General features: G+C 42.7%; 2 protein-coding genes across 4 annotated transcripts; both read left to right on the top strand.

The window, feature by feature from the left end:
* Positions 1-12,862: 12,862 nt before the first annotated feature.
* On the top strand, positions 12,863-35,805 carry wnt6b (wingless-type MMTV integration site family, member 6b). 3 transcript variants are annotated; one of them, XM_085249629.1, is made up of 4 exons: positions 12,863-13,077; positions 22,883-23,103; positions 31,736-32,031; positions 33,161-35,805. In XM_085249629.1, the coding sequence occupies exons 2-4, from the start codon at positions 22,905-22,907 to the stop codon at positions 33,620-33,622; spliced, it is 957 nt and encodes a 318-aa protein (XP_085105755.1). In that variant the 5' UTR covers positions 12,863-13,077; positions 22,883-22,904; the 3' UTR covers positions 33,623-35,805. The 3 variants fall into 3 exon arrangements, with proteins under 3 accessions (XP_085105755.1, XP_085105754.1, XP_085105756.1); XM_085249628.1 differs by having other exon boundaries at positions 12,863-13,620; XM_085249630.1 differs by having other exon boundaries at positions 12,866-12,973.
* Positions 35,806-46,067: 10,262 nt separating this feature from the next.
* Positions 46,068-69,293, top strand: wnt10a (wingless-type MMTV integration site family, member 10a). Its single transcript, XM_085249178.1, has 4 exons — positions 46,068-46,485; positions 48,036-48,301; positions 52,979-53,352; positions 66,865-69,293. Exons 1-4 carry the CDS (start codon positions 46,424-46,426, stop codon positions 67,366-67,368), a joined length of 1,206 nt encoding a protein of 401 aa, XP_085105304.1. The 5' UTR covers positions 46,068-46,423; the 3' UTR covers positions 67,369-69,293.
* The last annotated feature ends 2,796 nt before the right edge of the window (positions 69,294-72,089 follow it).

The raw sequence follows: 72,089 nt of genomic DNA, 5'->3' as shown, positions 1-72,089 counted from the left end.
CCTACACACACTCACAAACACACAAATAGCTACATAAATGTTTATAAGTGCATTCAGGTGTTGAATAAAATAGATTACATCTTAAGATTTTGTCAGTACCCTTATTTCATTGTGTTACATCTCACCCCGGGGTATGTTACAACTAACCCAGACTATGGGGTTAATTGTAACATTTCACTCTTTGTGTTTGAGAGCATACCATGCAATGGGTAATTGTGCTGCAGAGAAAATAGCTGCACTATTTAATAGCAGAGACATGTAAATACTTTGCATTACATTTTGAATCCACTACCTTAAAAGATCTCCAAGCTACAGACAGAAATGTCAAAAATGTTACAACTATCCCCGGTCTCCCCTACTGCAGTACTGTGGTCACATGTCTGTGTAGGTGTGAGGACTCTGGCTGCTGCAGGTGATTTGGATCATCCAGCAAACAGAGTCAGCTGTTTGCTTTAGGTCAGGATGCGTGGGTCGGTCTAAGATGACGTCATAAGTTCAGTTTCTCCCGGAGCACGATTCATACAGTTGTGTTTCTATTCGCTGACGCACAGGTATAACACGCACTGTGTAGCGTGCTAATGCAGAGCTAAACAGTGGAAGCTGTCTGATGATCATCTTGGGGAAATATTACTGTTATTTTACCCAGAGAGATTTAACAAATAAAGTGTTATTAGGCTCAGATACCCGGGTGTTTTTTTTACAACAGTGGCCTTTACTAGGGTGACCATAGTTTGATTTCCAAAAAAGAGGACACTTGGCTCAGTCATGATGAAGAACTTTAACAATACTGTTTGCTTAAAGAAACCTTAACACATTTAAACAAGTCAACAAGGGCACAAAAACCCAACTCAAAACCCTCTGGAATTAAATAATGGTACAGAAATAAGGCTTCATCATCTTTATAAGAAAAATTACCGGGACCGTACGAGGGAAATTTATTTTTGCAGTTTATCTGAAAAGCTCCACTTGCGCTTTGACGACTTTTAAACATCATCAGGGGCGCGCTGTCTGTCCGGTCTGTGAGTCTGTGAGGGGTCAGAACGATGACAATGAGACCAAACAGACCGAATTAACCCTGCTGCTGACTCTTGTCTCCACAAGATGGCACCATGCACAAAGAAACGGACCCCAAAGTCTGAGTTTGTGTGGAGAATTTCGTTCAGTCACACAGCAGCATATGCTGTGCCTGAAATTAGAGCATGAATTAAACTGAAAGTCTCTGCATTTCTGAACTTGTAATAATATTTGCAACAAATTGTTGTTAATTTTCTTGTTAGTGTATTTTTTTTTCTGACATCTGATCTGTTTGAGAAGTTCAACATGAGGATGTGCGTCTTAAGAAAAAGTTTGTGAGTGGTTTAATAAGGCAGAACAAAAAATCATTTGTGTCTCTATCTTCAAGGCAATCTGTGTGTGTGTGTGTGTGTGTGTATGTGTGCGCGCGTGCGTGCGTGCATGCGTGTGTATGTGTGTGTATGTGTGCGTGTGTATGTGTGCGTGTGTGCGTGCGTGTGTGTGTGAGAGGGAGTAAAACCCATCTGGCTGGTCCTTCTATCTCTTTGCAAACAGGCAGCAATACCACAGGCCCTGTGGACACGAGCTGGACGAAGAAGAAAGAGCCAGAAGACCTGCTCCGGGTCTTCTGGCTCTTTCTTCTTCGTCCAGCTCGTGTCCACAGGGCAGAACAAAAAATCATCCCCTCTGCTCTGCCCTCCTCACCATTTGAAAGCTCCTTTCAAATGGTGAGGAGGGCAGAGCAGATAAGATCTGCTATAATAAAGTTACTGTTCTGCCAGTAATGCTGATGAATCACAGTGAACAGTCACTGAGACTCTCTGTGTTTGTCGTGTTTTGTAAAAAAGTGAAAGACTGAATTCACATTCGAAAAGTTTTTATTTCTTATGAAAATCTTGATGAAAAAACTAAACTGTAGGTCGTCTTTGCAACAGCAGCAGCAAAATATCTGGAGGAGGAGACGCCGGTGATCCAACTCATTTCATCATATAAACCACAATCTTACAACCAATGACTGCGTTAAAGATTCAGAGACAGAAACGTCCTTGTGCTTCAGAGTGAAACTGCCAAAAGTGTTGGAAACTTCTAAAACCGTGTTCACGCAGTGGGACCACATGCCACCACACACATTCATCTGCTCCATCCGTGTACCCACAAATGCACATTGTATGGGAATAGAATCCCTCAATGTGTTGACCAAATCTAATCTAATAATCAAAGTTCAGCAATGATGTTATCATTACTCACAAATGGATGTGACGCATTTGGAGAGCATATACTCTCTCCCAGTCTTACCGGAGTTCTGCTGTTATTGGATTAAAAAGAACACAGTCCAAATGGTTATCCTCCAGCAAATTAGGAAAGTTTAGTAGTTCTTCATATCTATAATCAGCTGCATGGAATTTATTATAATACATTCAGAGGCCCATTTCTGGGGATTAAAGTACTTTGAGATGTAAAAATAGATTAAAAAGATCACTTTAGCTGTTGGACAAATTTATCAGACCATAAAAACAAGAAAACAAAAGTATTTTGGGAAAAATAAAAAGTCTATTTTTATTAATTATACCTGGATTTTGTTGAGAAGTCTGAAAACAATCAAGCTACTAAATGTCAATTAAACAAGTGTAATCTTAGTCTAAAAATAAACATGTTTTACTTTTTCTTCAGCTTTTTGTGAGATGCTTGTTTAAAAATTAATAACAATAACTGATTAAAAAGGTTGAGCAAACCGGTGGATTAAAACCTACAGAAACTGAAAATGAAATGTTAGTTCAGGGCAGCTGTGACATAATCCTGACAATGTGCGGTGGTCTGAATGTGTACAGCGCTGTATGGGTGGTAAGGTGCAGGATAACGCCGTCATCCTGCACGACTGAGGAACATAGTGAACCGCAGATGACGAAAGCTCACATCTGGCTTCCTAAAGGTGGATTAATTCAGCCACAAGCCTACCAAAATAAAATCTAGTCTCCTTAGACTTTCAAAGTAAAGTCATCATCATGAGGCAGTCCTCCTCCCTCAGGACTCTGTGGAGGCATCTGGAGGACAAGTGTTCATCTACTGGTCAGAAGGTCAGTGGTTCGATTCCTGCAGCCCACGTGCAAAATACCGAATCCCGATGCTTCCTGTGGAGTGAGTTTGTGATAGAACCAAGTTTTATTCTGAGCAGAGAATAAAACTGTGTCATCATCAAACCAAAGCAGGTGCAGCAATTTCTATTTAAACAAAAGTCATTTAAATTACTTGCATCATTCTCCATCCATCCATCCATCCATTTTCATCCGCTTTATCCGAGGCCGGGTCGCGGGGGCAGCAGCCTAAGCAAAGAGGCCCAGACCTCCCTCTCCCCAGCCACCTCCTCCAGCTTATCCGGGGGAATACCAAGGCGTTCCCAGGCCAGCCGAGAGATATAATCTCTCCAGCGTGTCCTGGGTCTGCCCCGGGGCCTCCTCCCGGTGGGACATGCCTGGAACACCTCACCCAGGAGGCGCCCAGGGGGCATCCTTGTCAGATGCCCGAACCACCTCAGCTGGCTCCTTTCGATGTGGAGCAGCAGCTGCTCTACTCTGAGCCCCTCCCGGATGGCCGAACTTCTCACCCTATCTCTAAGGGAGAGGCCAGCCACCCTTCGGAGGAAGCTCATTTCTGCCGCTTGTATCCGCGATCTCGTTCTTTCGGTCACTACCCACAGCTCGTGGCCATAGGTGAGGGTAGGGACGTAGATCGACCGGTAAATTGAGAGCTTCGCTTTTACACTCAGCTCCCTCTTCACCACGACGGACCGGTGCAGCGTCCGCATTACTGCAGCTGCAGCCCCAATCCGTCTGTCGATCTCCGGCTCCCTTCTCCCATCACTCGCGAACAAGACCCCGAGATACTTGAACTCCTCCACTTGGGGCAGGAACTCATCCCCGACCCGGAGTGGGCACTCCACCCTTTTCCGGCTGAGAACCATGGCCTCAGATTTGGAGGTGCTGATCCTCATTCCCGCTGCTTCACACTCGGCTGCGAACCGTTCCAGTGCGAGCTGGAGGCCTTCACCCGATGAAGCCAACAGAACCACATCATCCGCAAAAATCAGAGATGAGATTCTGAGGCCACCAAAGCGAAAGCCCTCCGCCACTTGGCATCATTCTCCAGTATTTGTATAACTTCACCAGATAAAAGGACATCAACCCTGTTTTCACTTGTAAATGCTATAACTGCTTTGATTCCATCTACACTGCAGACTTCTCCCACAATTCCACCCAGTGCTTCCTGCAGAAGTTCTCTGATGACTCTGCAATAGTCGGCCTCATCACTGATGGGGACGACAAGGAGTACAGAGGACTGACTCAAGACTTTGTGGACTGGTGCCAGCTGAACTACCTCCAGATCAACGCCAGTAAAACCAAGGAGCTGGTGGTAGACTTCCGCAGGCACAAGCATTCTCCACTGCAACCACTGAACATCCAGGGTATGGACATTGAGGCTGTGGACAGCTACAGGTACCTTGGTGTTCATCTGAACAACAGACTGGACTGGACTCATAACTCCAAGTTCCAAGTTCCAAGTTCAACTTTATTGTCACTTCAACCATATACAGTTTAAAAATACACAGTGAGGCGAAACAACGTTCCTCCAGGAACCAAGGTGCTACAAGACAAGTTAGTGCAAAAAAAATAATAATATATAATATATCTAGTAATAATATTGTGCAAAAGAGCATTTACAGGTTGGTGTGTGCGATGGTTTGGTGGTGTAGGTCAGTGTGTTTGCGCTTTGTGTTGGTTAGTCAGTCCAGTCTCAATGTTTTGAGGTATTTGAGTTAAGCTGAGTGATAATGTTAGTGTATGTGTGTGTGTGCGTGTTTATCAGTCAGTCCCTTTTTGCTGAGGAGACGGATGGCTTGTGGAAAAAAGCTGTTGCACAGTCTGGATGTGCGTGCCCGAATGCTTCGGTACCTTTTTCCAGATGGCAGGAGTGTAAAGAGTGTGTGAGAGGGGTGTGTCCGATCAGCCACAATGCTGGTGGCTTTGCGAATGCAGCGTGTGGTGTAGATGTCCTCAATAGAGGGTAGAGAGACCCCGATGATCTTCTCTGCTGTTCCCACTATCCGCTGTAGGGTCTTGCGGTCTGATATGGCACAGCTCCCAAACCAGACAGTGATGCAGCCGCTCAGGATGCTCTCAATAGTTCCTCTATAGAAGGTGGTCAGGATCGGTGGTGGAAGCCGGGCCTTTCTCAGTCTTCTCAGAAAGAAGAGACGCTGTTGGGCTTTCTTGTGCAGGGAGCTGGTGTTGAGGGACCAGCCGAGGTCCTTCTCCAGGTGTACACCCAGGAATTTGGTGCTGTCAACGATCTCCACAGAGGAGCCGTTGATGCTCAGCGGTGAGTGGTCGCCTCGTGTCCTCCTAAAGTCAACAACCATCTCTTTTGTCTTGTCAACATTCAGAGACAGGTTGTTGTCTTTACACCAGTCCGTTAGTCTCTGCACTTCCTCTCTGTACGCTGACTCGTCGTTCTTGCTAATGAGACCCACCACGGTCGTGTCATCAGCGAATTTAATGATGTGATTTGAACTGTGTGTTGCTACACAGTCATGAGTCAGCAGTGTGAACAGCAGAGGACTGAGCACACAGCCTTGTGGGGCCCCAGTGCTCAGTGTGGTGGTGCTGGAGGTGCAGTTCCCGATCCGTACTGACTGAGGCCTTCCGGTCAGAAAGTCCAGGATCCAGTTGCAGAGGGAGGTGTTCAGGCCCAACAGGCTCAGCTTTCCGATCAGTTGATTGGGGATGATCGTGTTAAATGCTGAGCTGAAATCTATGTACAGCATTCGGACGTGTGAGTCCTTCTTGTCCAAGTGTGTCAGGGCAAGATGGAGTGCAGTGGAGATGGCGTCGTCCGTTGAGCGGTTATGGCGGTATGCAAATTGCATTGGGTCCAGTGAGGGGGGCAGCAGGGTCTTGATGTGTCTCATGACGAGCCGTTCGAAGCACTTCATGATGGTGGGTGTAAGTGCGATAGGGCGGTAGTCATTGAGACAGGACACAGAAGACTTCTTGGGCACGGGGACGATGGTGGTGGCCTTGAAGCACGTGGGGACAACGGCACTGCTCAGAGAGATGTTGAAGATGTCGGTGAGAACATTTGCCAGCTGATCAGCACATTCTCTGAGCACTCTGCCTGGGATGTTGTCTGGTCCAGCAGCTTTACGTGGATTGACTCTGCGTAGAGTTTTCCTCACCTCAGCTGTAGTGAGACACAGGACCTGGTCGTTCGGAGGAGGGGTGGTCTTCCTCGCCGCCACGTCGTTCTGCCTGTCGAACCGAGCATAGAAGTTGTTAAGCACATCTGGGAGGGAGCCGTCACTGTCACAGGCAGGTGGTGTCGTCCTGTAGTTAGCGATGGCTTGTAAGCCCTGCCACATGCGTCGTGTGTCGCCGCTGTCCTTAAAGTGGTTGTGGATTCTCTGGGCGTGTGCGCGCTTCGCCTCTCTGATGGCCCGAGAAAGTTCAGCCCTCGCTCTTCTAAGCGCCACCTTATCTCCCTCTTTGAAGGCAGAGTCTCGGGTCCTTAGAAGTGCACGCACTTCCGCAGTAATCCACGGTTTCTGGTTGGGTCGTGAGATGATGATCTTGGAGACAGTGACGTCATCGGTGCACTTGTTGATATAGCTGGACACTGATGATGTGTACTCCTCCAAGTCAGTGAAGTCGCCGTAACTCAGACGCCCTCTACAGGAAAGGGCAGAGCAGGTTGTACCTGCTGCGGAGACTCAGGTCGTTTGGGGTGGAGGGCCCACTCCTGAAGACCTTCTATGACTCTGTTGTGGCTTCTGCTATCTTTTATGGCGTGGTCTGCTGGGGCGGCAGCATCTCTGCTGGGGACAGGAAGAGACTGAACAGGGTGATCCGAAGGGCCAGCTCTGTTCTAGGATGCCCTCTGGACCCAGTGGAGGTGGTGAGTGACAGGAGAACGGCGGCTAAGCTGTCATCCCTGATGGACAACATCTCCCACCCCATGCAGCAGACTGTGACAGCACTGAGCAGCTCCTTCAGTGGGAGACTGCGGCACCCACGGTGTGGGACGGAGAGATTTCGCAGGTCTTTCCTCCCCACTGCTGTCAGACTCCACAACAAAGACTTTAACTGAACAAACACACACATCCACACATGTGCAATAACACTAAGTGCAATAATCTTTTCTGGCATCGTTGTATTTTTACTCAGTTGTATATAGCATTCGTATTCTATTTTTATCTTATTGTATATTTTTATTCTATTTTATTCTACTGTATATAGTATATTATTTTATTCTATTCTGTACAGCTGTGTACTGTATTTATTCTTATTGTATTCTAATTTTTGCGTCATAACTTTTGCACTGTCCACTTCCTGCTGTGACAAAACAAATTTCCCACGTGTGGGACTAATAAAGGTTATCTTATCTTATCTTATCTTATCTTATCTTATTGCTCATACCGAGGCTGCCGGCTCTGGATGGCTTTAGCCTCGTTAGCGTCTTTGAAATGTCTGTGAGTAGCAGGCTGAAGGTGATTTAGTGTCTGATTAGAAAAGGTCATTACCTGCTTACTCGAACCACAAGTCAAACCCATCACCATCAGTTCTGCAGATTTATAGATGATTCTTCCAGATAGCTGGGAGATCCAAGTGTCTGCAAACTGTTATGATCCAAATAATGTGTCAAATTATGACAGAGTTACGGAGCTGACACTTGGCAAACACTAAATTATACAGCTTTTGTTGACTGATCGTAGACAGGGTTTACTTTCATTACTTGCTCTAACAAGAACATTTTGCATAACTTCAGTTCTTTCCTCTCTGAAAACAGACTTTCTGCTCCTGGACATGTAAAATCATGTGGCAGCAGGAGGTATTAATATTTTATACTACAATCTCTCTCACACTTTCAGTGTGTGTGTGTGTGTGTGTGTGTGTGTGTGTGTGTGTGTGTGTGTGTGCCAGTTATGAAGGAATTTCATGAACATGCCTTTCTCCTGGGGATTCCAGGGATGACTGTGGTTTGTTTTAAAAAGGTTAGGACCATCATGTGTTTCTTATTTAGACCTAATTCTCGTTGTCAAATAAAATATTAGTCCCTGTGGGATTTCAAATCATTTTTCGGTCATAATCACCCGGGAATGTGTTTCTGGGGACGAGCTTTGTGAGCAAGGTATTTTTCTCTGGAAAAACAAAAGGGTACACGTGTGGCACGCAGAAAGGAAAAAAGGGAAGGAAAAAAAGAATCACATCCAGAGATAGGTGGTGCATTCTGGCAGACAGTAGGAATCTATTTCACGCCCAAATGAAAGCAGTGTCAGAGGGGGAATGTGTGTGTAGCATGTGCATGAGAGGTGTGGCAGGGCAGGGGTTAGGCCTGTTAGCTTGTCCTAGGTGGAGAAGGGTGGGAGGGAACACTTCATAATCGAGACCAATGTTCTTTTACTTCAATTGATGACAGACCACAGGGGAAAACACAGCTCGATGCACACACTTTTCCATTTAGCATTGTTTCTGTTCTGATGATCCTTGTAGGACACAATAATACGACACAGCAACCCAGTCACAAACATCTACGAGTCCGTGCACGAGGCATCCAGCACAGAGACGAGTCAAACACCCACGCAGGCAAAGCTGCTGTGATGTTTAGCAAGTACGATGTTTGCAAAGTTTAAGCCAGTTAGCATGTAAGCATGATAATACTTGCTCAGTACAGTCTCATAGTGCTGTGGGGGCATCCGAGCCGTACACTGGAGGAAACTTTCATTCTGGACAACAGTTGTAGCTTGAACTTCCTCAAAGTTTACTATGGCAACAACGGTTGTAACTGCTGTTTGTTTCTCATGTAATCTCCAGGGAGTCGTTGAAATGAAACGTAAATTTAACGAATATTTAGATGAATCAGAGCCGGCTGTTGAACAAAACTAATCTAATAGGTCTGATCTTTGAACAGCTATTCAAAGATCAGACCTATTAGATTAGTTTTGTTCCAGCTGTTCATATGTATCAGTGTGATGTGCGGTGAAATAACAACGCACAGTGTTGGAGTTTGGGGTCAACAGAGGAAGCATCGGGACACCTAAAGACGTTTGGCCTACGACGCTGAGTCAGACGCCCATCGTGTCACCAGTAAATGCCTGCCTCCACTCTGCCACTCGGTTGTTCCCCAACTGCAAAATATCTTGTACAACAAAACTCATGTTATAAGTTTAATGTAATGACTAAAAAATGCACTGCTGGCAGCTTTTAGTGAAGCTCCTGTATCTATCAGGGCGTTCTCCATTGTAACACTGATCTAAGTCCCTACAGATGTATAATACATGCTGGAAGGACATGTCGCATATCTCCATACTGAGCTATGTGATTAAGATGAAACAGGGAGTGAACTACTGAGATGATGCCAGCCCGAGGAAAGATGGAGAGCAGAGTCGACTCAAACTAGAGAGCAGCGTCGACTCTGTTGGTGAGCATCTGTGTAAGTGTCTTTGTGCCGAACCCTTGCTGTAAAACTAACAAGCAGAGATAAGAGAAACATCGGTAGCCTAGTCACCAGAAATCCCTGTTATCCAGTGTCTGCCAAAGCTTACATGTTGTTGGACGGATTAAATATTGAGCAGGCAGTCACATGACTTCACTCTATTTTAGGTTAAAACATCGGTTTCGCTGAACTGTAGTTCTGCTGAAATGACCCGTTTTCCATGTCAACTCTATATGCACATCTGTAAGGGGTGAAACACAGAACTTCAAAATACCACAAATTATTCAAACAAGGTCACTAGAGGTCACTTCAAGGAGGTCAGAGGGCTTTGGCCGAGCCCGTAGCGGTTAAAAGAGACAGACGTGTCAATGCTACACATCATGTACAATATGAATCTACTGTATGTGGGCTGAAGGCCATCTGGTTGGGGGCTGTGCAGTGTCTCCTCCCAGCAGGCAGCTAAAGCTGAGCCAAGACCCCAGGCCCAACACCCTGCTGGACTTTGAAATCAGATCTTTATTGTCCATAAAGCCTCAGCCAAGTATGAAGAATCAGCCCTCCCTAACAAAACACACTTATCCAGCAGAGCGAGGGGCAAGATGAGAGAGAAAGTGGGGCAGAGAGAGTGTGTAAGGTGGGTGAGATAACACCCAGTATAAAGCACAGTTCAATTGGCATGCTTATGCTCGCAACTATGCTGCAGTTATTTATAGATCATTGAGAGATAACTCAATTTTCATAACTTTCTAATTTTGTTGTGGTTGGTTCCAGCCGGCATATCAATGCAGCACTCTCCACGCAGCACAGCTCTGTCTGCTAAAACATCACACCATGTTCTGTTCCTGCCACTGGAGGCCAATTATCTGCTTCAGCGTGACTATGTGTTATGTGAGCTCCACAACCGAGAGGAACGAGGCAATGGAGACACGAAGCCTTACAGCTCAGCTAATGATAAACAAAACTTTCTGCAATCCGTATACGTTTGTCACTCCACCGGCAGACACCTTTCAGTTACAATAAAGCAATGAAAAAATACTGTTGCTTTGGTTAGATGCATTCAACTCTTTTCTTTGTGTAAGTAACAAGTTTAAACAGTTAGAGGTGCCAACATATCACTTCTGAGGAGTTGTGGATGCCAGAAAACACGGATAACATCAGGCCGAGCGAGGCCAGGATGTGAGACAGAAGCTGAACGGATCAGTCAACAAAGTCCGTTTTGAACATTGTCTCAACAGTTAGAAAAACATCATTAGCTGTGCAAGAAGGCTGAATCAAATTAACACTAAGTTCCTGCTAATCTAATATTGCCCTAAGGTATTCTTCACACTGGTTTGCTGCGCTGCTGTTTGTACCAACTTGCTTTTTCCACTGCAAATCACTATCACGTCATATGAACTGTCAACCCAGCGGAATAAGTTTGAAGTGTCTGCCTGTTACCTCAGAATGGCTTCACAGACACGATGGTTTGATCCACCGTGGAGAAACAGACTGTTGTAGACCAGTAGCCTGCAAACATACTGGTGCAGCTTTACTGTGAGTTATCAGAATATCAGAGCTGTTATCACAGATCTGAATTTTTGATGCAATGCATCATGTCTGACAATAACAGCGCTGTCTGGAAAGGAGAATCACAAAGGTTCATCGCTGAAGCAAACTGAACCCAGGTTGCACTGATCTGATCGTGCACGTAATCAATAACCCACTCTGACTATAAAGCGGCAGAGGGAATGACCAGCTTGAGGTCATCACTTGGAAGCCATAAGCATGAAAATCTTCACCATCACTAAATTGCACCTGACAGATTTTGGCACAATCTCAGCCAAAGTTATTGGGAGGACAGTCTACTGCTGAAGGAACCCGAGAGACATTTCTGACCCACTTTGGGCATCTACAGTTTTGAGGAATCCATCTTCATCTGCTCTCTCTCTCTCCATCAGTGATGGGATTACAGTATGAACCGGCAACGGCGTCTGAACCCAATCAATATGAGTCAAAAATCAACTGGAGCTGTATTTACTAGACAACTTTCTCGTTTAATTTTCTTCATCGGACAGAAGCCAGTGCAAATTTCTTAATGTGTTATTAAATGTCTATTTCCATTGCCGACTATTATTAAATAACTACAAAGAGAAAGGGAGCATGACTAAAACTGCTGCAGAACAAATGTGTGCAATGTTCATTCTGCATTTCCAGATGTTTGCTGTGTGAACATTAAGAATATTAAAACAGTCACAGTGAAACTTATCTATTGTGAGTTAATCCATCTGATCTTTTAATTAATAACGTGTTGATGGGCTCTGATTTTGTGCAGCTTTTCATATTTATAGATGAATACTAAATTCTAGCAAAGCGTAAATGCAGTTTCTGGGCTTTTGCATTTGGACCTGTAATCATTAAAACATTTAATATCAAAGCAAAACTGCATCTGTACATCACTTGCACATCAGCACAGTTTTAGCAGTTTAAACGGCTTCAAATGTGGGTGATGAGTCCCTCTAAGATTACATTTTCAGCAGTGTTCGCACACTGAGACTGTGTGGAAAATCATATGAAATTACTTTGATGAATTTGAACGTTCATTCTTTTTTTATTCCTTTTTTAGAAGAAAAAATCACGTCAGATTGAAATTTTGAGGAAAATGAGGAATAAATTCCACAAAGGACGGTGTGCAATATAAACGCAAATGAAATGCACTGATGTGTTCTGATGTGTGTTGTAGTCGAAGCTTTACAGCACTTGTAAAGTTTCCACTATTTTTGCCCCTTTGAGCCAGACTCGTTTGCAGACTGCGGTCGTAACATTATGAGTAAAATATGAATTTGGGTTATTGTTACAATCCAACGCGCAGCTGCTTGAGTAGCGTCCGTGGTGGCATTGAGAGTGTGGGTTATGGTCTGTGGAAGGACAGAGGTACGTGTCAGGTTGATTTAGTCCGTGTTTAACTTGTGACTGATTGCATCACTGCAGTGGAACATAGTCAGGTGTGAGGGCAGCACAGGGGTGTTGAATTTCAATGGATATGCCCTTGGCCAGATAGGTGATCACACATGCAAGTACCTACAAATATACACAATATTAAAAATAACTTCCAACGTGCGACATGTGTTTCGTTTTTAAAGTCTTTGCTTTAAACGATTCTTAAATATGAAAGTGTGAATTTAACGCGTATAACCTTTTGGCACAAGCATCAAAGCAGTGCCATCGCACCTGTGCTGACGTCACCCCGTGATCCCCTCAGCTCTGATTTCGGGTGACCGTAAACACTACGGGCTCGTGTCAGCCCCCCCTCTGTGCGCGTGCGCGTTTCCTCCTAAAACTAATTGCAGTTTCGTTCTCTCTCCTTTCTGAGTGACAGAGGATTTCGCTTCGCCCCGAGCGACGTCACGCTAAGGTGGGAGAGCATTTTTGCTGCCTTCATCATCCAAAGAGCCCACACTGACAGCCGTCGCGGCAGAGACGCCTCTACCTGCAGCCGGTGAGCACCGAGAATTACCGAAACTTCATCCGGGCGTCATTTGAGGGCGAGCAGAGTGGGGCCAGCGGGGCTCCGCGCCTGAAGACGTGAACTGTTAGACATGTGTAAGCGCTCCTCTTCCTCTCTGACTCTGATATGACAGTTTTTTTTTGGGTTTTTTTTAAGTAAAATGAGTCAGAGCCGAAGATCCTCACGAGTGGAGCTTTTTCACGCGCTGTTTCGCAGTCAGATAAGACTTGAGTGTTTTCGGGATTCGTCCTCGGTCCGCCCTGGAAGCATGTAACGTGCTGCGACAGATGGGGCAAAACGACAATGCAGAGGTTAACCACACCTTTGAAAGCGGACATCTCTCCAGTAGCCTCTTGACCAACTTTGTTGCGCATTAAGATGCGCACGGCCGACGAGCAGTTGAATTTTTGCGCTCTTCTTGACAGTCTGTAAGCGCGCCTGCACCGACTCCAGCCGCAGACAGCAAGCAGGGACTTCCTATGTATTTAAGAAATAACTCGGTGCTGGCTGAGATCGTCACTCGAAACTTTGGTGGGGAGTCTCTTTGAGGATTTCAACATGACGGCTCGTCTCTCGCGGATCCAGCTGGCTCTGTTCTTTATCTCGCTTTGTCCGGTCAATATCATCGGACTGTGGTGGTGAGTTTGCATTTACTACCACGTGTTTTTCGCTGTCTGTCTCCCGTCAACCCAAAGCTTCGTGTGATTTCTGCGTAATCGCGGTTTTTCTATTTATTTTAAATCTAAATGAACACACATATATATAAATATATATGCGCAGTAGCATAACATTAATAAGTGATTAATGATTAGCACATTTCCCAGCAAACTACCCGAATCCAAGAATGCTCAAGAACAATCTAAGGTGCTCCCAGAGTGAGAGACTAAACCTGAAGAGAAGACAGGGAGGTGAGGGAGGTGTGTGCATTTCATTGTCTGCAGCGATAGAGAGGACAGGGAGATCGGTGGATGTGGTGTTGATGGTGTGTGTGGTATGTGTGTGTGTGTGTCTGTGAGTGAGAGTTCAGAGGGAGGAATGTCAGGTGGCCCTCTGGGCTCAGTGGATATGTCATCATAAAAAAATCCCTATAGGCTCAGCTCCACAAGGTGTGTGACAGCTGGACAGACAGACAGAGAGACAGACAGCAGATCAGCTGATAAAATATTTTCTCTTGGTGAGGGTCTGTCTTACTGTTTCAATAGGAATCAAACTCTCTCTCCGTCTCTCTCTCTCACACACACACACTTTTGTAGTGTTTGAATGTGCAGCTTTGTGATTTTTTTCCACTTGAATCCTCCCACTGTTCATTCACAGCCCAGTCAAGGTCAGTGTGGGATGTAGTGTCATGGAAGCTGTGTGAGTTTATGTCCTTGCATGACTGGTAGATAGAGCTCCTCCACTTTGCCATTTTTCCATCTTACTGTAGAAAAATAGGTTTGTGGAGGTAATCTGTGACGATAGTTTGAATTAACTCGAGTTCTCTTTGTTAATAAAACATAAGAGTCTCTGCTTGTCTATCCACAGGCTGCACTGTATCTGTTACAGATTGTGAAAGTGAGCAAAAATAAGGGGGAGAAGAGAGAATGGGTTCAAGTGTTACTGGTATTTTACATCCAGTACAAGGTGTTTTTCTTTTTACTATAATAACTAATGTGTTAAACAGTAATTTGACATCAGCTCACGCCATTAATGCAGGTTAATAACAATAATGCGTATACATCTTCATTACCACCACATCACAGTTTTCCTTTACCAGACTTTAATATAAGAGACAGAGGTCCTTTTTTAGGCCAAGTGTTGCTGTTGGGCCAAAACACAGTGTTTATTATTTAGCCAGCAAAGTGAATGCCAGCCAGAAAAGTGCTGATCTTTTGCTGAGCTGTGCTGGTACCCAGCTGTGGAAGGAAAGAGAGAGAAACAATGTCCGTACAGGGTCAGCAGTCTGTTTCGTCGCCGTGAATTCATCGCTTTATTTGGGCTAAATCTGCTCATCTCAATGCAAATCAGTAAGCGAAAGATTCCTGACACAGAGCTGTGCTGTTATCTGTGATGTTGATGTCACTGTTCGGCTGGCAGTGTGGGACATTTGTTTTAAATAAGACTGCAGAAGAAGAGAATCAGTGCGAAGAAATCAGCTACTTCCTTTTTATCCCCACTGACATACGCTGTCATCTTCTCTCACTCGCTCTCTAGCTCACTTACACACTTGCTCACACACATAAATGAGTGGGCATATATGCACCAGCACATACACAGAAACGCACACAGTGTGGCCAACTGTGGAGCAGTGAAACCACACCTGTGGATTGCTCTCCTGTCTGCCAGGACAATGATTCTCTCTGTTGAAAGATGCTGTTCATACCATCGTACGTCTCTCTTTCTCGGTCTCCTTCTGAATGTCTCTGTCTCCTTATGTCTTTTGCCGTACTTGTCTTTTGAAGGAAAATGCCTATCACGCAGATAGGTTGTTGATGAAGGAAAAGCGAGAGCTGCAGTGAGAGACGAAGAGTGAGCGAGATGAAATGCTGGGAGATAGCTGTCCTTTCAGTGCCTCTGCTGATTAAAGCGCTCTAATCATTTGGCCTGAGAGCAGAGAGCAAAGCTCAGAGACTCAGACACCAGTCAGGAATGTCTTTGCTCTCTTATGCTAGTTTTGACTGCAGTGCTGAGCAGGGCCAGCTTTGTTGTGCGCCACAGTCCTGAATCGGCGGACGGCCTGCGCAGAGCGTGCCACAGGTGCACACACACACGCATACTGCATGTGTGTGTGTCAGCGCTGCATGCACTCCAAGATATACAGACACACTTATTCAGTCACACATTATGGTGACTATATATATATATGTATACGCGCTCATATGCACGCAAACAAACACACACTCGCACAAAATGTATAGTGAGCACTGCCATCATCAGCACGAGAGAGTTTCATTATAACAGATCTTATCTTGTCCTGGGCTGAAAGCTAAACATGTAATCAGCACCAGGCAGATGGGGTAAGATAAACATTAAATGACGATGTGGGTTTGGCTTTATGTGCAACAGAGAACTGACATCAAATTGTTTATGTGTGTGTTAGTGTGTTTCAGCATATATTTTGGTAGACATTCAGGCCAGCGGTATATTATAATGTCAGAAGAATGCAGAGCAGAGGAGAACGACTGTCTAAGAAATGTCTAAATATCCAAGAATCGAGGAAGAGGAGCGAATTAAGCCTCGGTGGCACATGTTAGGACCTCCTTAAAAAACAGGTAGAATACCTTTGAAGATGAAGAACTCATTACGCGCCATCGCTTCCTTGGTTAATGCTCAAATCAGGCAAACAACACCTCCAAAGACAAAAATGAAGAAAGACTACCTTCACAGACAGATTCGTCCGACATAATTAACCAAGCTGAGCACTTTTAGTGCCTAAACAAACATCTAAATAAAAACTCAAAAAGAAAAGAGTAAGACTAGTAGTCCAAGATGGGACACAGACGCAGGTTTCCTGGGTAACAGTCCGGGAAATGACAATACCCCATCTGAATGTGGACTATTTTATCTGCGAACATTCTTGTGTGTGATCTGCGCAACTATGATGATTTAATCAGGTGATACCTGCACACAAAGCCACATGTGCAGGAGTGATACCAACTAATACCGTGCTGATGTTAGCAGGCGCTGTTATTTACTTTGATGCCTTTCACATTTAGGTGTCGGATAAGAACGCGGGTTCGATTCCCGTCAGCCTGTTCTTAAAAACCGCTTGTGCAAACCCTTCGAAACCTTTTACAGACGTTTAATCTGCTGCCTGCATTTCAATCAAATGGTAGAAGTATGTGCCGAGGCTGTTTCTCTCATCTTAAACTTTGAGACGTGAATAACTGATCTGATCTAAAAATCTGAATCTGAAATGGCAGAAACATCTTCACACATTGGCTTAGTTTATAGACAGATGTCACTATGGCAACCACAGCTTGGTGGTGCACGTTATTCTTAAAAGGAAAGAGACAGTTTAGTTGCTCTAAAGCTTTATTTTATGTGTCATCACGCCTGCGACACACAAACAGGATCTGCCTTCCATGTTCCACGAGTGCTGTTGAGCTCTTTCATGCAGTCATGTGAATATGTCCATATTTTGACTCAGAAATGTATCTGTTAATTGTCACTGGGTGTGCCACGGTTGTTAAACCAGAATAATGTTTTTCTCGTGACATTAGCGCGGCGTTGTTGGTTTCCTGCTGGTCACATTTAATTGCCTTTGCTTCCATTATGAGTGCTGAAACTTTTTATGGCAGCAAATGTCACCGTTTCAGGCTCGTTTCACGGCAGCGTGTCAGCAGGATCGAGCGTGTTTGAAAGCGATCGACACGTTCAGGCTGAGAGGACCGAGAAACAGCGAAGCCGAGAACCAGGAGCTCGTTTTGAAATTTAGTTTGGGAACAGCATGTTTGAATTTGCACACATTTACATCACATGTGAACGGTTTCCTTTTTGTTTTCTAACGAAGCCCAGCATCTTGTTTCCATTTTCACACTCCTGCCGACCCTTTCCCTTTGTCTCGTTTGCTCCGGCGTCTCAGACTAGCGCTTGTCGTGACTGTATTCATCTGCAGCATACTTGAGGGATTAAGGGGGATGAAATTCACTCATTCATGGGTGGAGTGGAAAAAAGAGAAAGGCCCACAGCTCCACGGTGGCGTGAGATCTTTAATGAGATATGAGGTCTCTATGAGTGCCAGTGTTGAATCCCTTTGTGACCTAAAAATAATATGGTTATTATATAATTATTGCCATTGTGAAAAACTATCAGTCCAAGACCTTTGATCATGCCTGACACCTATTTTTTAATAAAGAGTACAAAGAAAGAATCTGCAGACCGAACTGCAGACAAACTGTAGATGTTTAGCTCATGATTGGAGCAGCTGAATATTTGTCATAGCAGTGATCGTTTTCCTATCAGTGCCTTTGATTCGAGTACTTGTGACTCTCAGCCTTGTTTTATCTCCGTCTGCCGCGTTCCTCTGCCTGTGCCCGGCTCTTTATCTTCAAGAAGAACTGTTCATGCGAGACAGTGTTTCCTCAAAGCTGTTGATACGATCAATGACTGAACTTCCCTCTCAGTGTTTTGCACTGGGTTATCTGCTCAGGAGCTGTATCATAAATGACTGACTGAAGAACAGTGGCACTTTGCATGAAGAGGATCTGATTACTTGCCCGGCTTTGAAGTTCCTACTTGGACGTGTATGCAAGCTTTTATCTGTGTCTGCACTGTAAGTGCACCTGCGTGGATCATCAGCATTTTTCGTGACATTACAAACATTTTTTCCCTGCTTTTTTTTTTGCACCTGAAATCCGCACTTTTTGGATCCACGGTAAAGCGAGTCCAGAGTCTCCCCTTCCTCACACTGATGCACACTATAATGTTTCAGTCTCCAAACAAGGGCAAGAATGCCGGGCACTTACAGCACGTTGATCCCATCATTGAATTAATGCACCCCATTTTTGGGTATATCTGCAGCAATGTGCTCTTCCACCTGAGTTCACCTCACTTCCATCATTCCCACTCTCCTCGTGCCCTTTGTCTAAACTTCTGAGTCTGATGAACCCACGTTACCCAACCGATGTGCAGCCAAAATTCAGGCATGATTTCTTCCTACTGTGTCCCAGCGTTGCACGATCGTGCTTTGATGTATCCATTTATGTCGATATCGCTCCTAATTGTTAAAACTTGCAAAAGCTCTGAGTTTAATTAAGTTTACTTTGTAATGACTCTCTATTTAGGTCATGCCGGGGCTTGTTTCTGCTCGTCGAGAGCTAGCTAATTATTATAATTATATTAAGGTATACCATAACAATTGTTATGCAGCTGAAGACGGCACTGTGTTGCGTGTCACAACCTTAAAGGGGAACTTTATCTCTCATGTCCAGCTCCGTTTGGGAGCTTTGCTGTCAAAATAATCCATATTTATCTCACACTGGGCTTTCGTGCTGCCACTCAGTGTTCATTTGCTCTCTATAAAAAGCTGTTCGCTCCCATTTAAGGCCAGCCTCTCTCGAAGGCAAATTTCTTCTGATTGGCTGCCTCTGGCAAACAGAAGGTTCACAGCCAGAGCTGTTTGCCTGAGATGCCCATGGTGACGTATCTCTTTGATAAATGGATGCATAAGCAGAAAAATGTCAAACGGACCATTTAGAGAGCAGTCAAAGCCCGAGCTCACAGGTGTTAAAGCCACACACACACATATATGCAGCCTCCTGACTACTTTTTTTGTCAAATTTGTCGCATGTTTTGAATCTTTAAATAAATGTTTATATTAAGCAAAAAGAAGAAGAGCAAACACAGTTTTTATTAAGGGAAAGAACCTGTCCAAACCTACCCGCTCTGTGTGAAACAGTAGTTGCTTCCTAATCTTAATAAATGCTTTTGCCTTGTCAGCAAAATCTCCAGCTGTTTGTGATGTGCTGGTGATGAGTCTTTCTGTTGTGGAGGAGCTTTGTCCCACTCTGCTTTACTGAATAGTTTTAATTCAGACACATTGGAGGCTTTTCCAGCACGAGCGCCTGTTTAAGGTCAACTAAGTCTGATTTAAGTCCACACTTTGAAAACCTTCATTTTGGACTTGCTGCAATAGTCCGCTTAACCTTCATGTCATGAACTGATGGTCGGACATTCTCCTTCAGGATTTTCTGGTAGAGAGCAGAATTCATGTGGTCCAGGTCCTGAAGCAGCAAAGGAGCCTCAAACCATCACACAACCACCACCGTGTTCGACTGTAATCCTGGGAAGTTTCAGCACAGTTCCAAGTTGTCTCCATGTGTGAACGTTGGCTCTCACTGTGATTCGCTGGAGTCCCAAAGGCTTAGACTTTGCATTACTTACTTGCTGTTATTTGTGATCTTTTGGCCCCCTTCATTTTGTTGGACAGCCTCGATTTAAGTGATTTTTTTTGCAACAGATCTGGCAATAACCAGGTCTCTGTGACATTGATCTCAGTTTTTAAAAAAACGTAGTTAATCAAAGAAAACTCAGGATTCAACCTGCGGAGATGATACTGGACAGATGGGACAATGTGCTCGCCTTCGACAGCCGGGAATAATGGGGCTTTTTCACTGTATGTATACTGTACAAGTATAAATACAAATACAAAGCAGATTGCCTCGTGGGAATAAGCCGCTTATCTGTGTAGGTCCGCTGTGAGCAGCAGCACAAAGAGAGAACAAAAGACAAGATGCTTTCTTAAACCAGGGGTGTAATTTTCAGGAGAGTTAGGGGGGTTATGACCCCCCAATAATCAAACCCAACCAGCCAATAAAATGATGAATTATCTTGCATTATTTCTTTACTCATTTCAGGTATTACCAGCAAAATAGTTGCATGTTTAATCATCTGGGAATTTACCGAGATTTATTTATTTATTTAGACAGAGATCTTGACCCCCCCCCCCCAATGCTCAGCACAAAGTTACGCTGATGTCTTAAATGCTATGTTCATCCCGAGAGCAAAACTCTGAATGCATCACAGAAGGAGTAGTGTCAGGTGGAGTAATATGTAGTAGTGAACAAGGGATCCTGGTGCCAAATTTATCCTTTAATAGTTTCCTTTTTAGCCTCTCTGGCTCTCTCTCCCGATATCTATCTATATATTTGTTTGTGAGGCTCCAGCTGTCTGTGGATTTTTCGAATGCCGTGGACAGAAGTCGGAATAAAACTCGAGTGCATTCACTAGTTTTACGGGTCTCCCATTATAAAAGCCACCCTGGTTTTTGCGAGCTGCTGACAGAGCGGGCCGCGTGCACGTGATGAGCCCTCTTGCAGACATACGCACCAACGAGCGTCTTGCCTTTCTCACAGCCCAGACAGACTGCAAAGACGTACACCTGCATGCATAGACATAAATGTGACATTTATCTCTTCCTCGCTCTCTCACACATGCTCCCCGGTGGCAGTGGGTAGATAATAAGTGGTTTTTGGGAGGGAGTGTATGTTGCTAAGTATTTTACCTGTACCTGGTAATTAACACCTACACACTGTCTGTATGTTTCAATTATCTGTGGGATCACCACACAAACACTCATTGTAGCCTCACAGCTACACTGTTTACACAGAACACCTGTAATGAAAATACAGCATTGTTTCCATAGCAGTGTTTTCAACACACAGAAGTAACCACAGAAGAAATGGAAGAGTGGGTGTCCCACAGTTGTGTGTGGAGATGCCAGTGCACTTTCAGCATATAACATGACATTCGGCTTTTTCCCATTGTGCTCTCTGTATAATGGATGATTATTCGGGATTAGGTGCTTTACAAATGTGTTCTTCTGCTACATAACAAAGTCCCGGTGGTACCATATTAAAGGTTAAATGGCCTGTGTTTGTATAGTGCCTTACTAGTCCCAAAGGACCCCAAAGCGCTTTACACATCCAGTCATCATTCACACACTGGTGATGGCAGCTACATTGTAGCCACAGCCGTCCTGGGGCGCACTGACAGAGGCGAGGCTGCCGGACACTGGCGCCACCGGGCCCTCTGACCACCACCAGTAGGCAACGGGTGAAGTGTCTTGCCCAAGGACACAACGACCGAGACTGTCCAAGCCGGGGCTCGAACCGGCAACCTTCCAATTACAAGGCGAACTCCCAACTCTTGAGCCACGATCGCCTCTTTCAGCAAAGAGGCTAACACGAGCTTTCTTATGTGTGAAAGATACTTAATTCTGTCGTCCGCTGACATGTTGGCCTGCCATCTAAATTATTATATCAGTCTAAAAATAGACAAAAACATGCAGGAACGACCGCAGGAGCCTGTGCTGGGTATCAGACCGCCAGCGGAGAGAATTGGCGAGTGTTTGTTCTGCTTCTTAAAGCAAACTCTCAAGGCAGAAGAATGATATCAGGAGGTGCTATTAACAGGAACGAGGCTGAATGAAAACTATGGGTTGGCCTTTTCCTCGCCCTCGCTTTCTCCTTCCCTCCCTATTTAATTGTAAAACCTCAACTTATGAATCACATCTGCTGGCATCCAGGGACAAAAAGCATGAAAAGATGCAGAGCAGACATGGAGTAGGTGTTCTACATAGGATAAACTGGCAGCAGGCAGAGATGAGAAAAGCAAAGAGTGGAAATAAAGTCCTCTCATGAAGTCACTTTCCCTGTAGTGACACTGAAGTGTCCACAAATGCTGGCAGTGATTCCACGTGGCAGAGCCAATTCCCCCTTTCCCATTAAGAGTTAGAATAAACTATTTATCTGTGTTATATACACTAATCTGTCAAAGCTGCTCAGGACGATCACAGTTGTATTCATCAAATGCAAGAAATATGTATATACATATTAATGTTTTAAATATTTAAACTTCATGAAGCGAGCTTGATTTATTTTCCCTCACATTTAAACATTTTTTCTTCTTCTTTTCTGTAATATAATATGTGCAGATTCCCTGAAGGAGCGCTGCTTTGAGGACTCTGTGTGGTTTAAGCAGCAAAGCTCTTAACGTCTCTAAAATCTACAGAGAGGCTGTATCGTTAGGAAATCTAGAAAGACTGCCGTCTGCTTTACCAAAATCAACTTAAGCAGCATCAAAATCAACTGTAAAAAGCCGTCCAACTACATGACTTCCAACTTTTTGAGGACCGCACAGTTCCTCCGAGCGCAGTCCAATAACAGAATCTAAACTTGCCAATCTGACATCAGAGTCAGGATTCCTCTGGGAAACTATGCTGTTGTCTCCCACATGCTGATTCAAGAAGCACATTGTCACATGGCTGAGATGTGGTGGGTAGAGGAGCCAAAGAAAAACCTTCTTCGACTGATGATTGCAGAGTTTCCCGAGTGACAAGATAAGCCGTGTGAACTCTCTGTTGTCATAACGCTGCTTAGAAACCATTCTTCTTCTTCTTGTCTAACATTGTTCAAACAGGGCGGTGGGCAGTCCACTGGTCATGGACCCCAACAGCATTTGCAGGAAGGCAAAGCGCCTGGCGGGGAAACAGGCTGAGCTGTGCCAGACTCAGCCCGAGATCATCAACGAGGTGGCCAAAGGAGCCAGGCTGGGCGTCCGGGAGTGCCAGTACCAGTTCAGGTACCGCAGGTGGAACTGCACCAGCCACCACAAATACTTTGGGAAAATACTTCAACAAGGTGAGTGACTTCGTCTGCCTCTTCTTAGTAAAATGCATGCAGTCTTGAAGGAATAGTTGGAAGTAGTGCTGCGAGTTAAATAAGAAGATTTAAATCATTCTCATGTCTACCTGGCGCTACAAGCCAAAATTCAATTTGAAGCTGTCTTGTCTTCGCGGGGTTACGATTATAGCCGCTGTCCTTGCATCAAGTTGAGGTCAGAAGCCTGCCTGATGGCACTCGAACAAACAAGGGCAGCTGTTGTATGTCTGAGGAGACGTATTCACACTTGACTGACTCTCCTCTTCATCAGATTGGGCATGCCTGAAATGATCAGCTAAGAATGCCCTTTCTCTTAACATCTTTCCTAAGATCTCCTAACATCTTCCTCCAACTCTTTGAAGTCTGTAATATAACTGACGCAGGGTCACTGCTGGGTCTTCTGCAATTACTGTGTTGGTTTTTTCTCTTGTCTGATTAGATTCATAGAGAGTTTCTTGTCTCTCCGTTGACTTGCATTACAGAGGACCTTTATCTTTGTGTTTAGTTAACAAACAAGGCACACGTATTATTAATTTACAGCAAAGGAAACACAACGTGCCAAACATTTCATTAAACTCATTTCTGCCTCAGTGGGGGAAGATGTGCAAAATGAAGTTTGGCTCTGATGTGTCATAATTCTAGATAGTAACATACTAGAACTGCACGATTGCCATTAAAATCCAATAAGTTTCCCTTTTGGAGCACTTTTGATTTCATGTGGCCTGACAGTAAGAAGTGCGTCCCATCTAAATGAAGGTAAACACAATAAGTTTTTGCATCAGGAGGCATTTTTGTTCCTTTCAGCTGAGACAAAATCAAAATAACTAACATATTACGCGGCTGAGAGATTTCAAATACCCATTAGATGTGTCAGATATGTTTACTCACCCCTACAATCAACACAGAAGACCTGCGAAACTGAAGTTTATGGAGAAGTTTATGTTTCTTTTAACTTTAATAACTTATAATTATAGATGCAATAATGCTCTCAATGCCTTCTCTTGTTAAGCTCTACAGCTCAATAACAGTGTGACATCAGAAAAGCCATTTTTCTGTAATGAAGGTGGACCAAAGACTGATTTTGTTTTCCATATATGAATTTATGACACCAGTCTTGTTGGACAGAGAAAGAAAGGAGAAAAAGAGAGAAGGAGAGAGGAAGGGAGAGAAGAGGGAAAAGGGCAAGAATCTACCAGTAGGAGACAGACTAGCAATTAATCATGAATTCCTGGCTGTCTATAAGGGAGGCCAAAGTGCTCCGCTGCTTTAAAGCCTTTGTCCACAATTACCTGGATCTGCTCTTAATGGCTGTTTATCATAGACTAGTAGCACTACATGTCAAAATAAAAGTGCCTTCATATTTAATGTTCTCTGGCTGTAAGTGGTTTGCTTAACCTCATTGACCTCTACAGTTCTGCAACAACACACTCTTACAGAGACACTTTCATGACAGTTTTTATTTGCAGAAAAACGAAGGCTGCGTTTTGCACGATTTCTGTCAGGTCACGTGCGACAGCAGCACAGCTACGCCGTGCGTAGGTTTGAAAAGGGAAGCTGCCTCGACTCCTTTGATTGCTCGTCTCATTTTGTGTCACTCTCTGCTGCTGTGTTTGTGGCAGCCAACTCATCGATTCACCGCAGGCATCGTGTTTCTATTTGCTTTATTCGCTTATTTTTGCTACTTTTGTTTTACCTACGGTTACTCCAGCAGCCGACTCGCTGGGCACTGTTCAGTACTGTGAGTTTTCTCCCAATCCTAATGATTCTTACCAATCACGTTTCATCCATCTGTGTGCTTTTTCACGTGTACAGTGGAAAGGTGTTTTACTGACTGAGTTAAACAGGCTTCGAATCCTGTTTAGCAAACAGCCTAAGAGCAGTTTAAAGACCTGCGTGATGGCATTTGTGTATTTCTTGCTGTGTTTGTGAAAAGGATTTATCTTGAGCTGCATCGCTGCTGTACGTCAACACGACTCTCTGAGGAAACAAGGAACGACTGTAGCTGCAGTCGGTGGAATAAGAGCTTTGAATTATTTTGTATTAATAACTGTGCAGCACATGCATGTGTGTGTGTGTGTGTGTGTGTGCATATAATGATGAAAACTATTACTCAGTTCGTCTCGGTGTATGGAAAGAAAACGCATATACAAGGATCCATGGTGCAAATGTTTAGTTTTTGATTTGCGTCAAGACAGCAGATGGAAGAGAAACGCTGAAGGTGAAAACTTAGTGTGTGTGTGTGTTTGTGTGTTTATATAACAGGGGTTTTAGCGGATTTCACAACATTACTGAAACACTGCCATTTCAAAACTTTAGTGCGAGACGTCTGAATGAGTGAACACGTTGACACAAGGGCCAACGTGTCCTCACTCCCGTCTCATCACAGACTGAAGCTCGGTCAAGAACTGTGTATTTTAATAAATTGGCCACCTTTTTTGTATCACGTGCAGGGCGCTCTGATTAATTTCATTACAAGTCAGTCAACATGGGAAATCGGCATCATACGATCACAGGCAGATGTGCTCTGCGGGGTCCCAGGTCCCTGTGAAGGAAAAGCTTTTTGCAGATGGGAAAAGGTTGCCTTGCAGCATGCTGTTAATGCTGTGAAACGCTGAATTTTAACTCAGAACACCTGTTGCAAAACCTAACCAGAAGGCTTTTAGTGTCTAAATTTAGACAGGACTAGAAGACGGGCCTGTTTTCTGGTTTGGAAGACAAGTGAACACAACGTTTACTACCTCACCTCCCTGCGTACGTTAAATGTAAATGTTTGTTTGCTGCTTGGGTACAAAAACCATCTTTTAACACAACAAGAGGCACGTTGTCTTAAAAAAGACAGAAAGAAATTGTGTCCTGGCATCGTCAGCAGTTCTTGACGTGGGCTTTGAGAAACTTGTGGGTGCATGAGATAAACCCTGCCAAAAACAAACAAACTGGGAAAGTACCACAGACTGGTTCACAAGTTGTGTCTAGATCTTTGCCCATTTTAAGGCTTGGAGATTAAACTGGATTTAGTTTGAGTTATTTTTATAGAAATTGTGAGGTATCGGCTCCTGTAATTGTGGGGAATCGCTCTGCATTTCCCCACAGTATGGACATGGACTGTGGACTGCTGCTAACGCTCAGCTTCACAGGGTTTGTACAGAATACAGACAAAGGAAGCACAACAAACACTGTCTGTGGGAAAAAAGGGATTCTGGAGCAGCACTGAGCAATGGTAGGACTTGGCTCTAAAATGTGTTAAAATGAGAGTCGTTGCCAAATTTGAGCACGTGATAGTTGACAGTGTGGATGTGTCCCAGTGGCTCATTTTGCATGTGCATCAGATTGTTTTCTTCTTGGGCCATAAACATCTTACATACACTTATCTCCCAAACAAAGACTTCTGCTTTCTTGACATCAGTCTTTATTATCCTCTCTGTGTTCGAAAACATACAGACCATGGAGCCAGCATGGCTCCCAGTGCGAGCCAGCCCCCATACAGTGATGCTGTAATCACATAGGAGATATTCCAAATTGTGTGTGCAGAGTTGTGTGTGAAATTCTGTCCTGTGTTACGAACCAAGGCCTCTTGCTTTGGGGCTTCACGTTAATTAAGCCGATCGTCAATCATGTCAAAAACGTTGAGACCTTCTCACTAATGATGCTCTCAGGCTGACTCACAGATATGATTCAGATTCTGTGCTGATTGATTGACACACGGGTTTCAGGATGTTTTATTTTCCTGTCAGTGTTTTTAACATTAATGAGCCTTTAAACTGACACTGTGTGCATGGGCGTGGATATTAAGACACGCTGTGGAAGAGAGCCAGAGATTAATAATAACTAATGATTCAATGCAGAGAGGTGAGTGAAGAGGAAACACCCAGTGCCTCATGGGAATCCCCCAGCAGCCTACACCTATCACAGTGTAGCTAAGGGAGGATTCAGGGTCACCTGATCCAGCTCTAACTATACGCTTTAGCAAAAAGGAAAGTTTGAAGCCTTAAAAGTAGAGATAGTGTCTGTCTCCTGGATCCAGGATGGGATCTGGTTCCACAGAAGAGAGGCCTGAAACGAGCATGTAGCCTTCTGACCTCCTGTGAGAGTGAGAACTGCTGAAGTCCAGCCCCAACATACAACCCGTCTCTTCTGATATGTGTTTGGATTTATAGATACAGTTAATTTCCACACATCATATGTGATTATATCAGGAGTTCCCCACCTCTCCTCAAACTGTCCCATCTGGGTGTTCCTTGTTTTTAAAAAGTATGAATCACTTCATGGGTAAATTCTGACAGAGATTTTCTTTTATGAGCAAGTTTTGATCTTACATTTTGAAACTCACTCGATATGACCACAGTTCACCTAAACAAACGTTTTCCTATAGCGTGGATCCTCTGTGCCGTAATCCTTTTTAAGCTTTGCTTGACGTCCCTGATCACGTTTAGACGATGACCTCTAAAAGATGAAAAAGCGATTAAAATAATATGTTGTAGATCCTGCAGAAGGACTTTTTTGAAATCGAAGCAGACGTAGACAGGCCCAGACAACCAGCGTGGCAGGGAATTTGTTTGGAATTCATGTCTGCGAGGAAAATGTGAATCAGGGTGCCTCAAATCATCAAATTTTTGATAGCTTCTTTCCTCCTCTCCCTTCGTTTTCTCCCTCTTCTTTAAGCCTTCTGCTTTCCCCCCTCGTGTATGCTGTCGGCCCATTTTTACAGAGAGGATATTTTTGCCTTGTGCTAGTTGATGCCCTCAAAACTGAAATGTGTGAAAAACATGTCAAACAACACTTTTCATGTTCAGTTTTTGCCGTGGAGATTTCCTCTGCTCAGCGTCGTGCTTTGCAAGCACAGTTGGTGACATCTGGATGGCCTCTCGGCTTGTTTGGACACAGCACGTGTTGCTATCACCATATTGTACGAATGATTTAAGTGCTGCTGTTTCACACATGTGTTTCTAAATAGTTGGAGGGATGCTTTGGAGATGACACATTTTAATTTGAGTACGTTTGCAGTTATAACCTTCTGCCGAATGGTAGGAACAAAAAGGTGTGGTCTGCTTAAGTTGTAACACACACACACACACACACACACACACACACACACACACACACACACACAAACAGACTGGGTGGCGTGCGACAAAACCTGCACACCCCAGCGAGCCTTGATATCAATACCAGCTGTAAGACACCCAGAGATGTCTCCAGTGCAGGCACACTCGTAAAAGTTTGTGTGTGAAAAATATTGTTTTATGCAGTTTGAAGCATTTAACATTTCACAATAGTCTGCTCGTCTTCTGTGTCGTGAAGAGCTGCTGTGTAAAATGTTGGAACCAGCTCAGTAAATCTGAGGATTAGATATGTGAGACGGGACATGCAGCATTTGTACCAGAGTGTGTGTGTGTGTGTGTGTGTGTGTGTGTGTTACCATTCCTAATGAATCCCATTCAGTGAATCATGCGATATAGAGCTGGCAGTGTTGATAGTGGTGACTGCACAGCCGCTGCCTTCCAGCTCCTAGAAATAAAAATGCTTTTGCTTCATGTAAACTCAGCACACAGTGGTTAAAATAAGATTTTTCCCTCAAACCTGTGAAACTGTTGTGTTTTATTCTCTTCAGAGGTTATTTTTAGATGTTTTTTCGTTTAGTTTATCCTCAGCAGGCCTTACACTATTTAAAACACATCTTCCTACAAATTGTTATCATATTTTTTTATCCCTGCACACTTAACAACCTCACACACATGTGTGCAGTCCTGTGATAAACTAAGAACACCTTACTGCCTCCATAAGAATTGAGAAGGTAAGTACAGCCAGGTGCTTCTAATTAAATGTAAATTTGATTAACTCTTGATGATCAGCAAGTGTGGCCACCTCTGTACATCTGGAGCATTCGTACGTGTGTGTCCCAACAACGTCACAGTCTGTCACAGAACTGCAGAAAACCAAGAGCTACAGCTGAGAGGTTCTACAGGCTTTATTTAGCATGTTTAATGTTAAAGTTCATGACAGCACTCTTAGGAAAAATGAAAAAGTATGGCTTGCATGGGAGGATAGTCAGAAGAAAGCGTCTTCTCTCTAAAATGAACATGGCAGCACGGTGCAGGATTGCAAAACTGCATCTGAACAAACGACAAGACTTCGCCAGATAATGCACAGCACCACATCTGGCAAAAAACTCATACTCAGTATTTGCAAGGTGCTCGGGCACTGGGCACACTGGGCATACTGGTACTCGGGACCTCGACCTGATGGAAATGCTGTGATGAAATCCTTCAGAGAGCTGTGCATAAACAAATGTCTGCAAACAGCTTAAAGAGACTAATGTGGTTCCACAACTTACTGAGTCATGCACGACTGCACAGAGTGGAAGCTTTGATGTTTTCACACAACAGTACAGCAGTATCTTTTGTCTGTCTTATTCTAAACCTGAAGAAAGTTTCTTATAATTCTTGTGCTTCTTATACTTATGTTCAGGTCAGAGGGCAACACTGTTGTTTTTGGCGATGCAGCTCGTGAGGTCTAAATAAACCTCTTTGCTCAAGCAGCAGGTGCTCAGTTGTGGTTTAGTCCCCATCAGCTAGCATTTGTTAACATACTAAAATAGTAAATATCACATACACACGCGTGTCGTTATTAACTTATGATAATATTACTTGCTAACGTGTTAAACTGTAAATGTTTGGTTTTGTTCTTCTATCCTGAAGATCGACATTCAGAAGGCCAATCATTCAAGCCCTGTATGGGCTTTGGCTGCACAGCACATGGTAGCAGCATCAGTGTGTTGTTATTGCTCGCCATAAAAAAAAAGGGCAAACACACAAATCTTTTTTTATTCCAGTTTGTTCTGCAACAAACGTTCAATTTAAAGTAAGAATAAGAGCAGTGTTCACGTGCATTAGCTCTCAGCAATTTTTTATAGCTGCTCTTTTTCTGTCAGGTGATGGACAATAGCTGCTCTAACCCCGGATAAAGACACGCTGATCTGTGGGTGGCAGAAATGCTGAAGCACCCGCGGGGAGACAGACGATCGATTTGCAGTTGTAGTTGAGCACGGCTTTAACCAGCAGCGTTAAGCCATGCACTCGAAATAAACCAGCAGCTGTGGCGTGTGAGAGCTTGTGTGTACGATTATGTTGGCCTGAGAGAGAAATAGCCGTCCTCAGCACCACAAAGCCAGCGACGCTTCAGTTGTCGTAATCGAGCAGGACTGAGAGAGAAGCGCTCTTATCCTGTTCCGTGGGACTGAGATATCGACTGATGGGATGCAGAGACAGATGTGGAGGGATGCTTGTTGTTTTATTGTCCTGCAGCTGACTGTGGAGCGATACTGACCACTTAATGAAAAATATGTGTCCAAATGTTGTGAATCCCAACTTTGGACAGTTGGACTTAAAAACTAAACTCATCCCACCAGAAGAGCTTCATGCACATATTTTACATGTATGTAAGGCTTTTGAAGTCTCAGTTGTTGCAAGTCTGTCAGCTGAGGTTTGAGCAACAATCAGAATCAAAGAAGTTGGACACCAGGTTTCCAGTCAGGTTTGTGGAGCCAGATGAAGTTTTATGACATCCAGCATTTTACATGAGAGACATAAGATTTGAGATTTTGTTACGACCCATCAGCAAAATCAGCTCTGTATTTACGGAGCATCACCCATATATGAACACTCGGTATTCAGAGGTCACCAACTTTCAGCAGAGTCAGTCGCTACAGACCTCCAAACTTCGCGTGGCCTTCAGATTAACTCGAGAACGGTGAAGCTTCGTGGAACGGGCTCACAAGCTTCATCCAAACCTTACAATGCAAAGCGTCATATGCTGTGGTGGAAAGCACGCCACCACTGGACTCCAGAGGAGCAGAGACATGTTCTCTGGAGTGACAAATCAGCATCTGGCAGAGTGTGGGTTTGGTGATTGCCAGGAGAACAGTACTTGTCTGACTGCCCTGTGTTTGGTGGGGGGGTGTTTGGTGTTCCCAACTTTGTGGGAACACCAGTGCACAAAGTCCATAAAGACATGAATGCATTTCTGGAAGGACGGTCAAAAATTCCCATTAACACACTCCTAAATTGTGGAAAGCCTTCCCAGAAAAGCTGACGCTGTTATAGCTGCAAAGGGTGGGCCGACATCACATTAAACCCTGTGGATTAAGAATGTGATGTCGCTCAGCTTCATATGCGTGTGAAGGCAGACGAGAGAATACTTTTGGCAGTGTAGTGTGTATGAGATCGAAACGGCACAGAGAATTGTCCCCTGGGGAAGATCTCGCGAAACGGGGACTGGAGATGAGGAGAACTGTCCCATTGCAGTAGAAAATGATCAGGCAGGAGCTGTAATGCTTGATGCCAAGGTTCTATAAGGACATCGATGTCGCCTGTATTAAATCTAAAACTCACATCCAGAAGATTTAGAATAGAAAATGTGTATGGCGTATATTTATACAATCCTGTATTTTACATGTTTGCAGTGGGGCTGTATAAGTTGTCATTACTATGAATTCCTTCAAACTCTGGTAAAAGTCATCAGATATCTGTGGAATTACTCTTTGTGAGCACTTTTGTAATGCTGCATGCAGACTCAGTAACCGAACCCCCTCTTTTGCTTGTACCTGTTCCTGTAGATATCCGGGAGACAGCTTTTGTTTATGCCATCACAGCCGCCGGTGTGACCCACTCTGTGACGCAGGCCTGCAGTATGGGAGACCTCCTGCAGTGCGGCTGTGAGGCCACCAGGAACAGACCGCCTCCGAAGCCGTCCTCCTCTGGGGACGGGGTCAAGTGGGAGTGGGGGGGCTGCGGAGATGATGTGGAGTTTGGTTATGAAAAGTCAAAGCAGTTTATGGATGCCAAGAGGAGGAAAGGCAAGAGTGACATCAGGACGCTCGTCGACCTGCACAATAACGAAGCTGGCAGACTGGTAAGCAGTTTCACAAAGTTTCTGTATCCTGTTCAAATGTAGTAAGAATGCATGTTTCACCTGCTGATAAAGTTCGACAAAGGTGTCGGTTGTCCATTGGAATGCTTCTTTCCATTCCACTAACATGCGAAAAGAGAAAGCCGCGGCCTCCAGCCATATTTGTGTCGTGCCGTAAGCTGATATTCTAACAAGAATCGGGTTTCTGAAACAAAAAAAACAAGAACGTGCCCGGCGCTTTGTTTTTGAGCCTCGGAGGCAGCCTTTCTACTGCCACTGTAGAAGTTAAAAGTTCCTCTGTGTTGTGAATTACCACCATGATGGTCTTACCGCGCTACTGGAAGATGAAGGAGCAAGTTTAGTTTGGTGTTTGTTTATAAGAAGAACACTGGCAAATCTTCAGGATCGCATTTCCTTGTGCGGCGTTGTCGCTGTTTGAGTTCGTTGCAGAATTGTTAAAAGATGCACAAGCAACACCGAATTACAAAGTTCACTTTAGTTGGGGTCAGCGGCAGGTAGAGAGGAAGAGAGGAGGGTTTTTGGGATGCAGTCCAATTGTAGCATTAGTGAACAAACTGTTTGAACATAGGAAGAAAAATTCCCAGAGGTTGAGAAATAAGCGTGCTGCGATGCGCCCAAATGTCTGTTTATGTGCATGAATGCATGTCTACTTTTATACACATTTGTGTGTGTGTGTGTGTGTGTGTGTGTGTGTGTGTGTGTGTGTGTGTGTGTGTGTGATGGGTTAATTATGTGCATTATAAGTGAATGATCTGTTGTCAAGGCTTGTTAGATGTAGGAAGGCCAGAGGCAACGTGGAGGGAGAGGGGGGCTGGGGAGTTAAATTCCTTCTGAATAGCGTCTGCTTTTATCTTACCTATCTATCAGTGTGTGTGTGTGTGTGTGTGTGTGTGTGTGTGTGTGTGTGTGTGTGATCCAGGGCCTTTGTCTGTCATATATCATGAAAACACAATAATAAATTCTTCTTAGGCGAATTAGTCATTTGTCATAAGCAGCTCGGCTTCACTTCAGGGTACAAGTTAACTGTTTTTGTCCTTCTTTCTGCTAGATAAACCCTCTCCTCTCTTTTTCACCTGTCTGCCCTCTTTCACCTCCCTTTTCCCCCCTTTAGGCAGTAAAGCTCTACATGAGGACTGAGTGCAAATGCCACGGACTGTCAGGCTCGTGCACGCTGCGCACGTGCTGGAAAAAGATGCCGCATTTCCGTGAAGTGGGCGACCGCCTGCTGGAGCGATTCAACGGCGCCTCGAAGGTGATGGGCGGCAATGACGGGAAGACCCTGATCCCTGTGGGCCAGAACATCAAACCTCCGGACAAGCAGGATCTGATCTACTCGGACGAGTCTCCGGATTTCTGCCTCGCAAATCGAAAAACAGGTTCGCTGGGAACAAAGGGGCGTATATGCAACAGCACGGCCATGGACATTAGCGGCTGTGATTTGTTGTGCTGCGAGCGAGGCTTCCGGGAGGAGACGGTGGTGTTTGAGGAGAACTGCTTATGCCGTTTCCACTGGTGTTGTGTCGTCCAGTGCAAAAAGTGCATGGTTCGAAAAGAGCTTAGTCTCTGTCACTGACGAACTAAAGTTTAAAGTAGTCAAATTACTTTGTTAATTACAACTACTTTTGTTACTTTTTGAAGTTCTTGCTTTAGTTTGGATAGCGTGAAAGATGCAGAGGATCTCGAGTTTATGGTTATCAAGCTCAGTCAGAAGTTGAAACAATGGAAACAATGGAAACAATGGAAACAATGCCATATCCTCCTTCCACCTGCAGTTCAGCAACATTGCTTAATAGGAGACGTTGCTTTTATTCCACGATATTCTGCAGGGTAGTAAGAAGATTAAGGACCTCACTATGGCCCATATTCCATTCCAGTGCTCATAGACGTACTGTTATCTAACGGTGTAATGCTCATAGACTTGACATAAAAGATGGACGTAGCCTCTGGATCTAAAGAGTGAAGTAAATGCAAAAGTGCCTTAAACCTGCTTTAATTCCAAAACCCAGCAGGGAGCAACTCCCCAATACGTAATGACTTTATAGCCTCGGTTGCTGTTTTCAAGCCTTCTTCAACCAGTTTGTAAACGATGGGCTCATTTCAGGTAAAACTGACAGTAAAGCAGGATGTGGCAAATCACCCCCATATGAACATGCCAATGGGGATGGTTTTGGTGGCTACACCCATCTTTCATATATATTCCGTCTTAACAAGTGTAATCATATTCTTGAGTTTGCATTTACCAAAAACTGTGTCTCAGTTATTGTAACTGCAGCGAATCAACATAGTGAGAAAACAAAACGATGCTGGTCTTGACCTGTTGTTCTGCTACTACATGAAAAATGTAAAAAAGGGAAACTGTAAACCGTTGTTATAGTTGCAAAGATGCTGTTAACACCATGCTTTGCAGGTGCGGACTTGGCTTGCCAGCAGAGACTCTTATTTATATAAAGATATGATGACTACTTGCTTCCGTCTGTCTCTCAGAAGCACTTTGGATGCAGCAGCTGCCGCGGACGTCCTCATCAGCTTGGTAATCAAACCTGCAGTCGGCTGTTTCTCCTGAACCAAAATAGAAACCTTTTTTTTTCATGATATTTTTTTGTTATCAAAAAAATGTATATGATGCATTTTGTTTATATATTATGATATACAGGGCTAATAATAATAATAATAATGCACTATGGATGTTAGCTTTTATTTGATACTGTAAGTGCCTGTGTGCGTGCGTGTGTGTGAGAGAAGGTGTGCATTATTGTGTTTGTGTAGGTTGGCCAGTTATCACCATATCCTTCAGTGTATATATCTTGTTGCTGTCTGTTAAACTGCAGTATGCTGCTTACTGAAAGCACACCACTCCTGGACAGTCTGTCTCTGAGCGACACAGACGAGGTCTTTTTTTGTTGCTTTGTTCCTCTTCAGCAGAAATACCCATAAACTTATTGTATCATCTAATTTACACTTTTGTATATCTGGCAGTGCACAGCAAGTATACTGAACTATAACACAACATTGCTTCAGTTTGTGCTGTTCAGGTTTTTGTGTTTGCGCGAGGTTTCATGTAGGTACGCATTTATAATTTAGAGTCAGCTGGTTTTAGCGGCGCACCGTGGCTCACATCTGGATGCTTCCTCGTCACTTTTATCGTCTGCTGTGTGACAGACTTTTATAACCTAACCGATGGTTATTCTGTAAGTCCATTTTGTAGTTGATGTTAACCACTTAAGGTCATGATAACAGCTGTCACAGCAGTCCTTAGTGTTTTTGTGTGAACGGAGCCAGAGCACGGCAGTGATGAGGAGGCTGCATCTTATCACTAGTGGTGTTTTTTGAGAATTTCCCCCTTCTTCATCTTTTTAACACTTTCCAATCAGGTTTGGTGGGAACGCAAATCTTTAAAAACATTTCAGCGATGTCACTGTAACATAATTCAGCCCGTCTTTAACCAGCAAAGCTTCTTCGTTCATTGGTCATTTATTTAAATGAGTTTTGTCCGATATTGCTTTTTATTTCCATCTGCTCCTCGTCTTTGTATTCAGGAGAAATGGTTGCATACTTGGATGTTACACTGCAGCTTCATTAAACATAAATGCCTAAAGAGATTCAAGTGGCTTGTGACTGACATCGAAGACACCGTTCAAAACCAGATACATTATCATTCCTTTTGATAATTAAGTTACTTTGTATGTAGTTGGACAAATTGTTATTTAAACTATGATGATACTTTTTAGTTTCAGTATTTCCACACAATAAAATAGATTTCACTGATGTTTTACTTCTACAGTGATGTAAGTGTGTTATTTGGACCCAGTCTATCACTCTGAACACTAGATTTTGTGAGGAGCAGCACAAACCTGGGATTTATACTCACTAATGTCACTGCTTTGGGTGTCTGTCACCTTGTTTATCAGACTTTTACGAGCTCTGTTTTTACATCAGCATGAGTTCAAGTTAGGTTTTAACCTCAGTGATTCACTAAACCTGACCCTTTGTGTAGGATTCTCTGTGGTACTCATAAAGAGGAGGTATATATCATTTGGGGGCATTTATTCTGTAGAAATTAGATGACAAGGAGGCCAAAAAAAGAAAGAAAGAAAAGTGGGCCTGTATTAGTTTGAGCTGTACAAGTTGACACAAGTTCATATTTTCCAGGAATTTGGTGGTGCAAAAAACTCGCGCCAGAAGTTGCGTTTAAGAAATGGAAAGGTAAGCCAAGAGGAAGAAAATGCCATGGGGCGCTCGTCTCTGCTCCTGTCCCCTACACACTGCTCTGCCCTCTCGTCCTCCTGCATTAAACCTGCGCTGGCGTTCAGAGCAGAGCAGCCAAAGCCAGAGAAAATAGACAGATGAGCAGGTAGATTTATTGGAGCATTGGTATAAATAAAGTTGCCTGTCGACATCTGTGCGCATGTGGCTGCATGCGTCTGTCTTCGTCAGCGCGTGTGTCCATTTGCGCGTGTCTGCACGGGTGCGTAGCCAGGTTAGAACGGGTGTATTTTTCCATGTGACCCTTTGAATGAAACAGTGCCTTCAGATTGCAACATCGTCCCTCACGGGAACGAGTTTTGTTGATGCTAAGTGCTTACAGACACACACAAAGCATTAATGAAGGGCTGCCACTGTTCATGGATTGACAGTGTTACTCTGCAGACAGTCATTCCCATACATCACTCAGATAAATAGTGTCCTGTCATTGCTTATCTGCTACAGTGGAGTCTTGGTGGTCTGCTGCTCTTATTTGCCGTACATTTAGCGCACAAAACGAGCGTTTACTTGCAGTAAAACAGATATTTGGAGGCGTGAGATTACATAGAAATGCAAAATGAGTGGGCCACTGTAGAGAAATGAGCGATGAGCGAGGGAAAATTAATGAACAGAGGAAAAAAAGAAGGGAAAGGAGAGACTGAAACAAGATAACAAAAGTAAGAAAGCGACACAGAAAAAGAACTTGGAGGTAACTCGACACTATAATTCTCCTCCATTTGTGTGAACTCTCCTCCGGTCCTCCATCAATCTAGCAGCAAGATGTTGCTTATGCAAAGGGCACATCCAGAGATCGGCTCTGTGTGGGGTTTCATCTGATACCAACGACCATAATTACAGGAGTGGGAGAAACAGAGAAACATACTTAAAGCAAACTGAGCTCACGAAACCTGTATGTATACGCACAGCATTCATCGTGCTTTCAAAATGCACAAATCTGCACACACAGTCTCGGTGTGTTTGGGAGAGACAGTGATCTTTATGAGTTAATGCAGGCCCTGGAGGTGATGCCTAAGTCCCACAGCCCACCCAACTTGGCTGCCAGTGCTCAGAGATTTAATAGTCCATTTTGTGCACATCACTTACTCACCTTTTAGGTAAAGCTCGCCTGGGGATTCCTCAACGGCATTTACCGTACAGTTAAACACATCGAGAGCGCGTGACGTGAGTAATCTTGCTCAGGGTTGTTCCTGAACGTGAAGTGACTGGAGTGCTGTGTTAAAAATAAATTGCTTTGCAGATAAAGCTCTGCTAGAGTGGTTTCTCTCTCGCTCTTTAAAAAAAGTATTTTGGCAAAATGGCCCTATACTCCTTGAAAAATATACTATATGAGAAATTATGTGTGCTTTTCTCAAGGAACCTGCTATCATTGCAACACCCTAAAACAACACTTTCTTTCTTGAGAAACACTCATTGACCCACATCATTGTAGTGGGTGGATAAACATTAAGATGACCTCGCAATGTATCTTTTGCTCATCTCGCTCCTTCACCACCCACTCCCCTAAATCTCCCTACATCTGTCCCGCATCTCTGTTGCTTCCTCTCTCCGTCTCTCTCGCTCTTCATCTCTCACACACTCGCTCTCCTGCTTGCATGTGTGCCATTTATCAAACTCTGTTACCGTCTCTCTGCCCCGTGTCTTCTCCTTCTTCTCTGTTATCTTGGGTTGTGAAAACATGGCTGCCAGAAGTTGGTGGGAGACAGAAGGGGCCTGGTGTCTGCTCCGACTGCTTTGGCTCAGAGTCGGTTCCTGTGTGAAGACCAGGCAGGACGCTTTCTCCCAGGACAGAGACAATAAACACGGCTGTTTGTACAACAAAAGTCATGAAATGCCTTGATGGGAAGCAGGTTAGCAATGTGCTCAGACATGTATATTGGCATATTGTGATCAGCATACACAGAATCCTTTCCATTTGTCTAATGAGGGAGATGAACGAGCAACAATGTCCCGAGACATCCGCCGTCTCCAGCTTAGTGTTTGTGCAGCATCGTGCACTTTTACTAAGGTTTAGTGTGTCTGTCATGCAGCACAGCAGGACTGAGGAAATCAGGAAAACTAAACACTCTGAACGGATTTATTCATTTTGGTGTTTGAACACTAGATGGCGCACTTGGAGCAGAAAGTTGATTCGTTGGAAAGTTGGTCCTCTTGCTCACTCCATCTCGTCTGTCTTGACAGACGTCATCAGAGCACTGATGGCAATGATAATGATAATAACAATTTAAAAAATAGAGTAAATTAAAACAGTGAAAATGGAACTATAATCAAGCACAACATAGATTCACCAAATTTAAAGCAAAGGTTTAAAACAATAAATGGCCATAACTTGTAATCCATGCACGTTTAGATCAATCAGCCCCTTATTTCTCTCAGTGTGGACATTTGTTTTGGATTGTGTGTGAGAAAGTGAAGACAGTTATACTGCATTTTTGCTCTGGAGCTCTGAAACTTTGTGCATATACCGTTGGACCTGTTGCAACTGCTACTTTGCATACACTCACACTAAAGCACATACATGAGCACAGACACACACACACACAGACAAAAACGTCGTGAGACAACAATGGCATGCAAACGTGAAAGATTAGGGATACCCAGGGGTAAACGAGGCAGTAAAACAAAACAAGCACGTCTGATTTCTCTGAGCACAAAAGATTTGGTGAGTGTGTGTGACTGTGTGCGTATGTGCTCTGCAGCATTTGTAGGTGTGTTGCCTCTGCTGTCCATGCTCAGCTCCTTGGTTTCATACTAAGAAACAAAACATGTTCTTTCTTTGGCTGAAGCAGATTTTCAAATTTGATTTTATGGTGGCAAATTCTCGTTGAGTGTTCTTTTCGAGGGGTTTGCAGAGCTAGCGATTTCAGCTTCAGATAGTCGCTAAAATTCCATGAAAGCATCCTTTCTGAACATCACTGGGTTGTTTGCGATGAAGAAAGAGAAAGTTAAAGAGGAATGAGGTTTTAGAGAGATTGTGGACTGGTTTCAAACCCATCATTGTGACCACTGGAGAATTTAACCCTTCAAAGCCTGAATCATGAAATTATTGCTAGAAAAATCCTTTTGTTTGTTTGGTTTTTTGTGTGTTTTTGAACCTTCTGACCTTCATTTGCATATATGTGTTTTAATTTGAATCATATTTGACACATCTGGCATTTGTGTTAAATGTGTTTTGAACAGAACACTAAATCCTGGTGCACAAAACACAGACAAACAGTGAAAACTTTAAAATACCCGTTGTAGTTTAAAGTGTACATTTTGTCATTATTTTTGTTACTTTTCTATTTCCTGAAAATTCTTATAAAACTTCCAGAAAATGATCAGTGTATTTACAGAGCAAGATAATTCTAACCAGAAACTTTATTCAGAGTTTCCAAGTTTTAAATTGTAGTCCAAAGATATAAAACAGACATAAAAAGGATGGAAGAAAAAACGATTTTTGCATGCTGGCTGGAGAAAGGGTATAATGGTATAAATGCAAGGACACGAAACAGCAACGATATCAAATGACGAAAAAAGGTTTAACATAGTAAAACCTTAAATAGTTTCCTTTACGCACATTTTATGCAGATTTAATGAAGGTTTGTAAAAATCTTCACTGTCGAGCTGCGAATAACCTCAAAGCTTTAAAGGTGGAAACAAAAGGGGAAGAGTGTGTGTTAAGAGTTAAAGAAAACATGACTCTTTCATTCTCTCCATTTCCCAAAAAATACACCCCCAAAATATTTTCTTTTTCCTTCACCGGGGGGAAAAAGTCAAGTTTAACCTCTCACTCTGGTGCCTGTTTTGTTAAAGGAGCCTAAGTGAAGACTTATCTCTTCTGCAGCATGTGTTCACTGTACATTCTGCGAGTCATTAGGGTCATCCAAAATAACGGCAGTTCTCACTACCTGAGGATATTTTTGTTCTCCGAAAAGAAGGATTTATTGATTGGAATCACACTGTGGCCTCAGCATGCGATTGCAACACAGCTACAATACCTTCCAGCAATAAAAACACATTTGTTTCAGCTCTGATGACGTGAAAAAGCAAACATAATAATTTCTACTGCTCATCAGGGTCGTGGGAGGAACAATCCCCCTTCCCAGGCAGGGGGGATACTGAGGTCAGCCGAAGCCTTCTGAGAGGCACAATCTCTCTACCTTGTCCCCCTCCATGGATCACCATCTTGGAGGAAGGGTTTGTTGTTGGAGACAACGTCTCCTGCACGAGAGGCTGGATCAAGTTTGACACTAATGAGCCTCACAAAGACCAAAATCTATATGCAGCAACCTTACCTGAGGCAGGAATACCAGGGTACTACCTGGGGGAACAGGTGGCAGAGCCCACGGCAGCTCAGTCCAAACAAGAAACTTGGATCCACCCACCACAGGAGTGGTCCAATCCCAACTGCTGAAGCTGGCCTCAGGTACAGAGACCATAAGATAATGTTTGCTTGTTTTGTAGGAAAGTGGTGATTGTGACTGCGCCAGGCGTTTGGGAAAAATAAAGAGACGTGAGTGGGACACAGTAACGCTTGCATACACGTCCTTTTTCACTCCTCTTATTTTTAGCTTTCTGTTTTTCAAAACATGCCTCGAATCATATGCTATTGATCTCAAATGCAGATGGTTTAATTGGAAGCCCTGTCATTTGTCCGAGCTTGATGTAATTGCACAGTTGCTGCTTTCTTCGCAGTATTCGTCGAATCCTGCCTGCATGCAAAAACATACAAACTCTTGGTTATTGACAGTCTCGCAAGTACCCACGCTATTTTTCTCCTCTCATTCTGTCTCCTGCACGTCTTCAAAAACACAAAAACCCAAAAACACACACATGAGCGCAGAGCCAAGAATTTGCTTGTTAGAAGTTTGTTACTAGAGCTGAGCCTTGTAATTGACTAACCTCTGCTCCGCCGCTCTCCTCTGCTTTGCTCATTTTCGTCAATTCGGTCCAAAACTCTCAAAGAAATGTGAACTTTGCCTGAACTCCCTTCTCAGAGAGACACTGAGAGCGAGGGTGTGACAAACATAACTTATGTTGGTTAATAAACTGCACATGCACAGTGTGCGGTCAGAGTGTCATTACCCCATGTGCTGAGGTAAAGAGTGAGGTACAGAAAAGCCAAGAGGCAGAGAGATGATGAGGGATTTAGCAAAATAGCCACGAGCTATCTTTAAATTACTGAATGTTGTAATTATACCTGAGCTTCTATCATCAATCAGATCAGGCTAAACTACCTTTTATTTTATTTGTGTCACGTGTGTGACTTTTGACTCAGTGAAGGTAACCAGGACATCCACTCTGCAATGTCTGCAGCGGTGAAGTTCATCTTCAAAAGGTCACTGCAGTAAAAAACAACACCGGGGGAGCTCAAACTAAGGAAAGTCCATCACTGCACCGCGTGATAGGCTCTGAGGTAAAGACACAACGCTTCAACCTTTGACTTTACAAGTGTCAGAGACGTAATCAGACCAAAGTTACCGAGGTTTTCAACCAAGCACGAGGGGAGCGGTGCAGACGAACTTTGCAGATAAACGAAAAGAAATTTTTATCCACATAAAAACAGCAACTTCAACACTTTTTTTCATTGCTTGCTTTCTTGCCCAGAGTTAAGTGAGAGTATTGCCGCCGCTCCCACCTGATACAGTTTCAGAGCTCACCTTTATCCATGAAAAACTCTCACCAGCACCACTACTGCTTTGATTAATCAGCAGAAAACCTGCCCGTGTGATTATCAGGCAAGTGCATATCAGCAGTTTGCTGCTTTTAGCACATTTTGTGTCATTTAAATGCACTTCAATGTTTTGCATCATTTTGCAAAATCCAGTTATAAGGAGTGAAATGTTGCCATAAAAAGCAAAATAACTAAAGTAAATCAGCATTTTGTGCAACTTGGACCTGTTTGAGCTCTGAGCAGATTCTTCTGGTATAAGTTTGGTCTCTAAAAGAATATAGCATACAGAATATTTGTTAATATGAATAATAATAATATGAAGAGGTTTTTCAGTAGTTAAATGCATATAAAACCCAGATCATTTCCTTTCTGCTAATCATATTTAAACTGCACTTTCAACCTCTGAAGTCAGTTATGTTATAATGACGAGTGTTGTTGACACGTCGGTGCGTGATTTTAGCTTAATTATGATCTAAATTAAACCCTAATGAGACAAATCATCAGCATATCTAACAATCATCATTTTAAATGTAAATCTGCCATCTAAACCTTTGTGTCCATCACACACGTTTCAGAATATGGAAAACAGTTTGGGACGTCTTACTTCACAACTGGGGTAAATTTAAAAATGTAACATTTATTACAGATAAAAATCAGAGAAGACCTGACCTCTGGAAGGGAAATACTTTCTGTTGAGCCTGCAATGACAGGCACACATCAAATTGAGTTTTGAACTGTGTGAAGCAACACATCAAGCTAAAATACGCAAACTGGAGTACAAAGGGAAAAATGTCAATCTCATGTTTCTGTATATTTCAATATAGTGCTAAATGAATGCTTTTGATTGGACAAGACCATAAACTACATATTCATACGTGCTATATGACGTTATGTGTTTACACGGCACTCGCTGCTGGGAAAACTTAGCTTAGTCGTTTCTCTCCCTGCAGGACAATAAAGATTCAACAGCACCAGACACTGCAGCTCAACAAGAACACAGGCGCTATTGGGAAAACTCCGTGTTTTAGTTTATTATTGAATTAAACCTTCAGTGGTTTTGTATTTCATGTCGCCTAGCAAGTTAGGGTGAACAGTGCAAGATAAAAATAATAAGGGTAACGGGAAAATCGTGTTAAAACAAAAGCCTTGAGAAACAAAATTAGGAAGCTGGCAAGTGGACTTGACAAAAATAAAGTCTTTAGGTCTCTAGACACAAGAGTCAGAGAATGTGAGAGGAGCTCTGTAATGTTTCCCACATAATTTTTAATAAATGCAAGCAGAAACACACTCACAGTGGTGAGGAAAGGGAAACAGAGGTGTGTGTGTGTGTGTGTGTGTGTGTGTGTGTGTGTGTGTGTGTGTGTGTGTGTGTGCGTGCACAGGCCCAGTCTGCATGTGCATGCTGTCTGAAGTACATTTTTACATACGTGTGACTTGTGCACACAAAATGAATATGCAATGCGTGTGTCAAAGTTTCCTGCTGGGACCCGTATCCATATTTTGAAAAACAAGCCTCCAACTTATCATCTCCGACGTATTTCACAAACACTACTGCTGAAATTTGCTGTGGGAAGTTTTTGTCTCCGCCTTCTGACAATGGGAATAATTACACAATCACTTTTGGATGAGTTACTAAATAACACACTTGTCCACACTGATGTAGAGTACGTGTAATATCCATGTCTACGAGCAAAAAAGCATCATGCATGTGTGTGTTTAGCCCCTCCTCACACTAAAGCTGTTTGCCCATTCATGAGGATGACATTAACTCCAAGTTGCTGGAGCATCAAAACATTTCGACTGGCTCTTTCAGAAACTCAGCGGCTGTGGCTTACTCTCCCTCCATGGGGCTACTCTTCTTCATGTCACTACATATAACACAAACTTTGCACACTGTCGACAGACTCTGTCTCACTGTGTGAGAATGTTTGGCAAAGGCCAGAATGCGATGGCCAATGTTCTGCACGGTAGCTCTAAATAAAGAGATTTGTGGTAAAGTTTGTCCTTCTTCAGTGAGATTCAGTTTGAACATGAATATGAGATTAAGCTTAAATGAGCTCAATATTTCTAGTCAGTCAGAAGTAAAAATTTACTTGACAAATTTAATTTTTGATTTAATGTCTTTTGGTTTCTTGTCTTATTAATTTCGTCATGTGATCTTTTTCTCTCTGTTTTCCTCTTTTTGTTTGGTTTCCTGTTCGTGTTTTACAGCACAGAAAAACCTTTTAAACACCTTTTTGCAGGTTGGCGTACAGGACGGCCTCGCTGCGTTACAAAAGAGGCCCTCTGTGCTGCTGTTTTTGATTCTCCAAGTGGAAAGAGGGGGGTAAAGTATCAGTCATGTTTATAAAGAACTGTGATTCAGAAAGTAATTTTATTATCAGTCATGACGAGAGCCAGAGACACAAAGGGCTCCAGATGACAGCATGCGACACATCCTGCTGAAGTCAGAGACCCAAAACCACCAAGTCTATTAGCAATCCAGCTTTCCTTAGATGCCTTGAAATAATTAGTCACAAAGTTGCCGTCCCCGCCAAATCTTGCAGATCAGGGTGCTGTGATAAATCCCACTGGAAGAAAACTTGATGTGGGATTGTTTCCCTGAGCTTCTAAATTTGTGTATCGCAACTTAATTGCGTCTGAACGCTAAACTTGTGTAGTGTTTTACTACTTTGGTTACTCCGTGCTGGCAGAATGCTTGCTTCACTGCACTGGTGGGGAAAACCTTTTTATTTGTGGTTTCTAATTCTTTACTCTAGCCTGCTCATAAAGCACTGAGATGAGCGATATCATGTGGTGTTCATCAACCAGGGAGCTTTTTCTTAAACTTTATAGTCGTTTAAACAGAACGATTAAAGTCCATGACACACAGGCAAGGTTTGGACAGCAACGGGAGCCAGCAAGTTTAACAACGCCTCAGTTCTTCATGCTTTCATGCATAAGGACCTTCAGATTTACCAAACTTTGCAAACCAACATCCAGCTTACATCTTGGACTGTTTTCACGTGGATGCTTGAGATGGTCCGTGAAAAAAACTCCTTCCTCGGTTCTGAGAAAACTGTCCGCCCTGATGACGTCAGCAGGAGTGGTTGTGACTTTACTGGTTTCTGAGTTTGAAGAACTGACCTCGAGATTCTACCCGTTCTAAACAGTGACACTGACCATCACCATCACCAGACCCTAAAACCTATCAGGTAACTGTTACACCAGCTGTTCCACACATCAGGGGAACAGCTGGATGGTTTTTCCACGGGCTTTTAAGAAATCCGACTTCCTTTTGCAACTAGAAGAGGTGCCCCCTGTTGGTCAACAGAAAAATGCAGATTTAAGGCGCTTTGCTTCAATCTTTTCGATCTGAAAGCCACCTCCATCCTGTATATGGAGCAAAGTGCATTCAGTTTATAGCTAGAAACAATTATGCTGCTGGTTGCATTATAGAAAGTGCAGTAGGCTTTGTGGGGCTTTACCCACAGCGCTTATACATGGAAATATATCTCAGGTACTATTGCCTTAATGTTGGACTGTTTTCTCAATATGTCTGCGTAATTTCACGGACGTGGACTCAGTGGAGCAGCCCTTCAACCACGAGTCTGGAATGAGTCATGGACTAATTTTTTGAAATAGTGGGTCAGTGGTAAGTTACGGGACTGATTATAAATCTCATTATAAATAATGTTTTTTTTAAATAAATAAAAATAAAAATAATTCATGAGGTTTGGATGTTCCCTTAGAGCTCATAAACACCTTCAGCTTTAACATTCTTTTTTCCTCTTTGTCCACTTCTTAATCAAATTCATCATCGTCTTTCACAATCATCTAAGCAACCCACTAAATCAAACGCAAAAGAAAGTTTCGGTTTTGCGCGACTTTCCTCTTCATCCCCCATCCTCATCCTCAGCACCGCTCCTCAGAGGGCGCGGGCTAAGTGTTTCGGTTTTCTTATCTAGAAGGATCTCTATCCTGTTTTAACGAGGCACTTGACCTCCCTCGGCGCTCTCCTACTCCCTGAGTGACGCAAAAAAAGTGGGCTGGCGAAGCGCTAAGTGCAGCAGTTTAGAGGACTATCTGTGCGCTACTCCAGCAGACTTCACTTGGAGCGCCTATATAGGTTCAGTCGTCTGTCTCGGATGTTACACCAGAGCCTTGTCGGCGGAGATACCGGCATGAGAACGGATGCGTTTGAGAGGTTAAACACGGACTTTTCCTCAGACTTGTAACAACCCCCCGCTTCATTCATTAAGTTGGGAGGTTGATGAAACTTTTCTTGAATGAGTCTCCCGCCGCTGGCTGGCGCATCTGGATTCAGGTTAGTCGGAGCTGTCAAGTCCAGAGTTCAATTCTTCAGCCGGAGCCTTTTACCCCGTTTTTAAACTTTGTGGCGAAATACTGGAATTAGTTTAAACCAAACTCTTAATTTTGACAACTTTTTGTGAACATTTTTTATTGCAAGACACAAACATGGAAAACTCGGTCCTGAGAATGACATGCGTCCTGGTGGCTATCTGTCTCTTGGATAAAAGGTGAGTGAAATTAATACGGAATGCAGTAATTCCACTAAAACTTTAAGTCAAGCTGCTGTTTTAACGCAATTAAAGAACATCTTTCATCGAGCCTCCTTATTTGAACTTAAAAATCTGTTAACAGGGTGTTGTGAGATGTCAGATTTATTTATCGACGTAAAATTTGTATTTCATTCATTCAGCTAAATGTTTCACTGACAGGTTGTCTGCGCCTAAAATATAAATATAATGAAGTGTAAACAGTTGTGTGCTTTCTTTTTTATTTCTATTTATTCTTTATTATCTTGAACACTTTTGCCCACATGCTGGTTCCAGCTGTAAAATTTGGAAAGGCAGCTTTTGAACTTGTGCTGTTCTTTACTCTCAGAGCCGGAAACACAACAGGTACCAACAGAAGTCAAACTGGAATTGCAAAGCCACAAAAAGCAATCCCACACTGAAAGTGTAACATGCAAATGAATAACATGCAGTGGCAAGTTGTTTGATTGATTGATTGATTGTTTTTTTTAATCGCTCCAAAGCTACTTTGCTTAGATAAGCGGCACACTCTGTGTGTGTGTGTGTGTGTGTGTGTGTGTGTGTGTGTGTGTGTGTTCCAACACTGACGACTTTTTCTTCTCTTTGCTTCGTGGAGAAGTTTTGCAGAAGACACTCTCGCAGGTCCCACGTGTTTACGAGACTATAAGCAGAGTGTGTGTGTAAATGCTGTCTCTTCCCCACACCTGTATTTGCGTGTGCATCTGGGAGTGCGCGTGGCTGTTTGTTGGCTGGCTGCATGTGCGGCACACACAAACCTGTGTTTTGCCTGTAAAGATCATGAAAAGAAAAGCAGGACAGCTTTCAGTCATCAGGAGCGCATCGTGTGTTTTTCTTATTGCTGCTGTTACTGTTCGTCTGTGGAGCACAAACGCGCTTTAGAGGCTGTCAGCTGAATTATTGCTGTTCACACGATTAACCTGAAACAGAAGCTGAGACAGTTGAGTGCAGAGACACACCTTACTGCTAATAACAATTTATGTGCTAAAGTATTTCCTCTGGTTATTTTATGTGGCAGGTACGTAGGTTTTTATTTTTGCCTTAATTCATTGTGCTGCAATAAAAACATCCTGAGTTAAGTATGCACATTTTTAAAGACTTTAAAGGCTTAATCATTTTTTTAAATATTACTTTTATTTAAACCAATGGCAAAACAGATGCACAATCATAAAGTGAATCAATCTGAAAAGTAGAACATACTAACAGATTAAAGAGTACAGTTCCCCTCCGAAACCACCAGCATCTGGAGATGTTTTTATCAGCGCTACCACATAGCACACACATTTGTGTATTTTGGGGGTTTTACAGGAATCGGTTAAACCAGGGACCAACAAGTCATGGCAGGGTGCAATGGAAAGTGGGTGTCGAGGTGACACCAGAGGAACATTAAAAGAAAACTTACGAGTCTCGCTATAACGAACCTTCGGAGACTAACATCAGTACACAGAAAAGACAGAAGATTTGACTTGCACATCTATCTTGTCAGTAACCTGATCTAAACTTGCTCCGTGCAGGGTAGACTCCAATGAAATCTTGGGCCTGAAGCTCCCCAACATCGACCCAATCCTGAATGCCAACACGGTGTGTCTGACACTGCCAGGTTTGACAAGGCGCCAGCTGGAGGTGTGCATGCGTAACCCAGACGTGACGGCTTCAGCAATCCAGGGAATCCAGATTGCCATCCATGAGTGCCAGCACCAGTTCAGAGGGCACCGCTGGAACTGCTCCAGCCTGGAGACTAGAAACAAAATACCCTACGACAGCATAGTCTTCAAAAGAGGTCAGTTTTAACCCAATTTTTCTACTTAAAAAATAAACTTTTAAAAGTCCCAATATATGAATTACACAAAATTTACCACACAGTATTGTCTAAAGCGGGTGAATGAGTTTAAAAGCTTCTTTTAGTGAACTATGAAGGTGAAATGTCACCACAGGTTACCAGGTATAAGTTTGCTCTTGAGTCAGACTGTGGTTTCCTCCTCAACTGCACTTCAATGAAGTACCTTGAAAGGATGGGTTTAGAAAGATTAGCTGCCACAGAGATACAAAAGCTCCCAAACAAAAGTTAATATATTTCCTCAAACAAGATTATAAAAAGAGATTATTTTCCACGTAGTTATAATTCATCAATGTTAACTCGGAAACAAGTCCTCCAAATGAACAGGTTATCTCTAGTTATCTCTCGTTCCTAGCAGACTGGTATCTGCTTTCTAACCACCTCGCTGAAGCTTCTCAATAACCCATTCAAAAGAGCAGGCAACTTCAAAAGCAGTTAGTCACCTTCAGATTACCAAGCCTCATGCATATCATTTTCCTTGACGCTTTGTAGGGCTTGGAGCTTTGCAAGTCAGCCACAAAGGATGAAAGAGGAGCTTTAGAGTTGGGAAGCCTTCAGATGGTGTCATCGCAGGTTATTGACTGGAAAAGGCATCAATTTCTTAGTAGCCTGAGCACCTGGATAGATGCAACACACAGTGCGGTTGGTAGTTTGAGTCTTCAGTTTAGCTGGCCTTCGATTTTACTTTCATCTTAGGAGTTGCAGAAAATTGGTTGAGATGCTCACGTGTATTGCTTTGGCTTAGCTTTGTGAGTTTTTAGTGAAAGTCTTTCAAGACAAGCGTGAAAAACTGGCTTTTTTAAAATTTCCCAAAGAACGTTTCTCTGAGACACTAATGATGACCTTACCTATCATAAAAAAATTCCTACCATCTCTGCAAGAAAAACCCTGGTTTGTAACCCTCACTGAGGACTATATCCTATCACTGCCATGAAATAACACAAAATATATAATAATTTTAGCTACAGTAAATACTTTCTCACCTCTGGTCTTGCTTTCACTCCTAACTGACTCATTGAAAAGCTGTTTGTCATTATTAGCAGAGGCAGTTGCTCGTTGTCTGGCATCCCTGGTTTGCCTCGGGTGCAGAAACTCCAAACCACTGACATAAACAAGCTCTTTAAATCGTGTGATTCATCTGTTACATGTTGATACGATCCTCTCCACGCAAGCTAAAAAATGGATACAAGTTGACACGCTGCAGCCATCATTGCGTGCAGTTACTGTAAGCATGAATGCTTTGAATAAGGGATGTTTTCAGAGGTGGATTATACAGAAGGTGAGTGCATGTATTCAGTGCAGCTCCTCCTGAAAAAACTCAAATACGCTCTCACTCGAGGCTCGTGTGTACCAAACTGGTATTTTCTTCCCACATCATGTAGTGCAGCAACAAGTTTATCTGTGGTGTTAAAAGCTCAGAATTGAAGAAAGTACTTCCAACTGGAAAACTCGCTTACTCGGCTACGTTTGCAGGGCTTTCTCAAATCCTACATGTGACGTTCTAAACAGGTTTTTGAATAGATTATCAGGTGCTCTACATTTTAATATTTATTCTGGTGTCACTGCATCGGATGGTGCTCGAATCCTGTCTGCTGATGGTTTCTCGATAACTTTTACGGGTCTATGTTCATTCCCATTTAGCCCGCATTAAAAACTAGGCTAAAGGGAGGGCCCAGCAGGACGGAGATGGACAGAAATAGGAGAATTGTTCCCTCTCTTTCTGTGCCTTTCTGCATTTCTTTTGCCATCTCGTTCTCTGTCGCCATGTCTCTGTGTTCCCTGGCTGGGCTACTCCTAATGCTTTTTCTTCCCTTGCCAGTGCAAGTGCTTGTGAATTTGCTCTCAGCACTTTCCCAACTCTCCGAGGCAAAAGCACAAACCTGTTTAGTCGGTTTCTGTAACACAAAGTGACAGTTTCCTTTGAATCTTTAATTCATTTTGCCACTTCCTCTGCCATCAGTTCAGCCGGGCGTGCCACAGCCGGTGAATTATTTGTTAGATTGGTCAAGAGCTAAAACGGGCTTTCTAAGTATGAGGATGTGCTTAAGTGCCATGCTGCGCTCCTCTCCTGCTCAGTGTGGGTCAAGGTGGTTGGGTGGGGGTGGAGGAAGGTTGGGGGCTCTGATTGTGAGTCAGTGAGTCAAATTATTTATAGACGGTACAATTTTGGAGTGTGTGCATTTATTTCTGGGGTGTATTCAAAAGTATAATTGCTCCTATTTACATGTTAAATATTAAGGAAGCTATTATGTATTACTGTATGATATCAGTAGATCACATGCATTTCCTCTTAAGAGTCAAAGCAGAGTGAAAACAGAGATTAAAGGATATCGGCCATGTGAAAAATGAGGATTGCCCAATATCAGCAGTTTGCTCACAAGGTGTTTATAGCTTGTTTTTACTGCCTCCAGTTGGCAGCTTGTAAGGATGATGACTATCAGCTTCTCAGCCAGCCTCAGCTCACTGAGCTATTGAGGAGGATGTTACCACCGGTGGAGACGTTATTTCAGTTAGAAGAGCCATGTGAACATCTACTGTAGTTGGAAGCACAGTCATCATTCAGAATATGACAATATCCTGAAAACGTCCTTTTAAGTTTTAGAAACATTGTTACTGGACTCCCTCTGACTATCATGAGAACAGCATTTATTGTGCAAAGGCAAATATTTCTATGCATATAGCAACAAAAGTGTAAACTCTTACACCATATCTCACTAAAACAAATTAATCAGGGTTTTATTTTCAAATTTATTAATAAGGAAGTAACTTCAAACCCTGCTTAAAGGGGCAGATCCAGTTAAAAGCTTTTTTTATTTGACTCCAACAAGCAGCCTGAATCATTTCCCCTTCGAGCTCAGTGCTATAAACCCTTAAGTGGTTTCTTTTCATGTTTTCTTTACAAGTTTCCATTATAACCGTAGCCGGTGGGGCTGCTTTTATACAACCTGAGGGTACCTTGACAGGCAGTAAGCTGAGATCTAACAATAAACACTATAGAGGGCAGGAGTGCAAATGATTCTGTCACACTTTATCCTTCGGTATTCACGGATTCCACAATTAGATATGGATTTCTTTCTCTTTTTTTTAGCGTACGTCCAGTGCACGTGTGTGTGTAAGTGTAAGGAGAGGCTGCTATAACAGCAGTCTTATGATTTACAGGTCAGTCGTCGTCAGATACACTCTTACATGTGCTGCATGCGAGTTACGTCATGAAGAAAAAAAGGGATGCATTTAACTCTAATGTCATACGTGGATATTACACGCACACAGTCATTCATCTGCCTCCTTTACATGGATTAGTTCCTTTTGAGTCAATTTAAAATGATTACAAGGTGAAAGCTGCGGTACGGCATAATGAGCCTCTCTAAGTTAAACACATGTACAGCTCATTTGGTGGCGAGTTGTCATCCAAATAGAGGAAACGACAAAAGCAAAGATCAAAGTACAGCCAGCAATCAGCCCAAATTCAAAGACTAGTAACAGCCGGGTTAACAGTTAATAAGTCAATTTTACTTATATTGCACATTTTAAAAAGAACCCGGTTACAAAGCATAATAAACACAATAACTGAAAAAGTCGTCTAACCATGGTTAAGAACAATGGCTAAAAATAATCCAATAAGGGAGCAGTATGAAGGACTGACAGGGAGCTTGGCCCAGTCGCCTCAAGTTTGTAGGTGAGAGAAGTTGTTGGAATGACCTCACGGACCTGGAGGTAAAAGATCTGTAATCTTCTGTGGAGCTAATCCATGGAGTCAAGCTATCCTTAACAAGAGCAAGATTTTAGCTACAGCTGGGTGAAAGATCCACGGATGGAGTACGTGTGTGTGTGTGTGTGTGTGTGTGTGTGTGTGTGGTCGTGGAGGTTGTCACAGGAAGGAGTCACAGCTCTATTTAGTCACAGTGTGCGAGTACCCCGTGGGTCCTCTGATGGGAGTGGTGGAGCCTGCGAAGTTTGGAACACTGAATTGTTATTGTCCCAGATGTTTCCTCCGCTCTGAGTCTCGGCCTGTGCGTGTGTGCATGTAAAAAAGAAAAAGCTCTGCGTGTTATTTATGATGCATAAAATAAAGAAAGCAAAATGTAAATGTGCTCTCAATCTCGAAATGAGGAAACTTTGAGCATGTAAATGTCGTGTAACACTGTAACTGAAATACAACTGTGGGGTATTTATAAAAATCAAAAATGTACAACAAGTAAAGCTTTGAATTGGTATCTTAGTCATATAAATGATCAGTCACTGCACATTTCACTTCTCTATCGCTCTTTTAGCCAGCAGTTTTCTCATTTCACTTTGGTTCCACATATATGATGATGTATTCTGCTTAAGAGTTATTAGAAATTCTCAAAGTTTGTCAACTCTGTCTCAAAGTGAAACACTTGCCTCTATAGCCACTGACATGGTCCTCCGGTTAATCTTTGTAAGAACTGATGATTCTTATGTTACTTCACACACAGCAGTAAAACACTGAGCACCATTTGAGAGCATACAGTCCATCTGGCATTTTAAATGAAAACATCTTTCCACTTCCAAAGTGTTTCCTGGTTCTGACACTTCTTATTACCTTTTACTTTCACATTAGCTTAAAACAACATGACTATGCTGCCCCTCTACCTGCAGGTTTTCGAGAGAGTGCCTTTGCGTATGCCATTGCAGCAGCGGGAGTGGTGCACGCGGTGGCCAACGCCTGCTCCATGGGCAAACTGAAAGCATGTGGCTGTGACGAGAAGCGACGAGGGGACGAGGAGGCTTTCCGTATCAAACTCCACCGCTTGCAAGTCGAGGCCATCCAGCGAGGGAAGGGTATGGTGCACGGTGTTATGGAGCACTTCCCGGCTGACCTGCCAGGGCCCCAAGACTCGTGGGAGTGGGGCGGCTGCAGCCCTGACGTGGAATTCGGAGAGAAGTTCTCACGGGATTTCCTGGATGCCCGTGAGACCTACAAAGACATCCACGCTCGTATGAGGTTGCATAATAATAAAGTTGGGAGACAGGTGAGTGAAAAGTGTGTGTTTGTGGGTCTTTTTTCCCCACGTTTGCATAACTGCTGCTATTTTGTTGTACTACATTAAAATATTTTAACATCAGACACACAATTTACGACAGAACAAATGAAAAAAAAATAAGCTCAAAGGGCCGATTGTAGATACTACACATCTGCTTCTGTCCTGTATCAGTTTATCAAAAATGACAGTGTTTTCAGCTGTTATGAACGTTTTAGAGGGTCAGGGGTTGTGATTCAGAAGTGTTTCATACTGCATTATGTGAGGTTTAGGTTCATGTGGTCATTGCAATTGAGTCCTTCCTCAATAACGTCTAAAGATTTAGAGAACTGGTAAAATAAGCAATAAGAGTAAAAGTAAACAGTTATCAAGCTTTAACATAGTTATATTAGATTGTATGGTCACAGGGGACGTCAACTCAAAAGCATGGATGATGCTCAACTAAGCAGTAGAACCAGTAGAATCTCATAAAAACTACTTTTAAATCTCAGAAGGTTGATTCTGTTCATCGGGACGTTTTCAGTGGGAGAAAAGTTTCATCATCATCATCATCACCAGGTGACTTCTTCAGTCTTAGCTGACTGCAGGTTTCACTCTTATAAACAGGACATTTGCACAATCACTGAAACCAGCCTACTGAAGGAACAATGAGCTGTGAGGTCAGTTATTAATATGCAAATAGTCCAACATGTAAAAATAAAGACAAGATGATAGTTTATTAAATTTTAATAAAATTTGCAGATTGTTTCGGTGAAGTTTAATAAACTCCTTGCTATCTAAAATATAACAGGACACCGGAGTAAATTCTCGAGCATCTCACACTTCTGATAATCAGCTGTCTGCTTGACGTTTATTCAGCTGTGTAAAAACTATAACTTTAATCTCAGCCAAACCGATTTACTCAGAAACAAATAAAATACTGAAAAAAGCCAAACAATAACAGTTTTAAGTTATCTAAGTGACTCATATATCATGTTTAACCTGAGTAGCGAAAGACGGCGGTGGGTTTGAAGCCGGGAGTCCGGTGTTCTCACGGCTCTAGTGAGCCTAGCCCCCGGCTAGCTATCGAGCTAGTGGGTAACAGACGTCTCCGAAAACGTCGGAGCGCTTTTGAAAATATGCGGTGTCTTGATAAACTGAGCAGGGCCGCGATGGGTCGCGGTATGAATTCTGGGACAGTTTCTTCTTCTTCGGGGTTTAACGGCAGCTGGCATCCTTGTACATGCAGTGCTGCCATCTTCTGTTTCAGTCCGTTATTACACTCTTAAATCCTGCTACTTATTCCTGCGTCTTTTGTGATCTTACAAAGCTTCAAACGACGTGTCGACTATTAAATCAGTCGTCGACGTAATCGTGACTAGTCGACTAATCGTGGCAGCCCTAGTCATGTTATGGGACTAACTGACCTTTTATGGTCACTTGGATGAGCGACGAATCGTTTCTCCCACCGAAAACATCCAGATGAACAGAATCAACCTTTTGGGATTTACTTATCTGGATAACTGAGTGCGCATCAAGACAAATACTTTTAAAGTTTATTGTCTTTGTCCCACACTAAGCTTGTCTAACAAAAAGTGACTCTCAGTGTTTGATGTTTGATGTTAGAATTCAGAAGCAACTTTTGAAGCGCACTTTATGAATTCTACTTTATGCCTAACACACATTTGTAAGGTTTAGTGTAAGCTTAACTGAAACTTAAATTTATGGCGTGTTGTGAAAGTGATGAAAATAACTGTGTTATTTTGTTATTAAGGGTAAAAGTAGCACGAGCTTGAATGGTTTTGACATATTTGTCCTAATTATTAGCACATTACTTGAAACACCGTGTCTAAACGGTTCAGTAGGACAACTTGACTGAAGAATCGTCTCTTCAGAGCTGTCAGCCCAGATGAACTGCTTTGTTAAAATGGGCCTCATATCCTGCTGGTCATTTTAATTAGCGTCAGATCAGTCAGGATGTCATCCAAAGCACAGCACGTCACTGATTGTGTGGTTTACAGTACAGGGTTCGGGGTATTTGGGGTATTTAGGACACAGCACAATATACTAAATGAAAAGCACCTGTATTTTCAAAACTTTGAAAATTTTGATTGGGTTTCAAACGATGGAATAGAAAGATGTAAATGACCGTGATAAGCAACGTCCAGTACTGCGAGGGCAGCAGAGACGAGAAGCGGGCGTAAATTGCTCATTGTTCCCCATTTCCTCCAGAGTAATTTGGGCCTGTATCTTTTCATCAGTTTACTTCTGGTTTCCTTGATTATGCAGACAAAACACAAATGTGGAGTGCGTAAGCCGAACTCAACAACAGCTGGCCTCCCTGTAGTAGAAAGAGTGATAAGGTGACATAACCTCCAGTCAGTACGGTGGAAATGTGAGTAAACAGAAGCGGGGGCTGAAGTGAAATGAGTAATGAAACAGTGATTCATTTTTCTTTTGTGCATGTTTCATTGCGTGCATGTTGCTTTTAATTATTTTGAGGTAGAAAACTGAATCGTGCGCCGTGTTATTGCAGCACGTTCCAGGTTGTCTTTCTTTTCTGTCAATCATTTGCTGTGTATTCATTTCTTCATTCAGGGAAATCTGTTCCTGTGAGCTGTGGTTTGGAGTTCTTCTATGTGCTAACGAGAGCAAACTAATGGGCTTTAAAAAGTTGCATTTATAGCACATACAGTAAACTCACTGGCAACGTGTTAGTGCTGAGTCAGGCCCTCTTTTGCCTTCAGATCTGCCTGAATTCTTCGAGGCACAGATGGAAACCTTCCCCCGAGATTTTGGTTGATATTAAGAAGACAGCGTCAGATTTTGTGCTGCACATCCATGATGGGACTCTTCTTTTCACCACATCCTAAATGTGCTCTGTTGGACTGGGATCTGGTGACTTTGAGTACAGTGAAGCAGTTTGATACGATTGAATCTTTGTGACGTGTTGCGTTTTCTGGCTTGAAGTAGCCATCAGAAGATGGTCATACTGGGATGGGCGTGGTCAGCAACAACACTCAGGTAGGTTTGGAATTTAAACTATGCTCATGTGGCAGGAAGGTGCCCAAAGCGTGACAAGAAGTTACGCGCCATGTGATCGCACCATCAGCAGCAGCCTGAACTGTTGATGCAGTGTGAGATGGATCATGTTTTTTACACTAGATTTTGAGCCTACCATGTAAATCTCACAGCAAAAATCAAGGCTCTCAGAGTAGTTAATGTTTTTCTCACCTTCTGGTATCATTTTTGGTGAGGCCGTGCAAATTGTAGCCTGTTCTTAGCTGACATGAGTAGCATCCGTGTGGACGTCTGCTGCTCTTCTTAATTGTAGCAAGCAGTTATTTATCTGCTATCAGCTCAAAGCAGACTGAGCATTTGTCTCTGACCGCTGGCATCAACAAGGCATTGTGACACAGAAAAACTGCTCCTCACTGAATATTTAGTCTTTTTGAGACGTTCTCTGTAACTCGTTGTCATGGTTTTGTGGGAACATCCCAGTAGATCACCAGATTCTGAAATCTTTAGACCAGCTCATCCGGCACCAGCAACAATCAATTAAATCACTTTTCTGATATTTGATTTAAACATCTGAAACTCTCCCATGGATGCCGTTTCTTATTATTTAATCGTGACCTTTGACCTTAACTGAGCCAAGTGAGGCCTGCAGTTTTTTTAGATGTTGTTCTGGGCTCTTTGTGATGCACTGGATGAGTCGTCGCTGTGCTCTTGGAGTATATTTGGCAGGCCGGTCACTCCTGTGAAGGTTTACCACTCTTCCAAGTTTTCTCCATGTGTGGGTGATGGCTCTCACCGTGGTTCACTGCAGTCGCAAAGCTTTACAAATGGCTCTGTAACTTTGAGCCTACTTTACTTTGTCAGACAGGTTCTAGTGGTTTAAATGATTTCTTGATTCAGCAGGTCTGGCAGTAGTCGGGTCTGGGTGTGGCACTTAAATTGAACTTAGCGTTCTAAAAATGTGGTTAATCACAGTTAATTCATGATTTAACAAGCGGCGCAGTTACTTTTTCATACTTTTGCATTAATAAAGGAAATCATCATTTAAAAAGTGCATTTTGTATTTATTTGGATGATCTGTGACTAATATTAGGATTTTTTAAAATCTAAAACATGAAAGTTTGACAAATAAACAATATATTTGTTACACAGGCTGTTAGCTAAGTAGCAGAGATAATTCAGTAACTAGCGAACGTCCCATACATGCATTTTCCATTTGCTAGCTTTGCATAACTTGTTTCCAACATTTGTTGCTAGGAAACATAATAATAGATAACCAAATTTTTTTTTAGTAAAAGATATTGAAGCGATTACACGTTATTTCCTTTTTCCTTTGTTTGTTGGTGCAAATCAACTTTATCATTTTTTTACAATGACACCTGACGATATATTGGATATCATTGGCACCAACTGTTGACTCTAGATAATCTCCTTTGACTGACGTGATGACTGACACAGATACCAGTGACTTCATTAGCCTTATATACAGCGCTTTTTTATTATACATTTGGCGTAACCTTAATTTGTTTTTTTTAAAGAAACAAACAAAAAGATTAAAAACGAGTTTATCAGCCACACTTTCATCTTGCAGGTGAGAACAGCAACAACAGCTCAAAGAAAAACAACCTATAACTGGCAACATACACTTTAATTTCCTTTACAGTTTAGTGTTTAAAGGAGGGTATTTTGAAATTCTGTTTATTGGTTTCCTTTTTGTCACATGACCTCGTTGGAGTAAAAATCTTTTACTGTTGGCTAATCTGGTACATCTGGTTATCCAAAACTGAAAACAAAAACTATTAGTTGGACTGGAGTGGGAGGATTTTGAGATTGCAAAACTTGCTCAGTGGATACTTTTATGGTAAATATTCTTAAAACTAGTCTTCAAATATCAAACCCACCCCAACTACAGGAGCTTCTCAAAGGGTCTCACCAACTTGTTGGGTTGCAATAACTGCTTAAGTGATGAGACACAGAGGCCGTCCTGTGCTGGAAAAAAGGCAAAGATCAGAGAGAAAGGGAAACCAAGAGAGGAGGTGGAGCAGAGGGTAAGGTTAGGAAAAAGACAGGGAGTAACAGAGGACAAATTTATGAGTCATCACAGAGGTGGTACTGTGAAATACTGATAGGTGCAATAAAACCCTCGCAACACACACACACAGCTCCTAGAATCAAACAGAAAGTACTGACAGGTGGGGCCTCCTCAAAATAATGGCCACCCTTCTCTGCGTGTCTTTTGCTCCCACCTACCCGCCATCACCACTTCACCTCCTTCCACCCCCTGCCCGACTCCCCTCTTTCAGAGCAGCAGTCTGTTAGCAGAGGAATGCGGTGGTTTTTAGCGGGGTGTGCATGTCGCCTCATGCCCACCCCAAGGTTCTCACGACGTCCCGTCTTGTTTTTAGCCCTAATTAGTGGCTGCTGGCAGTTTGGAAACAGATGTTTAAAACCCTGCAAAAGATTTTAGACTTCAAACACCAGGGCGGAAAGTAGAAAGAGATTCGCCCTTCCTTCCCTCCCCTCTTCCCCCTCTCCTGCACTGCCTCCTCCAACCTCTTTGCAACAGGCCTTGCTGCAGAAATATCAGAGTACACTTTACGTATGCGCACAAGCTTTAATTTAATTAAAATAAGAGATTTAAATAAATAAATACTACATAACAATTATTACAGAACCAGCCTCTCCAGCCCCTCAAGCACAGTCCCTCCCTTTGTTTGTTCCTCTGGCTTTCTCCAGTTAAACAAACAAACTCCCGTTCAGCCGTTATAAGAGCGCTTTTAAAAGGCCGGCGACATGTTTTAAGAGTTTATGACATGGAAACTCATCATCCCAAAGTACATTTCTTGGCAGACTCACAGCGTTCTTATCAATCATTTAAACAGCACACCTCAAAACAAATGCTTGGCACACGTTCTTGTGTTCGTGTTGCAGAGCTTAGAGCCATTTCGAGGTGCTGTTGAATCCTGCCTGTTCATTAGGCAGGTGGTGACAATGCTGGCTATGTAACAGTCTGCTGAGTTACTGGCAAACATCTTCTTCATAATTACAATTTACCATCAGGGCCTGACTTCAGGGGAGTAAGACGAGATGGTGTGTTGCTTTACCGGGAGTAAACTATACGTTTCAACTCCTCTTCAACCCCTTTTCGAGCATGTGCAACTGGCAACTCGCACTTAAACATTGGTAAACATTTGAACGCTTGCCATGACTAAATCATAATAAAGTTGTGTTCATGATAGCACTTGTGTCTCTGGTATTTCATGGACGCAGGTGAGCTTGCAGCAAGTGCAGCGCTACGTGACGGGGTGCAACACTGCAGTTTTGGCTTTGAAGTAAGAATAAAATTGCAGGTACCCTTCATCACCCGTATTTGCGAGCATGTCAGGTTATGACGGGATAAATAGGTGTGTTTGTAAGAGGGACTTAAGTCAAATCCTTCAGATCTAATGGGATTGCTCAAAAATTGGAAATGGCTTAGCAAAGATGGTGCAATATACTGAAGAGATGGGGAGTTTTGGCATCTACCCACACTGTTAGCCCAAGAGTAGGAGGACACAGAGAAGTGCATTGTATTGTTAAGTAACACTCTGGCAAAGAAAACTGCATGTAATTAGATTCAATAAGCCAGTATTCAGTATTATTTTGTAGTGTTGATGTTTCCGGGCAATTGAAGACTTACTTTGTGAATTTCAAGGCATGACGCTCCTTCAGCGGGGCACCGAAGCTCCTGTAAGATTTATCAAAGTCATAATTAAGTCATTATGAATCTGAGCAGCAACCCTTGGAGAATCATCCCAACCAGCTAAAGTGGGACTCTTACATCTCTTCACGGCTAATATAACCCTGGAGCGATGATGATCTGTTCTTTGGAAGCCAGTTGTGTTAATGGACTCTGAAACCACACGTGTGCGTGCGTGTGTGTGATCAAAAATAGAAAGATTAGCCCTGCAATCCTCAGACGCCATATCATCAGAGGAAGGCGGGGCATTCCTGAGTCCTGACAGTACCGTCTGACCTAACACACACTCTGTGGCATGTATGCATAAGCATGCGTACACACAGATACACACAAAAGTGCACAAGGAGGCAAACGCTCCATAGTTCAACAGGTGGAAGTGCTTATGCTGGTAATAACATTTTATTAGAGTCTCTAAATAAGTAGCTGTGGACAGCGTCTGCAGCTAACAGAGAGTAAACGCTGTACATACAGCTGCAAATTCACACGCGGTCTGTGGAGCGCAGATATGGAGCGCGTTTGCTCAGGAAAAGCATGTCACTGCGTCTGCGTGGTTGCGTGTGTGTTTGTCTGCATACGCTTAACTGTTCTTTTGAAGCGAGGCGTTTGATTTGTTTAAAGTGATGTCTGGGTTTAATGTGTTGCTGTGGGATTTGTTTGTGTGCTTTGATATCGCTCCGGCTTGCTGCTTGGCTTTAAAAGTCCTTTAGTAGGTTTTCTTTGAACTGACAAACACAAGGCAGCATGCAGACTAGTCTGCTGTTTATCCACTTAACTGGGTCGACGGTGGGACACGCAGACGTTAGATTAGGATTTTCCCAAATACAGTCGGTGGTGATGACACGAGGATCGGCCACCGATTAAATTCAAAGCACCCAACGAAACAGGGAATATCATTTTTATGACCGAGTTGTGTTATTAGAATATTGCAGAAATTGTTTTTTAAAGTAGATGAAGACTGATAAAAAAAAGACGGAACTTATACTCACAGACAAACTAAGACAATGTTACTTTGTGTCGAGCTGCAGGACTTTCCCTGAGCTGTTCACCAATTGTTTTATTACAGATGAGTCAGTATTGACTAAGGATGACAATCCTGCTGTAACATTAGGCTAAAAGGAGTGTGGTAATACTTTTACCTTTAGCATACTGCGATCCTGGATCACAGCGTGTGTTATGAGAGAGCTGCCAAGGGCAAGTGCACGCAAGAAATGGAAAAGTGCTTCATTATGTGCTCTATGAAAAAAAAAAAACCCTCCAATTACATACAGAGGTTTGTTAAGCACACAGGTAAAAATTCACTTGACACATGACGTACTTCTTTTTTTGTAACACAACACGAGTCATTAAATAAGCAAATGTGTAATAATACTAACAATATTAATAGTAACAGACTGGTAAGTTGTCCACGGTGGACCCTACCATCTCCCTGTGATAGCTAGAAGAGAAACCCCCATCTCCCCCCCACTCCCACACCACATGCATGTATATGAATGGCAGCCATCACTGCCTGTTAGTGCCCTTTTTTTGTTTTCCAGTTAAACGCATAAAGTGCCTAAAATACTCGTTCTATTAATTAATGCACTCTGACCCATACTCAGGCGCTCTTTGATCTCTACTTTACTTCATCCACCCGTGCTCGTTGCACAGTAGTCTGCTTGTACTTTCCCCCAGTCTACTGTGTTATGTAGCCTACGGTCCTGGTCTGCCACCAACATGCTGTATTTGATCTCTGTCTGGGGTTATTTTATAGATGCCTGTCTCTCTAGCCAATTAAAACCTGCCAGATGTTTGTCCCTAACTGTGGTCCACTTTGAAGAAGTCTGTTGTGTATGTGCTGGGTAAACCAAAGCATTAGTCATAAAATGGCATTTATTAATAAATTCTTACTCCAGTGCTTTGAAAGGATAATGTTTAATGCAGATAACTATTCTTCATCAAATGCGTTACAAGGATTTAAGACCCAAGAACGCAGTGAGCCGCAAATTAAGATTTCTTGTTTTCTCTAAAAGCCGGCAGCTGTTTTATTTGTTTAACACATTGTCCTTTTTTATTCTTCCCAAACTCTGGCTGCAGTACCTGAGCACACTAACAGAAGTAAGTGTCACTCAAGCTGTGTGTATGTCCATCTCTCGTTGCCAAGACACTCCCTGCTGACAGGTTTGATACTGCTGACCACAATCTAATCTATACGGCTGATAGGCAGGCGATTTGTGATAACACCCACGCACACTTCTCTCTCAAACAGCCTTTGTGTATCAAACAATGTATCTAATCCTTTGGCTCATCTCCTCCTGTCAGCCTCTTTTCCTCTCTCCACCCTTCACCTCTGAATTTACCTCACATTCCTTCCTCCACGGGCCCTAAATGCCCTCGGGGTTCATTTTCACGATCAAAGATTTTTACATCTACAATGACACATAAAAAAATAATTTAATCAACATTTCAAATGTAATCTCGGTACACAGTGAAAATACAATATTACTGCACATGACCATCTATGTCTGCTGTGCATGTTTCCTGCACAGGTAGTGTAGAGCTGCGTGCAGGAGCAACAAGGTCAGCAACATATTTGGTATTCATGTTAAATAAACAGCTGTTAGCCAATGCCGGTAACTTTGTTTTCTTTCAGAGAAGGGTTAAGTGATTAGCGTGACAAACCAGGGAAGGACAAATGGTAACCGGTAAGACCGACTCGGGCAGTGAACACAAGTGTGTGCATTATTGTTTCCAAACTATCAGACTGCCAGAGTGGTGTCAACAAAAGTTTGGCCTTTTCAAATGAAAATGTAGCGCCCATCATCTAACTAAATATACTGATATATATTCTTACATTTTTCTGTGTTACTTGTCTGTGTCTCCTTTGTTGCGCAGTGTAATTGCCCCAAGGGACAGATGAGTAGGAGCAACTGTAAGAAACCAAAAGGAAAAAATAACAACCTTTCATCTGGTCATTAATCAAAACAGCCTCATTCTTGGAGCCATCTAGATCTGGAAAAGTACACTTAATATGTTGATAAATGAAGAGGGACAGGGGGAGCTCATTATGTTAGAACGGTTACCAACACAAAACCTCATTTTAGACCAGCTTCTTCTATAAATAGATGAAGTCAACAAGTGAATGTTGTTGACTTTTTTTTCTGTTCGTCATCTGTCAATTCATCCTTCGTGAAAAAGAGGAGTTAGCGCTCAGTGAAGCCACAGCAATTATTAGATGTGACAAAGATGTCGTATTATTAAAGGTAATGTCATTCATCTGGGTAAAATAACTCACTCGGGTGCCCTCGTCTTTATTTCTACTTGCATAAAATGTCCTTTACCAGTGCTCCTCTGATGATCAGATGAACCAGCGTCACACTGATTTCATGTTACCTCGTACGTGCCTTTCATCTGCACGTCAGAAGAATATCTTACATCTCCCACACACATCAATCACTTTTCACCAGCAGTTATTTTCTTTTGTTGAGGCTTTTTTCAAACTTTACCCAGTCAGACGACAGGGTGTGCACCATGCCTCGTGTTTAAAGAATAAATACACCCTGAACAAGAACTCAGACATTATTCCTTTGATGCTGCTTTGACAGATGTGTTAAAATTTAAATGGAAAGAAAGACGCTTCCCTGTGAATCTAGCCAAATGTTGCAAGATGCAGCAGAAATGCAGCAAAAATTTGGACACCAAGTATCGAAATCTCTTGCAAATCTGTTTGGCTGCTTTCTCACTTTATATCAGAAACCAAAAGCAAAACAAAAACTGCAAAGTTAATATTGCTGCATCGGTCTGAGTTATCAGAGTATTTGTAGTTTGGAAAAAAGTGAGTGGAAGACTTGAAACACCTACTTGCCTTTTAACCAGCGTGAGAGCAAGGTTCAAAATGTTGTCTTAGAGATGTTCAGTGTTGTCGTTACAGGAACTGTCCATGTGCCAGCCTCGGTCTTCACATATCTGTTCAGTTCTGTTTTATTTATGTTTAACAGTCATCTCAACCGTGACTGTGACCCGGCGACTGTTGAGATCAAAATGAAAGTTTGGCAACAGGTGCCATCGAGGAAATCCCGGGTACATGGCTGATACGAAACATTTGCAAGATGCCCTTTAGTTCTAAAAGTTAGGGTATGATTGTGACCGTGCAGCGATGGGTCGAATGCATGCTGCTCATGGATGTGAAAAGCAAACGTTGATGCTGTCTTTAGTGATGCATCAGAATTCATTCACAGAAGCCTAGAAATCTGTGGCCCATTTCTGCAGAGTTCCTCACTCTTCTGACTCTTTGAGCCAGAAGATCATCAGCCTTCTCCCGAGGAGGAGCGTGCTGTGCTGATTTCACTTCTGCAGCTCTCTGTGTGGATTTGCTTTGTTGCACTTTGAAATTTAGATATGGAAGCCAGTCGTGCTGTGCAACTGACTGATTATGCACAGCACGCTAATCTCCATATGCACTGAGCATCTCAAGAAAAGATTTTCTTTTATGTGAATTTCTCCACTCTGATGAACATGAAAGATGTTTTTAGGGATTCTGCTGTTCTTCTCCGGCAACAATATCTCATATTGAGAAAGAAACTTTCTCTTTAAGCTGGTTGTTTTGTTGTTTTACTGTTCTTTGAAAGCTCTGTCCTGCTGTGAATATACCATCAAACAGTAGCAATGTGGATGCAATTATGACTCCTAGGTCAGTTTGTCTCTTTAAGGTTTAAGTGGGTTGGAGCGTTTCATGATTACAGACTTTGCTGTGTGTTTAAGGCCAGCACGTTTGTGATTCTGGGGTTGCCTCTGGCCTCATGTAAAAACTGAGCCAGAAGTTACAATGTGAACTCAGTGCAAGTGCCGCTTGAGCAATTATAGTGTTGTTTACCATAAAGCCGTACAGCGTCTAGTACAGCGTCTCCTCGCCACTGATCACAGCGTCTTGAAACTTTCCTTTCAACACTCCCAATGACAGTGTAACCATGTTTATCCAAAAAGCACACTCCTAAGTCACTTTCTGTTATTGTAGCACATTATGAACATACAGTGATGGGCAAGGTTAAAATATTTTGCATTCTTTTGCACGATTGTTATAATATAGCATCTAAATGGCTTTAAAGTGTAGTATCGGTGCCTCCAACGTTTAATTTTCTCCACTTAAAAGACTCATTACTGGCAAGCTTGAGTGATGGCAGAAAAACATATCTCCAAACATAAACATGTATTTTCAAACACTATATGTAGGATTTTGCAGCTTTAAACGGATGCATCACATCCTGATGTGTTTGTGCCGTTACTCATGTTTTTAATATTACTGGTCACCTTTGAACTTTGCCTCGGTGGCAAACACGAGGGTTTTCTTTTCATGTGCATTTCACATGTTTGTCATGAACAGATGACTCACGCCTTTACTTGGCAATGTTAGCTCAAGTCGGAAACCCACAAAGCACAGCATGAAACAGTGTGCTGCACACACACACAAAAACCCTCAAAACATTACGACGTTTACAAATTGGTCCTGCTACCTCTGCATAAAACAGACGACTGGGTATTTGATTTTTGGCTTCCATCCTAATTGGCCAATTTTGGTAGGTAACAAGATTTTAAGACTTAAAAAGCTCAATAAAGGTTTATCTCATGTTTTTTCTGTACTTTCTATTTTTCCTCTTTAAAAGATTAGATGGTAGTTTTACCATAAAATTTACAAACACAAAAAACAGAGCTTAACAATACAAAAGCAGAGGAACAGCTCAGGCTTTTCACCACATACATAAAAATGTGAATATAGACAAATAGCCACAAACACCTTTTCTGAAGCCATGTATTGATTTTTGTCTGATTCCACCTAAAGTGAACAAGTGTGGGTGAAGTTCTTGTTTTTTCATGTGTATGAGAGAATAAGCACCCTTATTGCTAGCACATGTGTAGCATGTCTTTAATTGTGCGAGTGTCCAGCCTGCGCCAGTGTGTTGATAGGGGTGGCAGCAGTATCATCTGTCAGTACTCTGGGTGGCCTGGTGTTCCTGTTGGTAATTGGATCTTAAAGTTTAGGGCTGGTGATGACTGATAAACATTCACGTGCACACACACACACACACACACACACACACGCACTGAGATGCACCGAGGGTTTGTCATGAGTGATATATGTGTACGCAGATCCCGCACCGTTCGCTATAACGGGATATTTTGTTTGTTTATGTGTGCAGATTTGGATTGTAGACTCCATAAACATTCTTTGAGGCTTAATGTAAGAATTAAATTGTGTGCAGTGTAGTAGTGCAGTGTTTTCGTATACTGTATCAGGGCCTGCTCAATGAGCAGATCTAGCTGCTGATGTCCGTGCAGTTCCATTGGACAGCCTTAAACTATTAAAGTGAAAATATGTAAATAGTGTTATGCTCTGATGCCTAATGTGCAGCTACATGTGGGTTATGCTCAGAGTCTCTACCTGATGCCAAAAGATGAATAATGACAGCGCTATCTGTTTGGGTGATACCTGCATCCATGTGTGTTATTTGATAGCAGCATATTTAACAACATACTGAGAGTCAGACCACCTGGGTTCTTCAGTATGGAGCCAATGTTCCTTCAAGCATTTCATTTCATTACTAGGACAGTGGCTTGCATGGTGAAATAAAGTCAGTACAGCAACACCCTTCATCTGTATATGTTAACCTTAAAACAAAACCAGTAATCGAGGCAGGTGTTAATCTTCTTTTTTTCTTCTCTCTGCTCTTTTCCTCGCCTCTGCTTCCTTCCTCACTCCATCCTACTCTCTCTCCTTTTCTCTGCGTTTTTCCCAGGTGGTGCTCGACCACATGAGAAGGAAATGCAAGTGCCATGGGACCTCGGGGAGCTGCCAGCTGAAAACCTGCTGGCAGGTCACTCCAGAGTTCCGGGTGGTGGGTTCAATCCTCAAAGAACGCTTCCACATTGCCACGCTTATCAAGGCTCACAACCGGAACACTGGACAGCTGGACCACTCCCATCACAACAACCATCATCACCATCATCAGCACAATCACCATCACCATCGGCGGCGACCCAGCATCAACGAACTAGTCTACTTTGAAAAGTCACCAGATTTTTGCGAGCGAGACCTGGGCTCGGATTCAGCGGGCACACAGGGCCGGATCTGCAACAAGACCAGCCCGGGCATGGACAACTGTGAGAGTCTGTGCTGCGGCAGGGGCCACAACATTCTGCAGCAGACGCGAAGCGAACGCTGCAACTGCAAGTTTCACTGGTGCTGCTACGTGGTCTGTGAAGAGTGCCGGATAACAGAGTGGGTCAGCGTCTGTAAATGAAGAAACACACACCAAAAGGCTAAACAAACAAAACGGAGAGAAAGAGACATTTTTTAAGCCAGAATATTACTTTGAAATGGGGACGTGACCATAAGTTGTGTGCCCGTTCTTTTTTGCGGTGGACTGCAGTTTTTCTTTGCAGAGAAGATGTGCAAGAACAGAGTGGGAAGCAGTTGAGCCAGCAGAAAGATAGAAGTGTATGTTGGTAAAGAATGTGCACATGCAGCATATGTGAAAAGGTGCCACAACTCAAAGACCTTGGATGTATACTGCCTTCATCACGAGGTCGAGGAACATAGTAATTTAAAGATACAAATCTGAAATAAATTCAATATATTGTGACTGGCACAGAGCTGCATGAGAGTCAAGTGAGCAAAGAGGAAGTTTAAAGTAAGTAGTAGAGAGAAAGTTTGCAGGGGGAACATAAGATCTGCACAAAACTTAAACTCAAGTATATTTCTGAAACAGATCGTACACCAAAAAGTTGTCCCTCGATCCTCAATTGCAAGTACCATCACTTATAGCATAGCATAAATCCAGCCATGGTTATTATTTACCTTGTCTCCTTGTCTTTATCTGCTACATGTAGAGGCAAAACGTCAGGACTCATAGTGCACACAGTTTGACAAAGCACTTACATATCTGGGGCACTGAAGGATTTTATACCTTGTTTAAGGACAGTTCAGAATTTTCCATATTTATTTATAGCAGCTATCATGTTGCACATGGAATACGTTGAATGATTGTCTGGCTCAACTGAAAGTCAGTGTTACTACCCCTGCCAACACTAATAATAATGTTAAAAATGTTAAAAAAGAGGTAGAACTGATTTGATTGCAATGCTGCCTTCATGAGCAGAACACGACAATGACCTCTTTAGAAACAGCAACGATGAATTTGAGTGGCTGAAGTCTAAAGATCAAAAGTGTGATCTGAAACCCGGATTGGTGGCGCTGACTCCAAGTATCAAAAAAACACTTCCTTTTCTCTCATGGTGGCTGTCTAGATACTGTAAATGTTTCCACTAATAAGCTTCAGACAGACCAAGAACCGTGTCTATACACTATAAGATTCATTTCATAGTCCCTGTTCGAAAACCGTTTGAGGTATTCAGAAATCCTTGAAGATGTCGCACAGCTCCAGATTTATGTCATCCAAAATGTGTGGTCCGTGTTGTGTGTGGTACGTAATGTAAGAGGACCGAGAACGGTTTTCATCGTCAACATGATCTGAACAGCACTGTAAATAAAAATGAATAATGCTGCACCGAATACCATCAATAATTTTTAAAGTGCCTCAGGAAACTGAGTGCGCACAAACACGCTCCAGTTCCTCACACTATAAACATCCAAAACTGTCATCAATCAAATGTTTCCTGTTTTGTGATGCAATGTAATGTGTGCAACACTGTAAGCTTTGTGTAATATATCTACACTCACCTACTTCACACTTCTTTGATGTGTACTACAGGGATATTCTGATGTCAACTTCTAACTATCTATAAGAAAAAAAGAACATTGATATGGATTTCTGCCTGTACACATTTATAAGATCATATTTGGTTTCATGAAACCTGTATGAGTACGGCTCCTTATCAGACAGTGTAATTTATTTTGAGTAAATATATTTCTGTGTTGAAAGCAGAGAAAAAAATCTGGGATTATATTTCCAGTGTAACAGTTTATTTTGATCCTGATAAGTAGTTTGCACATACTTAACTGTGTCCAGGAAAACTCTGGGAAGATATCAGCAATATGCATTTTTTCATGTCATAAATGTATGTATGTGTGTATTTGTATGTTTTAATATGGTTATTATCTAAGTTATTTTATTTTTGTGGATAACTTAATATTTGTAAGACAATAAAGACAGACCATAATAATGAAAGAAGCTTTAATGTGATGAATAATAAAGAACCTGAAAACAGTGGATTTTGGGAAAAGAAACATGTAATGTTTATTATTTCATGAACCATGCTGAAGATGATGAATTCTTTGCTTACTCAGTGCTACAGTATGTTAGGCGTCAGGGATTTTTATTTCTTCAGTTTCAGCTCCATGAAAAGTCGATAATCCCCCTGATGATCAGATCTTTCTTTATACTGTAAGGTCAAGACCCTACAATACTACAGAGAAAACTCCAACAATGAAATTACCCCCTATGAGCAAGCACTTTGGCGACAGCGGGAAGGAAAAACTCCCATTTAACAGAAAAAAACCTCGAGCAGAACCAGGCACAGGGAGGGGCGGGGCCATCTGCGCCGACTGATTGCGAATTAGGGAAGAGAGACAGGACAGAAAAAATCAAACACGTAGTTATTTGTGAAAAATGGGTCATTCTGAAGATCTCAGTCAATCCGTGCTATTGTAATCGGTCGGTCTCCGATTACACATTCGTAAAATTTCTTCCCTACTTCCACGATCAACTGTAAGTGGTTTTATCAAAGTGGAAGCAACTCAGTCACAATGTGGAAAACCATGTTAAGTTACAGAGCAGCATTTCTAAGAGTCTAGTATGTAAAAGTTAAAACTTGTGGGAGCATTAAAGAAATTCTTTCAAGGCATTCCTAAGATACTGCATTCACAAGAATGACACATACAGATGCACAGCTAGACAAGCAGACAACACGAAGCCTCTGGTAATGGCTGGTGCTGGTGTAGGGGGGGAGGGGGGTCATAAATCATTTCAAACTTTTTTTTTTCCAGTGATTTTTCTGAAGATCAGAGCCAGGAAAAGAAAATCTGCTGAGTTTTCTTTTAAATAACTTAGTTTGTTGCAGCCCCAGGCCTTTGTGCAGGTTTGCAATGTGCACATGTGTTTTTGTGTTGCAGGAGTTTCCTGGGTGGAGATTCAGGAGATGGTTAAAAATGCAGAACACCTGGCTAGAGCCCTGCCCTGGTATTTAAAATCTCTCTAGGCCTTCCTGGTGTCCACTTCTGCTGCGTCTTCATTCTGGTCCTGCAGCAGTCTCTGGGCCTCATTTGTACATCATGTCCTATAGACTTGACAACTCATCTATGCACTGCTTTACCCACTAATAAGGACATAATGGTAAATATTACATTTTTTAAAGAAAAAAAAAACTTTGGTAATCCCTATTCAATGGGTAGCATGTCTCTGTTCTTTGTTGTGACCTCGGAGCTAGTTGAAACAATTGGGAGCCCATCCGGGATTTGAACCCAGGACCTCTCACAGAGATTCAAGAAACCCGTGGCTAGTGTTCTGCCCAGGTGATTAAAATTCTGCCTCTCTAAGCCTTCCTGGTCTCCACACCTGCTCCATCTTCACTCTGGTCCTGCAACAATGCTTGCACCACCTCAAACCCCATTTGGTTCTTTCTTCTGTGTTATCTACATTTACTTTTAGGATGCACATGATGTCCCATATTTGCCAACTCATCCATCCACCACTTTACACTGATACAGGCTTTCCTCCACATCATAAATATTATTAAGTTTAATTCATCTTTGGTAGCCACTATTCAGTTTTTGATATAAGTCCATTGAATGTTGCGACCTAGCATTTGAAACACAAGTAAAGAAAATCTGAGTGGCAAAAGAGGGCTAGAAACATACCTTTAATTTGACTCAACATTATGTTAAATGTAATCTGTGAATATGTGTTTCTGTGAAAAGAAAGCAAGTGCTTTGTGAGCAAGTGCATAGAAATTTTAATTCTTTCTACATTATTTATAAAGCCTAGAAAAAATACCCTTATTTGAAACCATAATTGTAATTACAACAATTACATTAATACTGCACTAGACATTTTATCAGGAATCTTGACACATACCCAGAACAGATAAGACCACATGTCTGTGGTCAAGTGTAGACCCTCCCTTACCAGTTGCTGCTTGCGTGCAGAGAGAAATCCTGTTGAGTGTCCTGACTCACTTATATATTCTGCACCCTAAGGGAAGTGATGAAGTCACCAACTTAAGTGTAAGAATGCAAGAGATACACTTTCAAAGTAAACAGATGTGCAGTAAAACGGTGCTGTTTCAGAGTCGTGCGATTCTATTCTTAACCAAACCTACAACTCTTCTCGCTATCCGGAGCACCAACTGCACGTGTAGCATGCATGGTCCCTCTTACATTGTGCTGCCTGGTAAAAAAGCTGCACAATAAATAGTTTATGTGAGACTGTGTTCTTGCAGTGACACAGTGTGAACGCCACATGAGTGTTTGTTTATGGAAGCATGTGTGTTTCTTTTTGCATGCGTGACAAGTGACAGGGTGGGTGTATGCATGCTAGTATTATGTGTTCACAACAACCTAAAGCCACGGCTGAGTAACCAACTCCAACTGCTGCGGCAGGCTTTAGTTGCAGCCAAGCCAAAGTTCAGCTGATCCTCTCTATTGTATCTGAGAAGTATTACACAGACATTCAAAATGCTTACTTCTTGCTTTAATGGTTTCAGGTTACTTGGAAAGAAACGCGTGGCAAAATGGACACGTAAGAACCTTATCGTATTTGATATATCATAAACATATATCATTATCCTTGGTAAACACGTGCTTGATATTAGATTACCTAAAAGAGCGAGAGAGAGAAAAACATTAATCTTCATGAGAATAGCTCGAGCTTGTGAACGTCAGAAACACCAGGCCCGGGCTTGTGTGCTGAGTTTATTTGAACAGTGGCTGTTATTTTGATAGAGAGCAGGTTCCAAAGTGACTGCAGATTTGAGCTGAAACAACATCATGCTGGTGAATGAGATT

Source organism: Mchenga conophoros, linkage group LG16 (assembly GCF_057382185.1).
Source record: "Mchenga conophoros isolate Kocher_MC1m ecotype Shallow Benthic linkage group LG16, M_conophoros_male_GT1.1, whole genome shotgun sequence".
NCBI lineage: Eukaryota > Metazoa > Chordata > Actinopteri > Cichliformes > Cichlidae > Mchenga > Mchenga conophoros.
The sequence above is the reverse complement of the archived record's forward strand: the minus strand, read 5'-3'. Positions and strand labels throughout refer to the sequence as shown.

Bases quoted from the DNA above. Each gene is read 5' to 3' on its own strand.
- wnt10a (XM_085249178.1), top strand. From the start codon at position 46,424: ATGGAAAACTCGGTCCTGAGAATGACATGCGTCCTGGTGGCTATCTGT. The intron at 48,302-52,978 runs GTCAGTTTTAAC...CTCTACCTGCAG, and splicing joins CAGCATAGTCTTCAAAAGAG to GTTTTCGAGAGAGTGCCTTT. The intron at 53,353-66,864 runs GTGAGTGAAAAG...CGTTTTTCCCAG, and splicing joins ATAATAAAGTTGGGAGACAG to GTGGTGCTCGACCACATGAG.
- wnt6b (XM_085249628.1), top strand. From the start codon at position 13,541: ATGACGGCTCGTCTCTCGCGGATCCAGCTGGCTCTGTTCTTTATCTCG. The intron at 23,104-31,735 runs GTGAGTGACTTC...CTGTTCCTGTAG, and splicing joins TGGGAAAATACTTCAACAAG to ATATCCGGGAGACAGCTTTT. The intron at 32,032-33,160 runs GTAAGCAGTTTC...TCCCCCCTTTAG, and splicing joins ATAACGAAGCTGGCAGACTG to GCAGTAAAGCTCTACATGAG.